A 72,089-nucleotide genomic window follows, 5' to 3' on the forward strand; every position below is an offset into this window, starting at 1 on the left:
AAATAAAGAAGAATAAAGAACAAATTTTAATTCTATTTCCCAAATTTTAAAAAAGGTACAAATAAATAATTAAAAAGGAAAGAGATTTTTTAACAAATTATGTTTTCCTTATGTAGATATGGGATTGGCTGCAATTTCGGTTTGCTAATTTGGTAAGTTTGAAATGAATGAAATTAAACGTTGGGTATGAAAATGGATGAGCAAAAGACATGATGCTACTGGAATTGTAATAAGATCAAGTACATCATATGCATAAAATGTACCATGAATTGTAGAACATGCTTAGTGTCGATCCCTCTCCATACGACATGGAATTGAGATTTCTTTTCAGTGAGCATGCATCCATTTCAATTCCGCCTATAATGGTTATTTTTTAAGTTGAAATGAAGGTTTTAATTGAATTGAACTATAATTACACGATTCCTATTTGCGTAACTTTAGCGGAGAAGAATAGCCACGAGAGTGAACATGAAGATTCCGATGGAGGGGATCATAATGTGAATGATTTTGAGAACATGGTGAAGATAGTTCGTGACGATGATGTAACTATTCCTAAATAATTGTTCCTCATCATGACCTCACTATTATGCATAGAATTCCATCGACAGTTAGAAACAACAAAAATGAATTTATAAATAAGGATTTGATTGCATTATCTCGTCGAAAACATGAGTTGAGAGAGCTCACAAAGTACAACGAGTCTACGTTTCTCTAATTATTCGTGTGTAGTTCTCGATGATGAATATTTGTATGTCGAGCAATTGTCGGAACAAAGAAAGATTTGCAGCTTGCTATTTACCGAATTGCTTTAAAACATAACTTTAAGTTTAAAGTGAAAAATCAAACAAATCGACATACACAATTATCTGCGTTGAAAACTGTTGTCATTGGCTCTTGCGAGCAACGAAATGGACACAAATGAGTTTTTTTTTTTAATTCGTAAGTATGTACGGAAATATACCTGCAAAGTTGGTATTAGTTGAAATGATCATAGTAGGCCAGATCATGGTTCATTGGTCAACAAATAATGTACAAGTTTCTGGACCCACGAATTATCTATAGACTTTGTACATCATTAATAACATTCGTCGAGAGTATGAGATGGTCATGAGCTATCAAAGGTCAAGGAATGCGCATTGAGGACTTAATGGGTTTGGTCGAGGATAATTCTGCTAAATTGGCCAGGTATTGCTATAACATGGTAAGAACTAATCCTAGATTGACATTTTTTTGTTGAAATGGATGATGAGAATCGCTTCAAGTATTTTTTTCGTGACCCTTGGATAATGTACTCGAGGATTTCGGAATGGGATGCTCCTAATTCTAGTCAACGGTACAACCCTTAAAACTAGATACGAAGACAAGTTGATTATTGCAACATGTCAGTATGCTAATATTCAAAATTTTCATCTTGGATTCATATAGCCAACAGAGAGAATGATCTAGCGATGCGTTGGTTCTTCATGAAGTTAAAGGAAGTAATTGAATATGTCAGAACCTTGCATTCGTAACTGATCGGGGCAATCAATAATAAATGGTATCGTTGAAATCTTTCCCGAGGCACATCATGGTTTTATATGTATCATATATAGGGCAACATGAAGACTAAGTATCGGGACAGTGGCGTCGTTGGATTGTTTAGGAGAGCTGCAAAGGCTTACAGTTTTAAAGAGTTTGATAAGTTCATGGTCGAAATAGAAAATAAATCACATGTTGCATGGGAGTATCTAACAGATATGGGTATCGAACATTGAGCATGATCACATTTTTCAAGACGTCGATACAACATGATGTCGTCGAACATTGTGGAGTCGCTCAATATATTATTCAAGAAGAATCAAGAGTTATCAACTCTCGCAGCAATGATCGAGCACAATCGTAATAAGTTACAGTAGTGGTTTCACAATCGGTGTAAGGAATCACTGAGCTGCACAAGTGTACTAATCCTGGCTCGGAAAGATAAATTATTCAAGACTCTGAAGGTAGCAAGAAATGTATGTGTGGAACCATTGGACCAGTTTCATTTCTCCGTGAGATGTGAACGTAATATCGAAAACATCGTGGACTTGAATGATAACAAGTGTACGTGTAGAAAGTTTTAATTGGAGAGTTTTCCATGTACGCATACAGTGGTAGTGGCTATGCATAGAGGGTTTTTGACACATACCTTATACAGTTATTATTACATGACCGATTATTGAAGAGCGTCGTATGTTAAAACAATATTTCTTTGTACCAAATGAAGTTGAATGGGAAGTTCCTAACCACATTCTTCCACTTAATAATGTGTTACCACCCAAAATCGAATTACGTACTCTTGGACGTAGACGTATGTTTAGAATACCATCTACTGGAGAATTTTCCCAACCTCGTAAGTACGGCAGGTGGGTCTCCATAGGTAATACTTGTCGATTTTGTACAAGTTAGATTCCATTACATAACAATTCAACGGATGTGTAATAAAATTTAATTTTTATTTGCTATTTTCACATTCTGTTTGTTATGTAATATTTACAATTTTGTAAAAGTCATTGCCTTGGACGTTTTATTTTAAATTTAAATTGATGGTTTGAATCTTAATATTTTGAGATTTTGATTTACTTTCACATTAATTGTTAGTTTAGTATTATATATACGATTATTATATTACAACATGAGTCATGATGAAGTAAACAACATTTACATTTTTAATAAAATAATAAACAATGTACTAAGTATCACATTTATATTCATACAAGTCATAAGCTAACTTAAGCCTCCACATATCTATTCAACACTGGTTTATTGTATTAGTATTGCAACCCATACTCAAAAGATTTATGTACTTTATTACGAATATGACACAATCGCGCCTGCAAGTAAAGAATAATATATTAGTTCGATAACATATAGCTGAAAACTAAGTCTTGAGATTAAAAAGTTGTAAATCCTTACGATAATTCCTATCTCGCCGATGTCATGTTCCACACCATGGCTAATATGTCATTTACTCGAATCATCGCATGTCTAGCCATTATGGGAATGATCACAACTACTGACTCCAGTATTTGCTCCAATTGATTTTGTGCTAGACAGCTATGATCGGAGTCGTACACATAGATAGTTGAATTAGTAAATATGATCTCCACTAAAGAACAGTGTGAGTTCGCGATCACTGGAACGTACATATGTGTACAATCCGTCCACAACTTTTTGCATGTCAGCTCCAGCTCAATCACACACTTTAGCATGTACTCAAGCACCATATATCCATTCCCCAAGAGTAAGAGCGTGCTGTGTTCAATATCAATGACACGTGCAAACTCGAAGCTTAGGATAACTCCACCAAGAATGTCAAAATATCTCAGGTGTCTTTGCTCGATCGTATAACAATTCCATGGCCAAATCGATATGTTAAAACAAAAACACCAACAAAAAAGAGAGGATCAATTAATTAAATAAACCAACAACTTCTATAAATATAATAAATAAAAACGACAATACACTTACACATAAAAACGACGCTTTTTATTTAAACATTGTATTAATTATTTTAATTATTTATGTATATTATCTATTTAATATTTAATTTAATTAATTTAATTTTTATTTAAACATTTCATTAATTATTTTAATTGTTTATGTATATTATTTATTTAATATCTAATTATTTTAATTGCTTAATTTAATTATTTTATTAATATTTAATTTAATTGTTTATTTTAATATTTTAATTGCAATTTTTAATTGCATAATTTAATTATTTTATTAATATTTAATTTAATTGTTTATTTTAACATTTAAATATTTATTTATATAATATTTAAATATTTATTTTAATTACTTATTTTAATTGTTTAATTTAATTATTTTATTAATATTTAAATTAATTGTTTATTTTAATATTTAAATAATTATTTTAATTGTTTATGTATATTATTTGCTTAGTATTTAATTAATTTATTTAAACATTTTATTAATTGCTTTAATTATTTATTTATATTATTTTATATTTAATTATTTATTTTAGTTATTTAATTGTTTATATAATATTGAATTGTTCTTAAAATTGCTTAAAATTAAATAAGTACTTCAACTAAATAATTAAATATTAAATATTTAAATAAGTAATTAAAATAAATAATAAAACGATTAAATTAAGCATTTAAAATAAATAATTTAAATATATAATTGAAATAAATAAATAATAAATAAAATAAATAACTTAAATAAGAAAATGAAATAACTGTTAAGCCGCCGTTTGATTCCTATTCTTTTGCCACGAAAATGAAAAATATGATCGTTTTCAATCACATCAAGTGATCATATTTAACTTTCTATCTTTTATGTGGGTTCTGTAACGACTATATTTTTCATTCTCATTCTTACAAAAATGGGTACCAAACAAGGCCTAAATAAATAATTAAATATTAAATACATAATATACATGAAAATTAAACAATTCAAATAAGTAATTCAAATAAATAATTAAATGTTAGACAAAAAATATTTATAAGGAATTAAAATAAATAATTAAAATTCAATAACTAAAGTAAATAAATAAAATAAAATACTTAATAAACAATATAAATAAGTAATTAATGTAAACAATAAAATTAAGTAATTAAAATAAATAACTTAATTATAAAACGAAAAAAAATTTCTGGCAACCTAGAAGCGACTGGGCTGTCTAGGTCCCCGTTAGCTGGCCTAGACGTCTTCCCGTTGCCGCCTACAATTACGCAAGCTGCTGAAAAAATTGTCAAGATCGCCTCCAACATTCATATACTTGCATAAAATACAAATCTACAATCATTTTTACAAAGATTTCTCAACAAATATACATAGAAACATGCTTTATTTCAAAAATCAAAGCTTACCTTCTTCAAGATTGGAGAAATGGCAATCTGGATCATTGATTTTTTGACTTATTGGTCGGTGACTGGGTCATCGGTTGGTATTGCTACAGTAATCTCCACTCTTCTCTTTTCACAACGGAGGGTAAAAGTGTCTTTCCATTGCTTTTCAAGTTTTTAAACATGTTTTTTTTATTCTTTACTTTTTTTCCTAAAGTTGATCAAAGGCTATTTTGAAAATATGGTTGGGTCCACTAATTCTTCGACGTCCAATGTCGGGGTACTTTTAAAATTGACCTAGTAAAAGGTTCTTATTTTCACTTTGATTTTTAAAAACTTAAAAATTATCACATTAATCTCTTGAATGGTCAAAGACAGAGATGCCCTTAAATATATTATATAATTACAAAATATTGGATAGTTTAAATGACATTATTACACTTTTAGTTAATAATTGAAAACCAAACACTTCCTCACTTATAAAACTGCAGAACGAGTTTCGAACACAGAAAAACTCTCATTTTTCATTTGCTTGAACATCAAAATATCAAAAAACTTTCAAACGCCGAAGTCAGAATTTTTTCCAGACCAATCACTTCAAATCGGTAAGTATATTTACACATGTTTAGTTTCGATTTCAGTAAATTAGTATACGTTTGAGTAGTTAAATAACACAATAGTTAGTAGAATTTTTTTTAACAGATCTACAATTTTTTTTTAGAACCATAGAAAAATAAAAAGTCATACGTAAAATAAACAGTTTGGCGATTAACTGTGGGATGTTAACGAAAACTGTTAGACAGCAGACAACCAATTGTCAAAAGACTGTCTAACAGTTGATAGTCGACTGTTAGCTTTTAACAGCCGACTGTCGACTGTAAAACAGTTCACAGTGGGTTGTCTTTCCCGGCTGTTTTACAATTTTTTTATTATTAATTTCTGTTTTGGCAATTGTCTTATAATTTTAATTACAAGTTGATTAAATAAATAAATATCTAAATTTTTGTTGTTATAATTGATTTAAAAATTCTATTTCGTCATGCAGATATGATAATCTCGGTCTGTTATTTCGGTGATTTTGAACTGAACGAAAATAACAGATGCGAATGGAGATGGACGAGTGATGTATGTGGTTATATTGCAATTCCTGTAACAGAGAGTACATCATATGCGGAAGTGTACCAGAATTTGCAAAATGAGCTGAATGTCGATTCTTCTCAGTACGATGTGCAACTGAGATATTTATTCAATGGTTATGAGGATTCGTCCATTCCGATGCCACTTATATTTGTTATTAATGATAGTGAATTGAATTATCTATTAGAATTGAATAAAATGTATAGGACTCTGACTGTTCTTGGCGTGACTTTAGTTAAGAAGGATGTTGTCGAAGGTGAATGCGAAGATTCAGATGGAGCAGATAATAATGACCTAGATTTTTGGGAGACGTTGGAGATAGTTCCTGCAGATGATGTGGTTATTCCTGAGATAATTGCTACTGGTCGTGAAGTCACTGTTACGCACAGAATTTCGTCGACAGTTGTGGACAATGAAAATATAAATGATTTTACAAATGAAAATTTAATTGCTTTATCTTGACGGAGACCCGAGCGAGTTGGGCGCTCAGGGGGAACAAGTGGACCGTCCTCCAATTTTTCGCGTGTGGCTCCCGATGATGAGGATTTGTATGTCGAGCAACTATTTGAAACCAAGAAAGATTTGTAGGAAGCTGTGCACCGAATGACATTAAAATATAACTTTGAGTTCAAGGTAAAGAAATCAACCAAGTCATTGTTGACAGTTGCCTGCGTTGACGACAATTGCAATTGGCACTTTAGAGTGACTAAGATGGACACGAATGAGTGCTTTGTAGTTCGCAAATATGCATGGGAACATACTTTTGAAGTGAGAATTTGTTGAAATGATCACAGGCAAACTCAAGCATGGTTTATTGGTCGACAGATAATGCACAAGTATTAGGATCCACTGACGATCTACTGACATTCGTACATCATTAACGACGTCCATCGAAAGTATGGAGTGGTCATGAGCTACCAGAAGGCCTGGAAGGCCAAAGAAAGTGCGTTTGAGGATTTAATAGGATCAGATGAGGAGAGTTATGCTAAATTGGGTAGGTATTGCCATAACATGGTGAGAACTAATCCTGGCTCGACATTTTTTATTGAGACGGGGGTGGTGATTGTTTTAAGTATTTCTTCATGGCTCTCAGACAATGTATTCGGGATTTTCGAAATGCAATGCGACCTGCAATTCTAGTCGATGATACAACTCTGAAAGTTAGATATCAAGGCAAGTTGATTATTGCTACATGTCAAGACGCCAATATCCAAATTTACCCTCTTGCATTTGGCATAGTCGACAACGAGAATGATCTGTCAATGCGTTGGTTCTTTTCTAAACTGAGGGAAGTGATTGGAGAAGTTGAAGACCTTCCCTTTGTAACTGATCGGGGACAGTCTATAATAAATGGTATCGCTGAAGTTTTTCCCGAGGCACATCATGGGTATTGCATGTACCATATACAAGGCAATTTGAAGACTATGTATCAGGGTAAAGGCATTGTTTCATTGTTCAGAAGAGCAACCGAAGCTTACAGTGTTGAAGAATGTAATCAGTTCATGGTCGAGATAGGAAATAAATCATTAGCGGCGTGGGAGTATCTAACGAACATGGGGATTGGATATTGGGCGCAATTATACTTTTCAGGATGTCGATACAACATGATGATGTCGAATAATGCAGAGTCTCTCAATGCATTGTTTAAGAAGGATCGAGAGTTACCAATTCTCGTAATGATTGAGAATATTTGTAACAAGCTGCAACAGTGGTTTCATAACCGACGTGCGGCATCACAGAATTGCACCAGTGTGCTAACCCCAGCTCAAGAGAATAAATGCTTCAAGGCTGCGGATGTTGCGAGAAAGTTGAATGTGGAAGCATTTGATGAGTTTCGCTTCTCCGTGCAATGTGCACGTAATATGACATACATAGTTGATTTGACTGATAACACATGCACTTGTACAAGATTTCAGTTGGAGAGTTTTTCATGTTAGCATGCAGTCGCAGTGGCCATGTATCGAGACTTTGCAGCGAGAACATTAGTTATTTGTACTACACGGCTAAGTCGTGGAGAGCAGCATATGCTGAGACTATATTTCCACTGCCGAATGAATCTGAGTGGGAAGTCCTGACCATACTCTCCTGTTCAATAGTTTGTTGCCACCAGCAGTTGAACTGCGTGGTCCTAGACGTTAAGTACATCTAGAATACCATCTATCGGAGAGTTTCCTCGACCGCGTAGGTGCGGCAGGTGCAGAGTCATAGGGCATACTCGCCAATTTTGTACTAGTCAAATTTCCCTAAATGACAATTAGACTAATGTGTTCAATGTGTAATATTTTCATTTACTTTTACATTGTTCAATGTTTATTCAAGATCATAAATAATTACGAAGAACAGTTACAAATAACTAATTACAAAAAAGTTTTACAAAGATTAATTACAAAAAAAATATTTACAAATAATCTTTGGATCACAATTAAATTCGAATAAGTCGCACGCTAACTTATTCCGCCAATTCTGTATCCATAACTGGTTGAATCCATCAACCTTATGTGCTATACTCAAAAATTCTATGTACTTGATTACGAAAATGTCATAGTCGACCCTACAAATGAACAATATTGTGTTAGCTTGGTTCAAATTTAATTTTAAAAAAAGATTACAAACACTTACGATATAGACTGCCTAGCCGTCGTCTTATCCCGAATGATGGCTAGTCTGTCCTGTATAGTCAAGCTCGCCCGTCTAGCCATCATAGGAACGATCACAGTCACCGGCTCTAAGTCCTGCTCGATTTGCCCCTGCGTCAGACATGAATGATCGGGGTCATATACATATATTTTCGACTCAGGGAACACAATCTTTAGTGCATTGCAGTGACGATTGATGATCACTGGAATGTACGTATGCGTACAGCCCTCCACGGCTTTTCCCCAACAGTCGGTGACAACCCGATGACCCACTCGAGCATATCTGCGGGCAGCACGTACTCGTTACCCATAAGCTTGAGCGACTGATACTCAATGGTAACGGCACGGAAGAACTCGGTGTTCAGTATTATTCGGCCAGGCTTGTAGAATGATTGTGGATATCTCTCAACTCGATCGCACAACAAGTCCATGGCCATGTCGATGTGCTACATAAACGAAAAAGAAATAAATAACTATTTCATTTAACAAATTAAACGTAATGTGTACAAACAGTAGCAATAACACTTCACTTACATTTTCGGCGAGCTAAGCCCCCTGAGTGGTGATATTATGGAACCACTTGTATGCGTTCGATATCGTTCTTCTGGCTATCGTACGAGTGGTGCTGAAAAAAGAAAAGAAAATGTTAAACGAAACTTATACGAGTATTGGTACTCTACTAAATCATACAATACTTACTCAGGCAACATTGCTCACCACTGAGCCTCGAATGCTTTCCATTTGGCATGGTCAACCTCCCGGAACATATTGGAGTACGTCCCGTCGACGAACCTCCTCCTCTTCGTCTCAGTGGTGAAGGGAGAGACGATGTACTGTGACGACACTCTCGACCTCTTGCCGACCACCATCTCCGGTACGTCAACAGAACGCTTGTTTGCCTAAGTCACGATGGCCATTCTCTCCTCCTCCGCCTCGACCACCGTCACCTCCTCCACCCAGCTATCGTCACCTCCTCCACCTCGGTGCTTGCCACCTCCTCCATTTAGGGGCTTGCCCCCTTTTCTGCTCCGGCTATCGTCACCTCCTCCACCCCCAGCTACCGCCACCTCATCCACCTCGGGGCTCGCCACCTCCTCTACCATTCATCCCATCCCCTCCCGCTCCATGGATAATAGAAAAGATTCCAATGCATCATCGGACCACAACTGCCGATGACCCTCATCTCTATCACCATCTCCGTCACCCCCCCGTCACCATCGCTGTCAACCTATCGCCTGCCGGCTATATCACCTCGAAGTGCTTCGATCTCATCCTGAAGCACTCTAACATCAGCGGACAAATCTTAGACCCTTCCTACCAGATCGTCGACCCTATCTGTCATCTCTCGACGCAACCTATTAACCTGCTCTGCTATAAATCCCCTCAAACGGGCATACAAATCATCAAAACTCTGAATATGTGCGGGAGATCCACGGGGGAGGTCCCTGGACAGGGTTGCAGGAGGTGATGTCCTCTGGGGCGAAGGTGATGCCCTTTGCGGCGAAGGTGATGCCCTCTGGGATGGAGGCGATGCCCTCGGGGGCGGAGGTCGTAGATCAACTGGACCACACTCCTACACAAACAATAATATTACGAATTATTAACTTGATTCGTAATTACTAACTCCTACAAAATGGTAATTAATAAATTATATTCAATTCACTCACCCAATCTCGATCGTCGATTGAATTGGACATCTGGTCGTCTTGGGTGAGCGGAATGCCGGATTCACGCACACAACCCTGAGCCTCCTCCTCCATCGACGGCGTCAACTCAGTTATAATTTCAAGCTGACATATTGACATTTGAATTAGTTAATGATCATGTAATCAAATTTTAAATTACGTACAATATAAACGAACGAAATTGTAACTACAATACGCAACACGCAGATTCATAGTAATTAAAATCATTAATATTGTGAAATGTTTTACCCTATTATCAATAATGTCAATTTTTCCCTGATATCAAAAAAAGATAATAAGTATTAAAATTAACATTAAAATTTAAAGAATTATTTAAAATTACAATTAAAAAAATTAATTAAATTCGATGAACGAAAAGAATATTATTTATCAAAAAATATCAATAAAAATAAATACGAAATTTAAATTTAAAATTAAATATTTATTAAAAATTACAATTACAAAAATTAATTAAATTCGATGAACGAAAAGAATATTATTTATAAAAAAATAATTAATAAAATTAAATATGAAATTTAAATTTGAAATCAAATACTTATTAAAAATTACAATTACAAAAATTAGTTATATTCGATAAAGGAAAAGAATATTATTTATAAAAAAACAATTATAAAAAACTATTAATAAAAATAAAAAAGAAATTTAAAATTAAATAATTATTCAAAATTACAATGACAAGAATTAATGAAATTCGATTAACGAAAAGAATATTATTTATAAAAAACTATTAATAAAACTAAATATGAAATTTAAATTTAAAATTAAAAGAATTATTAAATATTACAATTTTAAAAATTAATTAAATTCGAGAATGAAAAATTATTATTTATCAAAAATGAGGAAATAAAAAAATATTCAAATTAAAATTAAAATTTAATATTTTATTTAAATTTGACAAACAGATAAATTATTATTTATTAAAAACTAATAATTAAAATTATTTAAAATGAAATTCTGAAATATTCGTAAGAAAAATAATAAAAAAAAAAAAGGTAGCAAGCCGATCGTAACAGTCGGCACGCTTAACAGTCAATGGGCTGACTAAATAGTCAACCCAAATAATGGGCCAAGTATAACAGTCGGCCCACTTAACAGTTATGGATTAGTTAGCCCATGAAAAAACAAAAACAGTCATAGGCTGACTGGCCCATGACGTTTTGGGGAAAACCCGGCTGTTAACAGTGTTAACTGCCGGGTTTTCCCCAAAATGCCAGCTGCAAACGTAGCCGACATTTTTTTTGACTTTTCTTGTCGGAAAATCTCCATTTTCGACGAGAAAAGCTTGCAAATCTCAAAATCTACTTATTATTCTCCAATTTAGACTCATATTCATACTTTTACACATACATAACCAATAATACATTTCAAAAACCTTCACAAATTCAACATTCACACACAATATAAAAATCTAAACATTAATGTAGTTAATTAACAACTCGAAACTTACCTTAACAAGAAAAAGGTCGTCAAAGATGAACTTAAAACGTCTGCCGATTGGTAATCGATTGTAGCTTTTCCTTAATTTTGGCCGACTATAAGCAAATGAAAAAGTGACTGTCTGAGGGTATTTTGAAATTTTAACCTTTAAAATCAATTTTTGTTTTTTCTTTAAAAACTGATCAAAGGTTATTTTGAAAATACACGTGGCTTATTGGTTCATTTTCAATTATTTCTTTGTCCAATACTCCAATCGGACCCAGAATTCATGTAGCGCACGTGGCTTCGCTTCAAGTGCGATGACCTCGTTCAATTCTTCATTGACGTCGCTATTTCATTCCAATCCGAGGATGCTCTTCGTGTATGAGATTAATATATGTTTTTGTTCTCTTCAAATTTTCTATTGTTTCCTTACTATTATTTCCGTATGCCTTCCATGTGTTCCATCTTCGGGTTCTCACGGCTAAATTGTAATCATGATGAAGCTGTTCTGGAGACAATAACGGAGTTTATCAAAGTGGGTGGTAGGGGAAAGTTTCATTCTGCCTTATATCACAAGCTTCTTCATTCCATTGTGAGTAGTAACTTCTAAATTTATCCTGCCTATTGCTAATTTTATTTTGTGTCGAGATTGGTGACACTGAAGCCTGCTTAGTGCCACTGCCAAGCTGTTCTGCATAAGGACTGCTTTTTTTTGTAGGGAGAATGACATGAATTGAGCGAGAGTTGAACATAAACTTAATCAGAGCCTTTATCATTTCACTGTTGAATCTTTCATACTTGTAGTTGATCCTAGGTAAATATGGGATAAGACATTGATGAATTATGTTGATTATAAACACCTATTAGATATGATTTCCACGAGTGCATACCTCTAAGAGTTGGTAATTTCTCTCAGTGGATCTAGGCTTCTTCTTGCTCTTTAGTTGACAAAATATTTGGCCGCTCGCTATTTTAAATAGTATTATTGTGTGTTGAATTACTATTTACAGGTTATAACGAGTGAAGCTGATGGTGTATAATTAAGTTCATAACCATTTTTTTCAGATAGTTTGATTCTATTTTATCAATTTATTTCATGTAGCAGCATTTCTAATTGGATTTCTTCAAATTTTCCCCTTTTCTATTCTGGAAAACCAAGTGATGGGAGATAAAATTTATTCTCTTTTTGTCTATGATTAATGTAATTGGATAGTTTTTGTCTATATTATTAAATGGCTCATAATAGCCAAGTTTTATACCTAGATAATTATGCTTTGTGGTATTAAGTTTTGATCACCAAGTGAAGTTTTTAGGACAAGGTTGTAGCTCACCTCTTTTTCAGGGAGAGTTTATGCCTGTTGGGCATTTCAACTTGACATCACTTCACGCCCAAAACAAAAAGAAGGAGCTGCATGAAATAATGATAAGATAGACTTGAGATTATACTAGGATTGATCAATTGAAGTTAATGCTAAGTTAAGGTTTAAAAGATTTGTATGGTTGTGGTATGTCTTGTAAAGACATCCAAGTTAGAAGAGTGATGTGAACCGATATACATTATAAAAGGGAGAGGTATACTGAAATTAATTTGACCTGGTGCAAAGATTTTAAATTATTGGACATTAAAATAGACGTACACTTGAATCATGTATGTCATGAATAAAGCTTATCATTAACTAATAATTGGACGTTTAAATAAATGTACAGTTGGATCATCTAAATCATGAATAAAGCTTATGGTGTACTAATAATTGGGTTATTAAAGTAAAAATAAGACATTTCGTGCATTAGGTCAGATTATTTCTAAACTACATGTGCTTGCAGGTCCACTTTACGTTGACCATTGACGATTCTTTATTGGATTTGCTTGCATTAAAGTATTTCAATTACATTTATGTCCGGTATGAATCATTTATTCTTAAGCGTGTGTTAACTAAGTTTGTTTACACTGTACTGTCAATATGTTTCCTATAGATTCTATTTATAATGTGAATGAATCACTTCACACTTCTTTTTGGATTTGCGTTGCTAAGATATTACCAAAACAGATTGCTAGACTGGGATGAGCTACATACTGTTCCAAGAAATGTTACCTTTTATTGTTTCCCTTCCAATAGAAATATTTGTTCCACGGTGGGACAAATATTCTTTGAACTACTGTAGTCTCTAAGAAACAATACGTTGGTTCAACTTATTTGTTCAGTATTTTACTTACATTATCCTGGACCTGGACAAGCTGGTCCGAATTTTGGAGGCAAAAGGTATCTCTCCTAGTCCTACTTCTTGATCTTGGTGGTGATCTTTTTACCTAAGAAAATACACAAAGACCTCCTCTCCTTTATTGGAAGTACATATAGTTATATATCTTTTCGACCTAAAAATTTATTTTCCCCAGAGAAGGCGAGAGAAATTCAGACATCTATGGTGATAGCCAGTCGAGAACAAGGTTAGTATAGTTTGGGTCATGGACACATTTGACCTTTCAATTTGGCATTTTATTATTGATAATGTTTTTGGAAAAATAAATTGATGTGATTGCAATAGCTCCCAAGTCAATTGGGAGACCCAGTGTTGACCTATTTCTTTGGACCCACTGCTTCACCATTTTTATTTTGAGAATTAGAGCTGCAGACCAAAATGATGCCTCTAGTTGTTTCTAAGTCTTACTACATGGACACACACAAATACCCCAAGATCTAATACCCACCAATAAATGACTCCTGATATCAAACATTCTGCCTTGTCCCTCAATGCTGAAAAATCTGCTCTTCACATTCTTAAAGTTGCTATTGTGTAAACTCAGTATGTTTGCCTGGAAGAATGAGCCATTCTTTTAGCATAGAAGTGACTTAGCATTCTTGAGGTTGAACTTTCTTTCTCTTCCAGATAGTATTGTGGTGCATTTGTATTGTTTTGCTTTTCCTGGGGTGTGGTGGATTCGAGGGAGTATTTAAGATTTTGATAAGTGTATATGTATGTTTACATTGTTCATGCACTTCAAATCACCTTGGTTGTTGAGAATACTCGGCTTCTATTATATCAGAGTGCTGCTACTTCTAGATTGAAGCAATGAAGTTCATTGTGAATTTACTTCACGGATAGGGATGGCAACAGGCAGGGGCAGACCCGAATACTTTAGGTTAGGGGGTCATAATCAAACTTTCAAATGGTAGGTAAATTGTAAATGGTAATGGCAGTATGTAATTGACAGATTGGAAGAGAAAGACAAAGGCACAAAGTTGAGATTGGAGCTGTTAGCTGCATAATATATTTATAGTGTAAGTTTTAAACTTTGACATTCTAAAACAAAAAAAAAAGTCAGAAAAAAAGCAGAAACTGGGGGGTCAACTATAGGACCCCCCAGGTCGACCCCTGTCAACAGGGTGGTTTGGCGTGCCCCCTGCACTACCCTGCTGGGGATTTTACTATCTCATTTGTATTTTTTTCCCTATAAATTAAATTAGGTATTTGAATATTAAAGCTATGTTTGAGTCCCATTTTTTTTGAGGAAAATAGATTTTCTAATAGTTATTTATTATTATTATTATTATTATTGTTGTTGTTGTTGTTGTTGTTGTTGTTGTTGTAAATTGTGTTGTTAAAAAATAGGAAAGTTTTGGATTTACGTACAAAAGAAGTTTTGGGTTTACGTTCAAAATTATTTTATTAGGAGAATGTGTGGTTGAAAATGAGTTTGGGGAAAATTGAATTTTTACATAATGGGACTCAAAATAGGAGTTAAATTGTTATATTAATTTATATTATAATAAATAAAACTGAAAATATTAAAGTTGCACTAATGTGTAAAAATGAAAAGACTACAAATCAACTTAATGGCCCAGCCAAATATATAAAGCCCATTATTTACTTGATGATAAGTCCTTTAATAGACTTATCTTTCAGCACATTTTTTACATAAAAAAATCCGACGCGGGATTCCTTTCATGTTTTTATAGTCAAAGTATTGGAGCTTTAGTAATGGATTCCTTTTATTTCAATTTGAAAAACTTCAATCACAATAGAGAAGGAAGGTCTACAAATAATGTAGTTATGTTTTTTTCTCAATTATTCAAGTATTTACTTTTCAAAATGAATAAGAAACATATGTGTTGCAAGGACCTTCCTTCTTTATTATTTCTTATTCATTTTGAAAAGTAAATTGAAGCTTTTGTATAGCGTGTCTGATACTTACACCGTTTTTTGTAGCGTGGAGCTTTCTATTCACAAGATGCATAGTTTGCTATCTCATATCCCCGCTATAGAAGCTTCAATTGATTATTCGGACTATGAAATGTGGAATGATTCAGGTAATATTTTTGATTTTCTACTTGTAACATCCCAAAATTTTTGAATAAAAATTTATTTATTATCTATATTATTTCGAAAGTCGAGGGACTAAGTCAAAATATATTCTTACGGGTCAAATATGTGAATTTTGATAGAGTGAGTATAAGTATATAAATATTATATAGTATTTTGGAAATTGGTATTTTATAGTATTTTATTTGATTAGTTTATATCATGAAGCTGCCACGTGTATGGTGATTGAGTGTATTATTTTAATAATTAATTTATTTGTTTTGATTTGGGAGTTGATAAAGGTAGCTAGATTTCCACGTGAAGAAATTGTAGAAAAAGGGTGATTTTATTTTAATAATATTTTTCTTTTGGAGAAAAAAAAGGGCAGATAATAGTAGTCAAATAATTTTAATATTTGCTTTGGTACTAGAAATCTTGTCCACCGTACTCTATTATAGTAAGCTTGAATAACACATAGATATTTATGTTCAAGATGCTAGATTGGATGAATAATTGAAGTTGATTTATGATTTTAGTTTTAAGATAATCATGACTGCACGTGTATAATAATAATAATCCCGAGCACAGGCTATGATAAATTTTGATTGTTAATCATAATCCTAATTTGATTAGGATAAATGCTAATTGTTAGTGCTAATCCAATATAATATATCTTAAACCCCTGTATCCATTATTCAATTAGAATTTTAGCATCAAACTTTCGTAAGTAAATAATTCACCAAATCCTAGACCAGATTTTGTGAGTTGAAATAAATAGCTATTGTAATTCCTTTCTCAAGACTCTTCCACCTCATTAATAGTATGTACTGTTTTGTCCTATATAAATCATATCACTTTGTTGATGGAACCTCTATCACGTGATTTGGATAAAAACAAAGGTGTATTGTACATACCCAATAAATTTTTTTGGTTGAATAAGATAAAATTTAATGGTGCAGTGTCCCACATTTTCAAAAATCCAGTACTATAAATACCTAGTGTGCCCAGGGGGATGGACCACACAAATAGAGAGAGATAATCAGAGAGAGAGAGAAAGAAATTAGAGGCACGCTGCCCGACAGAAAAAAAAACCATTGGGAGAGAGAAAGAAAGATCAGAATACATCCTAGAAATTATACACACGCAGTAGAGAGAGGTAAAATATTTTGAAAAGAAAGCAAGATAATTTTATTGACGTAGTCAAGAAATTCAGAAATTTGGAACACGCATTCATATTTTTGGAATTTTAATATCAAGATAAGATACATTTATGTGCAAAGTGTTTACGTTTCCTTATATTCTTATATGCGATTAAATATGCATGGAATGCTAGTGGACCTTTGAGTTTTAGAGAAAGAGATATGAAATTTCTACATATAAATTAAGAGGACCTAAGATGGGTGTGTCGCTTGGTCACCGATATACTCTATAAGAGAAGAGTGGTATGAAGTGTATTATTTATTTGTTATATATCTGTGTATGGAAATTTGCACGTATCTTACTGGGTATTTTTAAAATACTCACTCTTACATTAATTTTACAGATTAGTTCGGGTCGATTGGAGCAGTGGAGAATTGATGATGCGGGCTGCCAAGTGAATAAAGAATAGAGAAAAAGAAATAAGTTTACTGTTTTAAATTTAGCAATTTGTTTAATTTTATTTAGAACGTATTATTTGAATTATTTAGGAGTTTATGTTTATGGTTAGATATGCTTTCAATTATTTAAATTTAAATGTTTCAGTTATTTGTTTATTGAAGAATTTTATTTTTATATAGTTCCGCATTTATAAATAAAGAAAAGTGAGTTTTTTGTAACGTTCCCGTGTTTATGATTAATGAAAAATTGGGGCGTTACACTACTTGATGCTAAATCTCACATTTCATTGTCTCTTAGATTATTTTTCATCATCATTTAGTACAAATTGTATGTAACACACTCTGTTTCTTGTATTTGAATCAAGGAAGAAAACGTTGTGGTGAATGCAACTTCATCCACCTAAGTTTTAACCAATGGGCTTGCATGATTATCGTTGGTGGTGTTTGGTCACATGAAAATTTTAGTTTGCAAGAATTAACTATATCGTGATATCTTTAGTAGTCAAGAACGATAATTACACCATGCTACTAGCAGTAGAAGACAGTGGATGGTTTCCTTCGGATTTCTGCAGTAATTTTTGTTGTTGACAATAATTATTAAGTGCTTTTATAAGCAGATACAAATGAGTGGTGATAAGTGAGTGGTGCTTGTGTGTCACATGAAATATGTTGATAAAGTGTGTTACTTGTGGAAATGCTCAGGAGATATTTTGTAAATCTACTGAATTATTGCATTGAAGAGAAGGGGCCACTTGATAGAGGATATTGACAAGTCACTTGAGTAAGATCATACAGAATTTTGTTTTGGAGATATTACTCTCTGGAGGATCATAACAGTATCTCAATATTTTGTAATTGTCTTTTAACAATTGAGGTTTTCACTCAGATTTGATAGATCACTCTCAAGACTATGCTTAATGCTATAGATCTTACCAAATATTTTCTATAATTTTCTTATAGCTTCTTGATTGTCTTTTATCTTATCTCAGTAAACTTGCTATGTCTTTATTCGCTGCCTACTGCTTGAATTTGTTCTTATCTTTGTAAATCGTTAAAAAAATAAAAAAAATAAAAAAATCACAAAGGACATATACACCACAGAATTCTCAGTATGCTCATCAAATGCTAATAGTTTGATCTGAAAGTAACGAGCTGACTTTCACTTCTTGCCTTTTTATTTTAAAAAAATTATATTTGAGTTCTAATTGTGGAATTTTTTTTATGAAGCTGACCCCAAATTAATTGGAATGAGGCTTAATTTTGTGCATGTTTTGGCAAAGCTCAAATTATAATTTAAGCTGGTTAGACTTACTTTTTATTACACATTCCCTAGGACTCTCAACTACTACTCACTTATTATCCACACATTCTGTAGGATCACAACTTATAGTAACTTAAATTTTAATTTAAGCATTCCCAAGCATGCTCTTTGTTGTGTTTGAGTTCTAGTTAATCTACTACTCTTATGATTTTTCTCTTTCTTCACATACCCTCTGATGATCAGGTTCTTGTTACACTTCATCAGAGTATCATTCCTCACCTCTCTAAGCCAATCATGTTATGGTAAATTATGTAGCAATTTTGTAATTTATTCATATTTTGTTGATTACTCAGTCTTTCACACTTTGACAGCTATTTAATTTGTTGTTCTTAATCTCTAATTTGCAGTGATTTCTTAACTTGATCATATAATATTGGTGGTGTTGTGAGTGTTATGGCTCTAAGCAGCTTATATGTTCTCATGACAAAACACGGTCTTGAATATCCAAACTTCTATGATAAGCTTTATGCTCCATTGGAGCCCTCTATTTTCATGTCAAAACATAGGGCAAAATTCTTTCAGGTAATTGTGAATATTCTTGTTTCATTATCTTGTTGAACAGCATTCCTATATGATTGATTGGAATCTTATTAATGAGTTTGATAGGACTCCTTTCCTCACTCAATATTTGCCTGCCTACTAAGTCTCCTTTCATTCTTATTTATAGCCAATTCCTAACTGCTTTCCCTAGCCATTTGCTCCTTAACAGAATTCTATTTCTCTTTCCCGCCTACTGCTATCCCCTCCTCTTGATTCTTCTAGAATATGTGAATCGTATTTGGAGGCTTATCAATACCCCCGGGGTCCAATCATTTTCATATCTGTAATTTCTGCATTTCAGGTCATTCAATCATCTATTTCACATTCAGTTTTCTTTTTTCCATTTGGAGTCCTATCAGAGTTCAGATTGTAAATTCTAGAACTATTAATTGCCTGTCTTAAGTTGAATGGATATTTGGTAGCTTGGTCATATTCACCTGGTCATAGGTAAACTCAAGGGTTGGACATAATTCTATGCTAGCCAAAAAAAGATACCCAGGACTTTGTCTGGGAATATTTATAATGTAGATATATCCACCTGGGGAATCTATCATTCTCCGCCAGTATATTGTTTATATGCTATGAATAATCATCTTTATATATGCTTCTTTTCACTTTAAGCTGATGCTTGGAATTTTTTCGCCAAGATCTGTACACCATTGTGGTCATGTGACCATGTCTATTAGTTGTAAGATATAGAGACTGCAATGGGGCAATCGCACTCCTATGTGTGTCATCTTTCGTCTATACACTTGAACAATTTTTTGAAGTATTCTTCTTGCTTTCAAATGTTGATTTAGACAAGGTCTCCTTGACTACATATTGCTTGTGCATTTTTCTTTACACTAATATTCTTGTTTTATTGAGGGAACTTACTCTGTTGTCCATGATTGAGTTGAAATATTTATTAGCTCTATCATCGAAGAAAGTAAAATGCATTTCGATGTCCCTTTTTAATTTTTTTTTTTTTTTACTATTGTTGTGCTAGCTCATATCCACTGCTTTTCTGCATTGATCAGGTGTAACTCATGTGCAAAAAGATGACATATTTCTTTGCATAATGTTATGGGCTTAATTATAGGTTAATTATAGAGATTTCTAATTTATATAGTTTCCTAATATAGATCTCTAACATTGTATATATATATATATATATTGTCTTCTTCTATGTGAACAAGGAAAAATATATTTTCTTCCATAAACTTTTACATGGTATCAAAGCCTAGTTTCTAGGGTTTATTATTTACCTCTACTCCACATTCTTCCGTCGATTTTTTTATTCTTTTCTTCCCCATATTCCGTCTTCTTTAGTAAACGCCTTCCTCCACTTTTCTGTTTTGGTTGAAATATGGTGGTCAATTGAAGGTGTCTCTGCCATCGCTGGAGGTTGCGATTGCTGATTATTCATTTGGTGGTGTCTGTGGTAAATGTTGTGGTATTTAGCATGTTTTTTGTTGGGATTTGCATGGAAAACCAGCCAACTGGAAGCCAAGACAAAGTAATAAATACCTTGGAAATCAAGCATCAATTGACCATCAGGGAGGAAAATCCAAGGAATCAAGTGGTGCATTTAATGCAGAGCAGATGGAACAGCTCTACAAAATGTTTTCTAGCCTACAATCATCAAGTCAAATCAATAACCCGTCAAGTTCACTAGCGGACAAAGGTAACTTTTTTAGAGCTTTAAAATTTGTCACTCAATCAAAAACACCCTGGATCATTGACTCAGGAACCTCGGACCACATGACAGACTCCTACCATTTATTCTCATCTTACTCTCTATGTGCTGGTAATCTCAAGGTTAAAATTGCAGATGGATCTCTATCCACCATAGCAAGAAAAGGGACTATTCAAATCTCTGATTCTATAACATTGGAATCTGCTCTTCATGTTCCCAATTTATCTTGCAATTTACTATCTATAAGTCAGTTAACAAAATCCTCAAATTGTTCTGCTAAATTTTTCCCGTTTTACTGTGTTTTTCAAGACTTACCATCGGGGAAGACGATTAGCAGTGCTAAGGAAAGTGAAGGACTCTATTACTTTGACAAGGCAGAAGTGGGTAAACAGTGTCAAATTAAAATTTGTAATTCTGCGTCTGTCCTTAGAAATAGCAAAATTATGTTATGGCATTTTAGAATGGGACACCCCAACTTTCAATACCTAAAACGTGTACTACCTTCCATTTTTTAAAATAAAAAGACAGTTGATCTTCAATGTGAAATTTGTGAACTTGCAAAGCATCAGCGTACACCATTTCCAAAATCCGTATACAAACCATCAAAGCCATTCTCCATGATTCATAGTCCCTCACGGATTCCAAATCGTATTCACTCTAAATGGTTTGTTACATTCATTAACGATCATACTCGAATTTGTTGGATGTACCTACTAAAAGATAAATCTGAAGTTTGGGGCGTGTTTGTCAACTTCCACTCTATGAATCAAACGCAGTTCCAAACCCAAATCCAAATCTTACACACTGATAATGGCACAAAGTATTTCAATAACATCTTAGGCGACTATCTCAAAACACATGACATAGTTCATCAAAGTTCATGCGTTGATACTCCCCAACAAAATGGGATTGTTGAACGAAAAAATAGACATATATTAGAAGTCGCCCATGCCCTAATGTTCACTACAAACAGGCTTAAAATATTCTGGGAGGATGCTGTCCTTACATCCATTTACCTCATCAACCGAATGCCTAGTCGAGCCCTAAATTTCGAAACTCCCATCCAAAAATTTCGAAATTTTTTTCCAACTTCTGATCCCTCCACACAACGAACATTTGTAAGTTTTGATGTTACTTTCTTCGAAAATAAACCGTACTTTGAAAAAACCTCTCTTCAGGGGGAGATCTTAACAGAAGATCGGTTCTTTGATTTCAGTCTTTCCTCTCCTGAACCTACTCTATCTATCCCTCCATCCGATGCTAATATGCTATTAACAAAGGAAAACTTGAATACAGGGGAGACGTAGAAAAACAAAAGGACAGTCTCTCCTTTCCTGAACTGCTCTATCTCTCCCGCCATCCGATGCTAATATGCCATTAACAAAGGAAAATTTGAATACAGGGGGAGATGTAGAAAAACAAAAGGATAAAGAGATATTAGTTTACTTACGAAAGCCAAGATCAAAGTACATAAAGAATCTCACGACTGAAGCACCAAAAGAATTAGAACCGATCGTAGCTCCACCTCAGAAAGTATCAGAGATATCTGATACCGACTTACCTATTGCCCTAAAAAAATAACCACGATTATGCACTCAACACCCTATCTCAAAATTCATGTCATATACTGCTCTATCTTCAGAATTTCGTACTTTTACAGCCCGCCTTGACAATACAATTATTCCGAGGAATATTCAGGAGGCATTGGAAATTCCAGAATGGAAAGAGGTAATTTTGGAAGAAATGCGTGAATTGGAGAAAAATGAAACTTGGGAAGTGATGGAGTTGCCACAAGGAAAGAAACCCGTGGGATGTAAATGGATTTTCAGCTTTAAATACACAGCAGATGGAACAATAGATCGGTATAAAGCTCGATTGGTTGCAAAAGGATATACTCAAACCTATGGTATTGACTACACAGAGACATTTGCACCAGTAACAAAGTTGAATACAGTTCGAGTCCTATCAATAGCAGCAAATTTGGACTGGCCACTTTAACAACTTGATATTAAAAATGCATTCTTGAATGGGGAATTGGAGGAAGAAGTGTTTATGACATTACCGCCAAGCTTTTGTAAGGAGGAGGAAAAAGGTCTAGTATGCAAGCTAAAAAAATCATTATATGGACTCAAACAGTCACTAAGAGCATGGTTCGATAGATTTGCAAAAGTGTTGAAAAATCAAGAATATCGCCAAGGACAGTCAGATCACACGATGTTCCTGCGACAATTTGTAGATGGTACTAAAACTATTCTAATCGTATACGTTGATGATATCATTCTGACAGGAGACAACAGAGTAGAAATGGAAAGACTAAAAACAAGTCGTGTCGTTGTATTTGAAGTAAAGGACTTGGGATCAATGCGGTATTTTTTGGGAATGGAAGTTGCTAGATCAAGACGAGGCATTAGTGTATCACAACGGAAATATGTTCTCAATCTTCTAACTGAAACTGACATGCTAGGATGTAAACCAAGTAATACGCCCATAGATATCGGAAGAAAAAATGGCAACGAAGGAAATCCTGTAGAAATAGACAGATATCAAAGATTGGTTGGAAAACTGATTTACCTATCACACACCGGGCCTGACATAGCATTTGCGGTGAGTTTGGTAAGTCAGCACATGCACTCTCCAAAGGCAAGTCACTCAGAAGCTGTCTATAAGATACTTAGATATCTCAAGGGCTCCTCAGGAAGGGGGCTATTCTTCAAAAAGGATGAAAGAAAAGGAGTGGAAGTTTTCGCAGACGCAGATTGGGCTGGATCAACAGATGATAGGAGATCTACTACAGGTTACTGTACATTTGTATGGGGAAATCTGGTAACCTGGAGGAGCAAGAAACAAAACGTAATTGCCAGAAGTAGTGTTGAAGTTGAATTCAGAGCAGTTGCGCAAGGAATATGTGAATGACTATGGTTAAAGAAGCTTCTAGAAGAACTATATGTCACAATAAAGCCATCAATCAAACTTTACTGTGACAACAAAGCAGCTATTAACATCTCTCTTAATCCAGTTCAACATGATCGAACAAAACATGTAGAGGTAGACAGACACTTTATAAAGGAAAAAGTTGAAGAAGGAACCATTTGCATGACCTATGTTCCTACGCAAGAACAAATTGCAGATATCTTCACCAAGGGACTAGCAAGATAGAAATTTGATGATTTCATTTTCAAGTTGGATATGATAAATATTTATGATCCAACTTGAGGGAGAGTGATGAAATCACATAATTTTAGAAATGGGTTTAGGAATTATTTATTTCCATAGTTAAGAGTAGTAATTAATTGATTGATTGATTATTGTAATCTTTAGATTTGGTAGCAATTTTTCTTTCCTTTTATTTTTCCCTTCTTTGTACTATAAAAGGGACGATGTATAGCTCATAATATACAAGAAAAATATTGTCTTTCTTTTCAGTTTTCCTTTTGTGCTGAGGTTTGATTATAGGTTTTAGCATATGTTGGCCTTTCTTATGGGCCTTATAATGTTTTTAATTTGTGGTGTTAATTATTTGGGCATTGGTTATTCCAGTGAAGACATGTCTTTTGTGTCAGTTGATATAATTTTTGGGCTCAGGGTTTTGGATTGATCTTCTCTTGGGCTTTTGTTGTTGGGCTTAGGGAATTTGATTAATATTTTGGTTATTGTTATTGGGCTATTATTGTGCTGACTATTGGACTAAATTATTTGGGTCATTTAATTAGAATTTTAAGTCTATTGATTTTGGACTGTTATTTGTTAGATTTTACTTTGATATTTGGAGATCGTGTTTTATTCCTATGGCCAAGCAAAAGAATTTTGCTGTGACTAATGTCATTCCAGTGATGTCCAAAATTACGGAACATAAGTTGGTTGGTCCAAATTATTTAGATTGGTGTAAGATAGTTAGGATTTATCTGCAAAGTATTTCTATGTACAATCATCTTACTGAAGATCCACCAAAGGATAATAATCATACATGGCTACGAGATGATGCCCGCTTATTCTTAGAAATTCGTAATTCCATTGACATTGAGATAGTTTGATTAATCACTGCGAGTATATTAAAGAATTGATGGAATATTTGAAATTTCTGTACTCTGGGAATGGGAATATGTCACATATTTATGAAATTTGTAAGAGTTTTTACCGTAGCGAACAGTAAGATCAATATCTTCAGGCTTATTTTATGACTTTCAAAAAGACCTACGAAGAACTGAATGTTTTGTTACCTTTTAGTCCTGATGTGAAAGTTCAACAAGCTCGGCGGGAGCAAATGGTTGTGATGAGTTTTCTAGCTGGTCTTAGTTCTCAGTTCAAAACTGCTAAATCCCAGGTTCTTTCCAGTGTCGAGATTTCATCGCTGCAAAAAACCTTTACTAGAGTACTTCGCACAGATACTAATGCTCATGTTGCTTCACCTACTTAACCTTTAGTGCTCTCATCAATCGCAATAGTAGAAGTAATATAAGAGGCGGGGGTGCAGGTAGTCGGCTCAATCGAAGTTAGAATGAAGGGGGAGTTGTATGCTACTACTGTTATGAGTCGGGTCATACCAAATACTCGTGCCGAAAACTGCAAAATAAATCTCAGAAGTCTCACTCAGCCTATGTTGCAGCTACTACTGCTACACCCATCTCGTCCTTTGGGCAGACCATTACAGTTTCTGTAGATGAATTTGCCAAATTCACTCATTACCAAGAAGCATTGAAAAATTCATTTCATCCTTTTTTTGCCATTGCTGAGACAGCTAAATCTAATACATGTCTTCTCTCATCTTCTTCAAAATGGGTCATTGATTCCGGTGCCACAGATCATATGACAGGTAATCTTAATCTCTTCTCCACTTTTCAGTCGCATACATCTCGTTCCAATGTTACTTTAACTGATTGTTCTACTTCTTCTGTTCTCGGTTCTGGCTCTATTAATTCAACTCCATTAATTTCTTTATCGTCGGTCTTAAGTCTACCACAATTTCCTTTTAACTTAATATCTGTGAGCAAGCTTACTCGGACTTTAAATTGTTGTGTCTCATTTTTTCCTGATCAGTGTCTTTTTCAGAATCTTATGACGAAGGAGATTATTGATAAAGGACATGAATCAGGCAGTCTTTATATTTTGGATACCTAGGTGCCCAAGTCTATTGCGTGTTCAGGCATCTTAACTCCTTTTGAAGCACATTGTTGGTTGGGACATCCATCTTTATCTTTGTTGAAGAAATTATCTCCTCAATTTTAGAATGTGTCGTATTTAGATTGTGAGTCGTGTTAATTTGCAAAACATCATCATTTGTCATCAGTTCCTCGAGTCAATAAAAGATCTAGTTTTCCTTTTGAATTAGTTCATTTAGATGTTTGGGGTCCTTGTCCTGTCGTGTCCAAAACTGGATTTCGGTATTGTTACCATTGTTGATGATTGTTCTCGTGTGACTTAACTTTATTTAATGAAGAATTGTTCTGAATTATTCTCATTTTAGTGCCTTTTGTATTGAAATTAGAACTCAGTTAAATGTTTCTATACAAACATTGAGAAGTGATAATGCCAAAGAATATTTTTCCGATTCTTTTCAAACTTACATGCTTCAGAATGGTGTTCTTCATCAATCCTCGTGTATTGACACCCCCTTTCAGAATGGTGTGGCTGAAAGAAAAAATAGACATCTTCTTGAGACAGCCAGGGCACTCCTGTTCCAAATGCATGTTCCTAAACAATTTTGGGTTGATGCAGTGTCCACAACCCGTTTCTTAATTAATTAAATGCCCTCATCCGTTCTTAATGGTACGACTCCTTACAGTGTCCTTTTTTCCTATTAAACCGCTATTTCCTATTGAACCTAGGATATTTGGTAGTACATGTTATGCTCGTGATGTTCGTCCCCAACTAACTAAATTAGATCCCAAATCCTTAAAATGTATTTTTCTGGGTTACTCTCGTCTACAAAAAGGGTATCGTTGCTATTGTCCGAGTCTTAACAAATATCTTGTGTTAGCTGATGTTACTTTTCTGGAACATATTTCTTTCTTTCCTACTTCTTATTCTTCTTTCAGTAAGGGGGAGGAGGATGATCTATTGGTTTATCATGTCACTTACCGTTCAACTATTTTTACTTTACTTACTGCTCCCACACCACTACCACCACTGCCTATTCGCATGTGTATTCCGGACGACGAGACACTTCTGATGCATGTTCAGCACCTACCTCTTCTTCGGCATTGGATCCAGTGTCCAATGATCTTGATCTAACTATTGCTCTCGGCAAAGGTAAACGTTAGTGCACTTATCCTATTTCATCTTTTGTGTCTTATGATCACTTGTCTTCGTTTTCTTGTTTTTGTTGCTTCCCTTGATTCTGTGACTCTTCCGAAAATTGTTCATAAAGCCTTATCCAATCCTGGTTGGCGTGAAGCTATGATCGCGGAGATGAATGCTTTGGATGCTAATGGTACTTGGGATTTAGTAGATTTACCTGCAGAAAAAAGCCTATTGGATATAAGTGGGTATTTGCAGTCAAAGTCAATCTTGATGGGTCAGTGGTTAGACTTAAAGCCCCTCTTGTTGCTAAAGGTTATACTCAGACTTATGGTGTGGATTATTCTAACACCTTCTCTACAGTTGCTAATTTAACGTCTGTTCGCTTATTCATTTCTATGGTAGCCGCTCATGATTGGCCTTTACATCAGTTGAACATAAAAAATGCCTTCTTACATGGTGATCTCCATGAATAAGTATATATGGAGCAACCTTCTGAGTTTGTTGCTTAGGGGGAGTATGGGAAAGTGTGTCATCTTTGAAAATCCTTATATGGTTTAAAATAAAGTTCACGTGCTTGGTTTGGAAAATTTAGCCAGGCAGTGGAAAACTTTGGAATGCAAAAGAGCAAGTCTGATCATTCAATCTTCTATAAACAGTCTGAATCTGGCATTATTCTTCTTGTTGTATATGTTGATGATATTGTTATTATTGGCAGTTATACTGTGGGAATTAAATCTCTGAAGTCCTTTCTTCACGCCCAATTTTACACAAAGGATTTAGGAGTGTTGAAGTATTTCTTGGGAATTGAGGTTACAAGAAACAAGAAAGGCATCTTCTTATCTCAAGAAAAATGTACTTGACTTGTTAACTGAGACACAAAAGTTGGGAGCTAAGCCAAGCAGTGCTCCAGTGCTTCCCCATTTGCAGCTTATTAAAGATGGTGATTTATTTGAAAATCCTGAGACTTATAGAAGACTAGTTGGAAAATTGAACTACCTTACAGTAACTCGTCTTGATATTGCGTATTCGATCAGTATTGTAAGTCAATTCATGTCTTCCCCAGGAGTTCACCATTGGACAGCTTTAGAACAAATCCTGTGTTATTTAAAGGGAGCTCTTGGACGTGGAATACTGTACAGAAATTATGACATACCCACATCGAATGCTTCTCAGATGCAGATTGGGCAAGTTGCAAGATTGATCGAAGATCCACTACTGGTTACTGAGTTTTTGTTGGAGGAAATCTTGTCTTATGGAAAAGTAAGAAGCAAAATGTTGCATCCCAATTTAGTGCAGAATCAGAATATAGAGCTATGACATAGTCCGTGTGTGAGATAATATGGATATATTAGCTCTTAAATGAAGTTGGTCTTAAGGCTTCAGTACCAGCAAAGTTGTGGTGTGACAATCAAGCTGCTCTTCATATTGCTTCAAACCCTGTGTCCTATGAGCGAACTAAGCATATTGAGATTGACTGTCATTTCGTTCGTGAGAAGGTGCAGCAGAATTTAATATCTATAGGATATGTGAAGACTAGAGAACAACTGGGAGATATTTTCACAAAAGCTCTAATTGGGATCAAAGTTGATTATTTTTGTAACAAGTTGGGTATGATTAATATCTATGCTCCAACTTAGGGGGGAGTGTTATGGGTCTAATTATAGGGTAATTATAGAAATCCCTAATTTATACAGTTTCCTAATATAGATATCTAACGTTGTATATATATGTATTGTCTTCTTCTATGTGAACAAGGAAAAATATATTTTTTTCCATAAACTTTTACACATAACATCCTTTCTATTTTGCAAATAAGGGTTAATTTAAAGAGTCTAGGGTAGTGTTATCATGTCTCTAACTGCATTATGTGATTTACAGCTTCTGGATTCATGCTTGAAATCACCACTTCTTCCAGCATACTTGGCAGCTGCTTTTTGTAAGAAATTGAGTAGACTTGCACTTTGTGTTCCTCCTTTCGGTGCATTAGCTGTTGCTTTAGTTCACAACCTTCTGCAGACATCCTTCAGTAAGCTGTTTGGTGCACCAGGTGAGAAGACAACCATCTTTTGTTTTGCCATTACAGTCTATATCTTATACATATTAGTAAAGAATCGTGCATTGCTATGAAGATTTTATTCATTTTCATATCGTGACAAATCATTTCATCAATTTTATGCAAGTTGTGAGGAGAAACCTCATTTTATTTAACTCATTTATCCTTCCCTTTCAGCTCATCATTTATGCAGGAACTAAGAAAGTTTCTATGATTGTTTCCTATTGGGAAGATAATGCAAAGATAATTCGGATTGACAATGATATCTTTCCTTCCCATCAAAGCGTGATTGATGGGAAGGTATGGGAAGTCCAAAAAGTTCTTGATGACATCTGATAGCATTTATGGCTGAACTTTGGGGAGATATGTTGTGGATGATAGCATAAAATGGAATATTCATCAATTAAAGGGGTACAAATTACAGAGGTCTGTGTGTCTAGGTGACAACAAACTGCATATGACAGAGAGTGCTCACAGGAATCTACTATAATAGTTTTTGATCAACACATCTTGTCTGAGTAAATCATCTGTTGGTATGTAACCTGTCTGGAATGTCCATTCTATTAGGACGTAAGATGAATGGGCCTCAAAGGAGGTCCAGAAAATTATTCAGCCAGGTGGTGCTAGAAGTGATTTCCCTTTTGTTGTTTGTCCATTTAGAGAAAATAATCTACTTGTGTTTATATCATTTTTCCTACAACCTGGAGCAACCACTTATAGAAAATAACATACTTGTACAATTATATATCATTATGGGGGGTTTCATTCATAATTTTTTTTGCTAAGTTCATTGCATCATCCGTCATTATATGAACTCTTTTCCATCTAGAATGCCCCAAATAATGTTTGAGTATTGTTTTTGTCAACCTACCGTTTTGTTTTTGAGATATTTTAATGGTAGATGTTTCAGTTTAAGCTTTCTTGAGGGAATAGTGATGAAATTTATGATCTTTTATATTCCTCCATGTAGTTAATCATTTATATCTCAGACTTTTAACCTTCAATATTTTTATCGATAGTCAGTACCTTTAATTGAGAGAAATGATTTTGTGAATTGTTGCATAATTTCTATGTCATGGTTATCATAGTTGCTCTAGACAATGGATACAGGTGTGCAAAATAAATATGCCCTTTGTAATCTTGGCTTCAACCCTGAAGATGATCATGTCTTATCTAATATTTATTGTCAACACAATTACTTTACTATCTAGAATGATTTTAGAATGAGAATCTTGAAACCCACAAAAAGGGAGAAAGAAAAACTTATAACAGTCTTCATGAGTGACTTTGAAGTTTAATCTTAGTGAGTACATGCTCGGTTATGCTTAAGAAGTCAGTCCCTTGAAAGAATGGTAGAGGGTGTTTTCAATGTTTGGATGATTTTCTCATTCCTTTAATGGGTTGACTATTGTGTTCGATAATATATTACAAATGGCGTGAAGGAATGGGGTCATGAAGCTACTGAAGAGGCTTCCGGAGAAGAAAAACACAAGCCAGCAATTTGTGATGTAGAATTAGTTGAGACAAAGAAGCAATAACAGGAAAGAAGTAGAGAAAGGAGGAGAAAACAAGGAAGAAAGAGGAAGAAGCAGCAGACGCAAGGGAAGAAGAACACCAGAGAGAAGGAGAAGAAAACCGTGGGCAGCAAGGCCAGTTAATTTCCAGTCATCGTATGTTTTCTCTCACATCCAATACACCCCACTTGTAGATAAAGTTGTGGGCTTGGGTCAGGCCTAAATACAAACCTAATTTACTAGTCCAAAATAATAAAACCCAAAAATAATAAAAAGATGTCATCATCAACTCTCCCGGGTTGAGAGGAAAACTTGACTCTGTTGAGTGGACAAAACACAAAAGCTGTAGTCGATTTAATATCCAAAATGTTCCAAAATAAGCGAAGGGGGACGATCTTTCTGACAAACCAAATATCAAAACTCAATGAATGATGACAATGTCAGTTGCAAATTATACCCTAGTATATGATGTAACCAATGAAACTTGGTCAAAAGAAAATTTTGCTGACCCTAATAAAGCTCCAATAAATCTGGATCAAACTGCAAGAGTTTCTCTCTAGGACTCCATGTACAGTCAGCATCAAGTTGATCCACCTAACGAGCAAGGAAGCACTGAATCTCTCCATCATTGGTCAACACAATATGTTCATCTAAAATAACATCAATTTTATCATTGTGTGCCGTGACAAGTGGTATTTGAATTAACATAAGATTCAGTGTGGAGCTCCCAGTTGAAAATAGAAAAGGATCATCGAAAGGGTTAAAATAGCTTTTGTAAGCAACGAAGTCCTTAACAATTAAAATATGATGGTGGTCATAATGTGATGAAAGATCATTGACATATGCATTTGGACCAATATGCTTTGAAATTTTAAAAAGACCAGCATTACTGGCTTACAATATAATATAATCCCTAATATTAAATTTAAAATGTCTTTTATGCAAATTAACTCGAAGTCTATATGATGCATTACTTTCTACAATTTTATTGATCTCAATATGCAAGTCATGCAGATGTGGTACAACTGCCTCATTTGACATTGACACACTAGCATGTGGGGACATGAGAATAATGTCTAAAGATGACCTAGGTTTATAATCACGACTAACTCCAAAGGGACTCAAACTTAGAGATCGATTCACAGAATTGAGATATGCAATTTCAACATGTGGGAGGATCAAATCCCAATTCCCAAGATTTTCCCCGAATATGACATGATTATGCAACTTATCAATACCTTTGGGTTGATTAAGGATACTACATACAATACTTGACCAAGAGGTATCAGGAAGAAGGGGTATAATTTCTAGATTCTTCAAAGAGTCCGGATACCACCTAAGGATCTGTCCTCATCATCCAAGTCGTTAGAATCTTTACGTTTAGGTTCATAAACTAGATCTGCTAATGGTTCATCTATTACATTCTTCCGTGCTTCAATGACTATGGATCGGTTAGAACATTTAGAAGAAATGTGGCCAAAGTCCTTACAATTGAAGCACTGCAAGTGAGAAGAAGAAATTGGAATTTCGAGACCTTTGTTATTATTTTCCTTGATGGGAAGAACATCAAACGAGGGAAGTCCTACAAGTGACTTAATGGGAAGAAGTGGCACCGATTAAACAAAAAGGACGATTGTTAATACACTGTCTATATGAAAAAGAAGGCCTAGAAATAGCATGACCTTTACACTTATTTTCCAAATGGGAGAAACATTAGACGGGGAAGGCTTTATGATAGACTTATAATGAAGTGGCGCTAACGAGATGGGTGAATCATGATGATCGCGCGTTTCATATGGAATACTAATAAATAACTCATAATCTCGAGCAAAAGTGTAAACGTGATTAAGAGTAGTGACGCCTCGAAGGAAAAGTTTACGCCTAAATTCATCTCTTAGATCTTGTATAAACCTACTTAGAGTCAGGATCTCATCCTCAATGACATGACATTTCATTCAAAATTCCTCAAATTGAGTAATATACTCAGTCACTAACTTATTTCCTTATTTAAGAGCAGTCCATTGAGTAAAAACTTCAAAATCTAAGCAACCATCAAAAGTAGGAGTGTCTAATTTAATGTCTCACAAGAAACTTTCCTTATGATGAAGAAGAGAATGAGTACCGTAACGGTCATAGGCTCGTTCTTGCCCAAGAACTTGATCCCTATCACTACATCGTATCGAAAATATTTTCGATCTCGTCGATGACGATAATGTCTATTATGGGATACTTTAGAATTATCAATGTCGATCGAATGGGGGATTTGCTTAAAATTGTTCAAATTAGTAGAGAGGGCCTTACTCTCTTCAAGAGTAGCAATCATCTGGGTTTGGATAGTCGCTATTTGTCGGATGAGTGCATCAAATTGTGAAGGGTCCATGTTTAGGAATTGAAACTAGAAATGATTAGAGACCAGTCGACCACTATGCATGCACTGTATTAGCAGCTAAATAACGTGCAATAGAGAGATCAATGAACAATAAGTGCAAATAATGAAAAATAACAACTTGAGCCCCATTTTTTTAATTTAAAATTTTGGGATTAAATAAATCCAAATATGGCAAACTAATACTACTGTTATATGTAAAATAGCAAAGCAAGGGTCAAATACTAGTCAAAATCTAATCATATAAAATAAGTGAGGTAAAAGTGGAATTTAACAAAGTTTATGGATCAAATTACGTGAGTTTAATTAAAAACTGGAACAATAGCAGCACACAAAAAATTGATGCAATTTTAAAATGAAACAGTAATATAAACCAAAGATAAATAAAAACAGTAACTTGCCGTTCTTCCGTTGAAGTAGCTGTGCTAAATTAACTCGAATAAAAAGGAGGTACCTGCAAATAATAAAAAATACGTTTTTTTTTTCACTTTTCTTTCTTCTCTCTCTCTCTCTCTCTCTATTTTTTTTAAATTAAAAAAAATAATTCTTACATAAATGAAATGAACGAAACAGGGGTTTAAGTTGAGGCACAAATCATACACTACCCATTTAACACATGGCCCAATATTAATACACTATCCAAACTACCACCAAAGCCTAATGAAATCAGAGGCAGAGACTTACGGGAGGAAAAATGAGGGCTGTGGCAATGGAAATTGCGGGCAAGTATGATGGGCGACGGCATTGTGAGGGAGATCGGCGGTCGCGTCCATGGTGGTCACGAGTGGAGGAGGCGGTTGTGGGTGGGTGTTATCGCAAGAGGCCCGAGTTCAGAAAGGCGATGGGTCAATTTCTGGTTGCTGTAATTTCAGGTGAGTTTGATCAATTTCTGGTTGCTGTCGCGAGTGAGGAGGCTTTGCTGATTTAGAGTTGATTTGTAGATGACTGGTGGAACGAAAAGTGTAACCTTTTCGAATGTGGTGCATAAGGACGGATTTGCAGCAATGGTTGCAGCTTGGTGGTTATTATGGTAGGGTAGTTTGTGTATATGGCGTATACAGAGCTCCGTCGGTTATTGTATGGGCTAGAGATTGATGGTGTTGAATCGCAGAACAGTAAAATTCTTCTTCGCTGCCATGGCAATTCTGTGACTCAAATTTTGAGTTGAAGATGTTCGAACCAAGTTTAGCTTTGATACCACTTTGATGTAGAATTAGTTGAGATAAAGAAGCAATAACATGAAAGAAGTAGAGGAAGGAGGAGAAAACTGGGAAGAAAGAGGAAGAAGCAGCAGACGCAAGGGAAGAAGAATACCAGAGAGGAGGAGAAGAAAACCATGGGCAACAAGTCCAGTTAATTTCCAATCATCGTCTGTTTTCTCTCACATCCAATACACCCCACTTGTAGGTAAAGTTGTGGGCTTGGGTCAGGCCCAAATACAAACCCAATTTACTAGTCCAAAATAACAAAACCCAAAATAATAAAGAGATGACCTCATCAATTTGTCAGACAAAAAAAAGGCTTCGATCATTTTAACAAGGGAAAATTTCATAACTAAGAAATTAATTATGGCACATTTCAAAAACAAGAAGACAAGTTTCAAATTTCTAAAATCAGATTTTTATTAAATATTATTTATAATTTAATTAGTTAAATAATTATTTTATTAATTAAATATATTTAGGTCACAGATCTATACAATTTGATCACAAATTAACAATATAATTAGTTACTTATTATTTTTTGGTTACAAATCAAAAATTTTATGTCACAAATTTTTTTACGATCACATTTCAAAAATTTTGTAAGTCACAGTTTGTTTATTGGTCACAAATCCAAAAATAATTAGTCACGAATTAATTTTTAGTCACGACTTATCATATTATTGGTCACAACTTATTTTTCGGTCACAAACACAAATTTTATAAGTCACATATTATTTTTCGATGACGAATCAAAAATTTTAAAGGTTACAGATTAATTTTTCGATCACAAGTCAATAAATTATAAGTTACAAACACAAATTTTATAGGTCACGTATTATTTTTCGATCACGAATCAAAAATTTTATAGGTCAGATTAATTTTTTGATCACAACTCAATAAATTATAAGTCACAAACACAAATTTTATAGGTCACGTATTATTTTTCGATCACGAATCAAAAATTTTACAGGTCACAGATTAATTTTTCAGTCACAACTCAATAAATTATAAGTCACAAACACAATTTTTATAGGTCACATATTATTTTTCGATCACGAATCAAAAATTTTACAGGTCACAGATTAATTTTTCAGTCACAACTCAATAAATTATAAGTCACAAACACAATTTTTATAGGTCACATATTATTTTTCGATCACGAATCAAAAATTTTACAGGTCACAGATTAATTTTACGATCACATTTCAATAGAGTTGAGTTGTGTCACAAATCACAAATATTATAAGTCACAATTTATTATATAGTCACAAATTATCAAATTACCGGACACAGACTAACAAATTTTTAGGTCACACATTATTTTTTGTCACAAATTATCTTTTTTATTGGTCACATATTGTCTATTATTGGTTACAGGTTAACCAATTTAATGATTACATACACCCCTACCCCATGTCTCCAAAGCAGCACGACATGGAACGCAGAAGACGCCATCCACATTTCTTCCTGTGCCCAAATCCTCACCCAGAGAGCTGGCAACTTCATTTTCTAGATAAATTGTTTGTGAAAAAGATCATCATCAACGTCAATTTCAAATACTCATATGCTATGCCAATCTGGTGGATTCTGCGTCATTTTCATGGATGAAACCAGCTCAGAGAAACTTCATATTCATTATGATTTTGTTCACCACCTTCTCCTTCTTCTTCCACGCCACCGCCACACACTGCCATTGCCACACCACACACACACTCCTACGACAGCATCGCCACACACCCACCTCCACACCATGAAAACCCCACCATCAGACTGCCACGCCACATCCATCACCGCCACACCATGAAAACACCACCGTCAGACCGCCACGCCACATCCACCACCGCCAGATCTGCCACCGCCACACATCGCTATACACTGCCGCACCATGAAAACACCACTGCTAGACCGCCACACCACATCCACCACAGCCAGATTCGCCACCACCACCAGGCAAGCAACGCACCACATCCACTTGCGTTTTCTTCAGGGGAGGCGGAGAGAGAGAGAGTGACACGAGAGAGAAATGTAGAGATAGAGTATTGGAAATTAATTAGGGTTTGTGTGTGATGGAATATATATATTTAGTAAAAATATTAATTAAAATAAAATGTCTGATTTTTGAAATGTTAAACTACCCATCTTATTTTAGAATTATGAATTTTTAAAGTATGGAATTGTGTAATTTCCACTTTTAACAACGAGGAAAGTGATCCCAAAGAAACTAATGCCATAAGTAAGTTCCAATTTTCACTTTTGTGTTATTTAAGTATTGTGAGCTTAAAAGATGCAACATGGACAACAGATTGTGGTATTATAAGAAAACATCTTTCTGGATTGATTAAAGTTAAAATAACAAAATTGCAAGGGGCAAGCAATAAACTATAAAGGAAAATCTTCACCAGTCTTTAATGTAAATATTTAGTGGGTAAGACCATTTGAGATTATTGTTTTCTTGCACGGATGCAAATGAGTGCCATGTGCAACCCACATGCCCTTTTTTGTTTAACTTTATGCAGTCGTTCTTCTTGTGCAAGTAAGAGTGTCAATGGTGATTAGAAAGTGAGAAGGCACTCAAAAAAGAACTAACGAAAATAGAGGGGATAGGAAGGGATGTAAAGAAAAGGAAAACAAGTCATCCCAAGTGATTCACCAACACGATCATTTTCTTCTTAAAAAAAAAGTAAAATAAATTGAAGCTGCTAATCCTTTTTGTTACCAAATCCATGCTGTTCAAGTCGATGTTACTCAATAGTCAATTGCTCAGATAAATAGCTAGCGACAAAGCATTTGAAACCTCTGTTTAGAAAGGAAAAAATGCCTCTGGGACTTTCTTCACTATCCCAAAGTCGTCTGGGCCTGAAGCTTCTCCTGGATACTCCTTGTCCACTTCTTTACTATTCGTCATTTAACGACTAATCTCTCTACTTCTTACTTAATTGGTTTTCCCACCAGTTTGTATACTGAACTGCAAACTTGGCAATAATCATTAGACTCGAAGTTTAAACTTGCTAGTGTACTTGGTATAGCTTCAGGTGTATATTACAAAGAAAAATAGATATCACTATAGTTGGGCCCACTTTCTGGGATATTTTTTTCTTCTTTTAGTTTTAAGTCCTCTTTCATGCCTTCATCTATTGGAGTATTGGTTACCTATGGGACTAATAAACGTCCTATCACACATGCATCGTAATTTTGTATTTTGTAAGCTATTTTTATTAATTTAATAGAGTACCCCTCGACTTCCCATTCAATGCACAGTTGCACACAGAAGATCTGCTGTATGTTTCCAATTTTTACTTTATTGTTTTTAGTATATTTATATATCAATCGCCATATTTGGCAGGGAGCTCTCTCTGGCTGTTTGACACACTGCGACATCACTACTGCCCTCCTGTTTCTATGTATATGTTTCACACCATGATCTGTGCATATGCACATTTCAATGCATTTTACATATATTTCCCGATATATCTTCTGTTGTCGAAGCAAAAACTGCTAAAATTGCAGTTAAAGATATCAGTTCTGGTTCATATGCAACAATTTTCAATAACGAGGTAAAGTCGCGTTAGTGCTGACATTTAAATGTTATTGATTGTCATATATGATAAACAGCATTTGCTAGGTTCAGGAGCTTTCCATAACATGTTAAATTATGTGACTTCATTTCTCCATTAGGTTTCAGGATCTAAATTATGTGTATTTTTTTGGTATTGCAAATATGTGGTCTATTACTTCTTTGATGGTTGACGTACAGCTGATTTTTGATCCACGTTAATCTGTTACCTTGATTTACATGCAGCCTCACCCATTTAGTTTCACGTTTCAACACATTTCCGCTGGAGTATAGTTATTGATGCAGCACTTTTTGTTTTCTGCAATTAATCCTCGAAAAATATAAATTGTTCCTATAGATGAGACGAAGGGTGAAGCAATTCCCATTGGCATTCTACAAAGCAACTCCATCCTCCAAAAATATGAATTTACGATGGGTGAAGCCAGTCACGATGGGTGCAGCAAGCCCCTTTGGTATTCTACAAAGCAACTCCATCGTGTTTGTTCTTGGAATCCGAATTTCCTGGTTGGATGTTCAAATTGAAAAGCGCCAATCAATAGGGTACTAAGTACAACTGAGAACAAGAATCATATAAACTGCAGCACATAGAGAGCTCGATAAATGTAGTTTCTCCACTTATTTAAGATCCTAAAAGATGATATTTTATTGTTTTTTGGATGAAATACAACTTAACTTGTGTTATATTACGTTTTGTAGGTAAAACTCGATTTTTGATAAAGAAATTGAGAGAAGAATGTGAAAATAGTCAAAAAAGGGCAAAATTCAAAATTCGGGGACTAAATTGCAAAACAATTCATAAATGAGATGAGCGAAAAAATGAAGATTAAAGATGCCCAAGATTTCATTGGATACAATTGGAAGATAAAAGAACAAGATTACAAGAAAAATGATTAAAATGAAACAAATCAAAAGTTTGGGGACTAAAATGTAAATATTTAAAAGTTGTATCGAAATTCATGATGAAGATTCGAGAGTGTTAGGAGTCAATTGGATGAGAAAAGCAGTCAAAGGAATGAAATATAGTCAAAGTAGAGACGAAAAAGTTATGTTTTGAATTTTTAATTTTAATTTGAGATCCATTTTTGAAATAGCAAACGTTTGAATTGGATATGTAGTAATTGTAGCCCTTTGAGTTAGCTTTCCAACGCACTTTGAACTAATTCAATCGGATATCGGAAGAGAAAGATATTACCAAAATATTGAAGGTTGTCAGATTGGAAAAAGTTATACATATGCGGCCGCATAGCTTTAATTAGATGTGATTGCATGTATTCATCTAGAGCTCATGAGACCAGCTATGATTTCTTTTATGCAGCCGTTTCCATTTGTAAATATGCGACAACATAGTACTTTTTCCAATGGGGGATTTTGTTTTCTTTTCCAATTGAAACTTTACTTCGATAATAATCTTTTGGGCATTCTTTAAATACGATAATTCGTCCGAAACATAGAGAGACCTCCTTAGACCTAAAAATTCATAGATTCAATATACTTTGGGCGAAGAACGAGACTAGATCATCATCATTAAGGGAATTGTGCAAGATTCTTGAAAATTATCCATCCAAAATCAAGATTTAATTCAAGAAATGGATTTCTTTGCCTTTTTTAAATTTTTTGTTGTTTAATTTAGAGCACGTTTATCTCTCATTATGGGAGAAATTATAAAGTTTTGAATAGTATTTTTTAGAGAATATGTGGTTAAAATTTAAAGAAACTTTATTAGTTTGTGTGTAGAATATTTTATTATATAAATGTGTGATGAAGAATGTTACTGTAGCAAACAATTTAATTTGTTAAATGATGACCAACAAGGGCTTAATATTAAGAATGGTTAGCTACATTTTTCTTTGTATTGAATGAATGATGAACCCTTGTTTAATCCCCATTTTGGAGGAAATAATGCATTTTGAATAGTGGATTGATAGATAATGTTTGGTTAAAAATTAAAGAAGATTTTCGAATTTGCGTGTAATATTATTTTATTAAAGAATGTGTAGTTAAAAATAAATTTTCAAAAAAATGATTTTTTAGAAGAATAAAAATCAAACAAGAGCTATTTAATTACTTGATCACCAATTAGATAGTAAATTGTTTGTTGTAGTATAAGAATACACACAATAAGTTTAGAATGCGACAAAATAATACATGTACAATAGGTATTATGAATAATATCTATGACATGTGCAAAACTATGTGTGATAAATCTTGTGAATCGATGTATATTTTTCATATGAATTCGAACTAAGAATATGATCGTATCACATTATACAGAGGTTTAATATATTTTGGAACAAAATATTGAATAAAAGTAAATTATCAATTGTTTTGAATATATGAATTTATTAGATTACGAATTAAGAATTGAATTAAATAGCAACGAAGGATTCACGATTTCAATACAAATATTCACATATTAATAAATAGTTTATTTGCTTTCTTAGTTTAGGATTAATATAAAAAATATGCAAATCATCTATTTTCATGTTATATTACTTTTAACTTAATAAAAGTTATTAAATTATATATTAGACATTATTTCTCATGGGAACGATAAACTTGATACTCACTGGTTTCTATTATTTGTTAATGATCTCGTGAGTTTGAGGATTTCCATTGAACCAAGCTCATGAAGACAAGGTTGTGGCTGTAAAAGAAGATTCTGGCAATTAGTGGCGGATCTAGGATATTGAGTCAGCTAGGGCGGCCGCTAACCTTTAACGGTTGCATTAGTAAAATTGTTTATTAATAATTAATTAAATAATATTAAAAAATTTCTATCAATGTATAAATACACTAAAATGTAAAAGTCACATACATTTAATAATATAATCCAATACAACCCAAAACAATGAGAAAAAAATACATTTCACAATCATATATGTATGATCAAGTTTTAAAATCTTTACGAACTTAAGCGAGATAAGATGAAATTTATACATAAAGTATGATTAAACGGTAAAGACAAGCTTTGAGCTTAGGTGAATGTTATGCAAAATTTTGAAAGTAATGATTTTTAGAATTAGAATAATTTTTAATATCAAAAGAAAAAAATGTTTTTTGAACTCTTAAAAGAATAAAAAACAATCATAAATTGTCCAAATTTAAATTTTATAAAATAAATTGATGAAACCTAACAATAAAAGTATATAAATTATGAAGTAATAATTTGAGTCAATAAGTTTTTAAAGAAATTATTTTGAAAATGAAAATTAATAATATATAATTGTTTAGTCATTATTTATTATATTAAAAATTTAAACAAAAAAGTGGGAGTACATGGAGTTGATCCCCATATCTCTCCCATGTAAAGAGTGATGTTCTGCCACATGAGCTTTACTCCCTTTTACTGAGTCTTAGTACAATTATTAATTAATATTAGTCATTATTTACAGTTTTAAAAATTTAAAGGCATAGTGCTCTTAGAAGGATTCGAATCCATGTTTAATTGCACTGAAAAGCATTGCCCGTCCACCTGCTCTGGACACCATCTCATTCAACAAAATTAAGCATGTAAGCGTTGCCAGCAGTGATCGGATGTTCGCCCCCACCTTTGTTGCAGGTACTATACTACAAGTTATCTTACAAGCAACTGGCTTCTGACTATAACAAAATGATACCACCCGGCACCCAATATATATATATATATATATATATATATATATATATATATATATAAACATTTTTCATTAACCTTTCTTCTCGATGGATCCAGCATGGCTGGCCGTCTGACTCGCCAGGTGCTGGATCCGCCCCTGCTGGCAATACTTATTCTTTTGTGCTGCTGTTATTTGGCCGTAGTGCCCATTTGCTCTCTTTAGTGTTTCAATTTAATGGGCTGATTTCCCAAGAGATCAGTAAGCTTTTTGTTTGTTTAGAAAGAAAAGACTTGAGTTTTTGGTTGTCAATGCTACTGAAAGCACAAATGATTTCCTGACAATAGTTTCCTAATAATTTAATTACAAATGACATTTTTTGAGTCCATTGTTCACATTATAGTCGCTTTAACTCTTTCAGTTGATCTAACGTGATAAGATGAATAGCATGGTGCAAATTGAAATTCTAAAAATAAGAAAAAAAGTTGAAAACACAAAAATATATAAAGAATAATTTGATTGTAATTAGTAGTATAATTAAAAATTGTACAAAGTCTTTGTTTATATAGATAAAATAATTTCTTAATATTACAAATACAAGGAAAGTAAACTAAAATCCTAAAAGAAAAGAAAATTAAAAATCCTAAAAAGAAACAAAATTCTAATTCAAAAGAAAAAAAAGAAATTTTATTTTAATCAAGAAGAAGAAGAAATCATATTCTAAATAAGAAAAGGAAAAAAAGGAAATAAAGTCATTTTACAAAAAAAAAAAAAAAAAAAATTTAAAAAAAAAAAAAGAAAAAAAAGGAAAAAAAGTCATTTTAAAAAAAAAAAAAAAAAAAAGTATTAGTAATAGTAACGGATATTTATAATATGATTGTTTTACATCATTCTCCCATTGAAAAAATTCGTCATTGAGTTTGGTTGAAGAAGAAAAATAATAATTAATCAGGAGAAAATAATCAAGATTCTCTATCACATTGAATATTGAAGAAATATTCATCTCTTGATATACATTGTAAACATCATTATCCTTTGAAATTGTATCTTTAATGTCAACTTTTCTCATTTTAACTTGTATGCGACAAGTTTAATTGGGAGGTAAACGAAAACTTTCAATAATCAAAGAAATTCTTGACAATTTTAATCCAACCGATAAAGTCTCGATATGTAAACGACCTTTGAAGGTGGTTAAATCCATCCTCAATTTTTATTTTTTGGCCTATTCATACTATGCCCATAAGTTCGACCATGCATGAGTGTGTGAGAAAATTGATTTGTTCATATACTTGGAGGTCAAGTTGTAACTATCATCTTCATCCTTAAAAGAAAAATATAACCCGATGTTTCTTTCACATTGCTGGTGCCCAACCTTCCATAAGCATGATTATTTTAATTGATTGTTCCTTGTGTTGGGTTTTTGATACCCAATAAATCTCGGGTTATGATGTTAACGTGGGTTAATAATATTTCATAGGCATAGGCCGATGAATGAAATAAGTCCAACAACCAAGTCCATGAGCTACACCCGACCCGATTGTATTCCTTATGGATGGCTTGAATCTTGGCCCGTTTACCCTTTTAATGGCCTAACTTAAAGCCTAACACTAGAGTATATATTTGGCTATAACCCTAGCCACTCTGATATGATGATTGTGTGATTTTGAGAGAAGAAACAAGAGAATCCCGACTGCCCCCTTTTGTGTGAGAAAAAAGGTGTCCAGAAGTGTCCAAAACGTTGGTATAACGTGTGCAATTGGTGGTTCTTTTATAGTATATCTTTGTGGTGTCTTCTCTTAGCCTTTGTGACGATAAATTATCATCCTTTCTTGTCCTACGTGGGTAAGATTGAATAGCAACTAAGGTGAATCAATTGGTTGTGGTTTGGAGCCGTTTGGATTGGTTGTTGGTAGAGAAAGGTACGTTGGACTGAGCCTGAAAAACCACCGTTTGAAGATCCTTTTGAGAGAGCTTCCGCAACAATTGGTATCAGAGTTTCAAGGTGAAGGTTTTGGCTCGTGAAAAGTTTCCGGCTCCCGACCAGTCTCTGCGCGTGGCCTCCACGCGCCTCCGCCACGTGCCGCTGCCGTCCACATGCGCCTGACCTTCTTGATCGCCTCCACTTGCACGTTACCCCAGAGGTCTCCGTTTCCCCAAACTCCTTCTGGATTGGTCAAAAAAATAAAACAGAGGCTGATTTTTAACAGTTTTCTGGACAGTTTTTCGATCTGATTTCTGCTACGTTTCTGCCGATTTTCTGGACGATTTCTGGTAGATTTCACGAGCCAAAACCTTCACCTTGAAGCTCTGATACCAAATGTTAGGATCTTCCTCAAGCTGCTTAAGATGATTTCCGGGCTCAGTTAACCTTTAAAACACCGAATCAACACCAAAACCGAAGGTACCCGCCGCCGACCTCACGAGTTCTACCTATGGTTGCTTTTCTTCCTTCTGCTTGTTGTTTGCTCACTCACAAAAAATAAATACCACACAGGTAAGGGTCACAAAGACACAAGCAAGAGGTAGACAAAATCAAGGAGTAGAATGCACGAAGAAGAAGAAGAAGACACGGCCTCTCTCTCTCTCGGGTTCTTTCACAAAAAGGGGACCAAGGAAGGCTACGAGAGTTACCAATATATATATTAAACCAATGACAAACAATAAGGTAAGTTATATATATGGTAAGTGACCTCGACTAGGGTTATGACCCAATAGCACACCAACAAGCCACAAAGGTTTATTAGCCATCCAATAGGTAAAACAACGTTAAGTCGGGTCATCCCATTATTCGGTGTTGATTTATCGTTCAGTCATTCATGTCGACTGATAAAACTGGTTTACATCATCGCCCAGAAGGTCGTTTGACAACATGATGTCTAACAACCTCCACCTTGATGTCAAAGGACCTGCAAAGAGAAAACGTTTTCCATTAGTGACACCTCTAACAGAAAACCGATAAAATTGAAAATCATTTACCTGTACCGATATTTAGAAGCTCCTTGCAACTTCTAAACTTTATCAGTGGCAGCAGTTTCGTGCCCATATCCGAAGGATTATATTGTGTGTGGATTTTTTCAAGTCTTACTACTTCTTGTGATATTATATCCCTAATGAAGTGTAGCCTAACATCGATATGTTTAGTGCGTTCGTGAAAAACAGGATTCTTACACAGATGTATGGATGACTGACTATCAGAATACACAACCACATACTCATTCAAGACACTTAGTTCATGAAGTAGACCTCTAAGCCATAGAGCCTCTTTAATTGCTTCAGTGGTGGCAATATATTCTAACTCTGTAGTGGATAGTGCAACTATGTGTTGTAACTGTGACACACGAATTTGATAAGGTGAATACGTAAGAGGAAGTTGATTTCCTACCATCCTTATTTCCTGCATAGTTAGCATCTACAAAACCCTTTAATTTCACGCCTTCCTTATTAGCACTAAATTTTAGACCTACGTCACTTTTACCCTTTAAATATCTTAAAAGCCACTTTAATGCTTCCCAATGTTCAGGACCTGGATTAGACATGTACCTAGTGAGAGTACTAACAGCGAATCCTAAGTCCGGTCTAGTGCAAACCATCAAATACATTATGGAACCAATCACATTTGAGTATGGAATTTTACTCATGTATTCCACTTCACGTTCATTGCAGGGAGCTTGTTCTTTAGATAGAACAAAATGGTTTGCAAGAGGCAACGTGACAGGTTTGCAGTCACTCATATTAAACCTTTTCAACACCTTTGATATGTATGGAGACTGATGCAAGAATACGATGGAATTTGACCTATTTCATTCTATTTCCATGCTTAGAATCCTTTTAGCCTTTCCTAGGTCTTTCATGTCAAATTCTCCACTAAGGTCTGCTTTTATATTGTTTATCCACTTAGGAGATGATCCAACTAAAAGCATGTCGTCCACATAGAGCAACAAGAACAAATAATTGTTATCAGTCTCGTTGTGTTGAAAGTATAGGCAGTGATCGAATTTACTTATTTGAAATCCTATAGTGAGTACAAAAGAATCAAACCTCTTGTACCACTGTCTAGGTAATTGCTTTAGACCGTATAGGGATCTCTTCAGAAAACACACATAATTAGGTTTTAACTTGTCTTTAAAACCTTTTGGTTGATTCATAAAGATTTGTTCATCAACCTCTCCATGTAAAAAAGCGATTTTTACATCGAGTTGTTCAAGTTCCCAGTCAAAGAGCGCAACCAATGCGAGCATGACCCTAATAGTAGTGTACTTGACAACTGGTGAGAAAATCTCGTTATAATCAACACCTTCTTTCTATGTGTAACACTTCGCTACTAATCTAGCCTTAAATCTTAAGGGTTTTGAACTAGTTGATAGGGAGCCAAAAACTTTTGAAGAGGCTATGAATAGTGGTCAATTTAAGGAGTGGCTTAAGGCTATGAAAGAAGAGATAAGTTCTCTAGCAAAGAATCAAAAGAACAATCTCCACCTTGATGCCCAATAAATCTGCAAGCAATCAAAACACATAGTTAAGACTTGCATAATCAAGGTAGCCAATAAAATTTGATCACAGACCTTACCTCGTATTTTCAACTTGAAACACATACCATACCTGCTCCATGTACTCACTGGGGTTAAGGTCAAAAAACATCCAAGTAGAAGCAAATATTTAACAGTAAACAATCAAGAGCAAATACACGTGTGATGACGATATACTATAGGATAACACACAGAAATCTTTTCAAAAAACACGTTCACATAGAACCATAGATTAACACCAAGTCAATCAAACCAGGGTCAACCACATATACAACACATGCATAAATGACCCTAAGAAAAGATCTCACTACACTTATCCTATCCCATTCCGTGTTGCTCACACCTCCAGAACACATATCTCCTCTCATCGCCCACCAAGCTCACTAGACAGATCACTCAACTCATGTCTAACTGGTAAGTCACAATAGATCCTTAGTCTACGGGATAATTCTCTATCTCCACATCACTTCTCCCAACCTACATGGATAATGGGTCTCCACCTAACAGAAGTGATAGAAGTGCCCCTCTCACACTCCACCTGATCAGGGTCTCTTTCCAGATAAAGGATCCTAGACATTTGATCACATCTCCACTCGTGATCCAAATGTCACACTCTACATCCCTCGTGCATATCACCAATGCACCTCTAGGCATCTATACTCCACCTCACCAAAAGACATTCAACTCATTGCTAATGCATCTCAAACTCACTATAGCAAAACAACACCTTTCGGTGACCACAAAGGTTAATCCACTCACCAATGCTCCCAAAAAATTCACAAAGAAAATAGTGAAGGTGGCACTCTCAAAGAGAATCGAAGAAAGAGTCGGTTACTTCACAACACTCACAAAGGAGGCTCACAAAGAGGAAGAATATAACCCTAACATGGCTGCCTCACATAATCTCACAAACCACATAGGCTCACAAAGATAAAGGAGAGAAACCACTGCCCAACTTTCTTCTCACTACCACACTCTCACACCACTCACAAAGCAAATAGAGTATGCCACAAAACGTAACCCACTATGCATGTAAACATATTACACAAAGTAATAAGTCACTTTAATTCATGCAATTACACATATCAAACATATTGAAAGTGTAAAATCAACATCGCAACAGAATTAAGTGACCACATACATGCAGGAAGGATTACACACAGATGCAATGCAAGAACCAAGTTTATTCTCTCAATAAAACTCACTAGGATCACTACTCGACCCTAAAGTCATATTCGCCTTGTCTCTATCCTTATCTTTCCTTTTATTATCATCCTAGGACAATCTCTTTCAACTATGTCCAAATTTCACCCCAGTTAAAATATATGATTTTTTTGCATTTACCTTAGACCCACATTTGCTAACAATGCCAAATAATGACCACAAGTAAAGTATGAACATAATTCACATAGAATAGTCCAGTAAACTTTCCTAAGGCCACATGCAATTCTAATAATGTAGAAAAAATTGATAGCAAATTCACAAAGAATTTAAGGCAAATAATTAACAAATAATTCCTAGGTCTAGCAACAGGCAATGGTTACCCCTTCATGGTAACCCCAAACCTAATGTCACTCCACATGATGACCTCTAATGCAAAAAATAAATAATTAACCTATACATTTATTTTAACTGCAATAATAAAAAGCAAAGAATACGATACCGAGCGGACCACGTCTGAAGGTCTGTAAATTATGGGACACGCAAATTTAACACTTTAGGACCACCACTATTCGTCCTAAAGTCTCTGAAAACTACAACAATCAAGAAATCACGATCGAGTTCCGAACGTCCGAAGAACAACGCTATCTAGATTCTTCTGCATACCCTGAAACAGAAAATTTTCAACATGAAAAATGTCAGAAATAATGAGAGGAACTGCCTGAAGAGACCATCGCCATAAAACTACACACGTGCCCAATCAGTCTCTGCGCGTGGTCTTCACACGCCTCCGTCACGTGCCGCCTTCGTTCACACGCGCCTGACCGTATTGATCGTCACCACCTGCACGTTACACCAGTGGTTTCCATTTCTCCAAACTCCTTCTGGATTGGTTAGAAAACACCAAAACAGGGGCTGATTTTTAACAGTTTTCTGGACAGTTTTTTCGATTTGATTTCTGCTACGTTTCTGTCGATTTTCTGGACAATTTCTGATAGATTTCACGAGCCAAAACCTTCACTTTGAAGCTCTGATACCAATTGTTGCGGAAGCTCTCTCAAAAGGATCTTCAAACGGTGGTTTTCTAGGCTCAGTTTACCTTTAAAATACCGAATCAACACCAAAACCGAAGGTACCCGCCGCCGACCTCACGAGTTCTACCTATGGTTGCTTTTCTTCCTTCTGATTGTTGTTTGCTCACTCACAAAGAATGAATACCACACAGGTAAGGATCACAAAGACATAAGTAAGAGGTAGACAAGATCAAGGAGTAGAATGCACGAAGAAGAAGAAGACACGGCCTCTCTCTCTCTTGGGTTCTTTCACAAAAACGGGACCAAGGAAGGCTGCGAGAGTTACCAATATATATAGTAAACCAATGACAAACAATAAGGTAAGTTATACATATGGTAAGTGGGCTCGACTAGGGTTATGGTCCAATAGCACACCAACAAGCCACAAAGGTTTATTAGCCATCCAATAGGTAAAACAACGTTAAGTCGGGTCATCCCATTATTCGGTGTTGATTTATCGTTCAGTCATTCATGTCGACTGATAAAACTGGTTTACATCATCGCCCGGGAGGTCGTTTGACAACATGATGTCTAACACCTTACTGTTGCAAATTTAGGGCAATTCCTTTTAGATACCACAAATCGCTTGTTGCTCTTCGAAGATTTTGGACAACCTCGTTCCTTTAGCAGAGGAGTGAAGATCTTGAAACCCTATTGTGTGTGGTTGTCGATCCCACATCTATAGTGATTTCAAACTTCAAAGTTATGTGGTTGAACCCTAGGTGGTGCATAAATCATTTGGTGTTGGTCTTGATGTGGATTTGCTTCTTGGTGACCGACGAAATATAGTCGTTGAGCTTGTTATGGTAGGTTAATGATGGGTTGCCATCGACCTTGTTGATTTGTGTCATTGAGGAAATATAGGCGTTGAAGTACTTGTGATTTTTTTAGGGCCCTGGGTGGTAAGTTTGATATAATCTCTTGGTTAATGCTTTTCATCATATGGTACATGTTCACGAAAATAATATTTCGAGTTAAATCGCGACAAGTAATAAAGTAAAAATTAGAGTCCAACTGTCCTCCCACAGAGATTTAGTAGTTTAATTCTAACTCAACCTTAACATGACCCAAATACTTCAACTAGAAAATTATGAATTGATTAACCCTAACCTAGACTAAATATGCAATTGTATGTGAATTTGATGAACTATAATACAAATTGACATTTTGAATGCAAGATGGATGTAATTAATGAATGTAAAGCACACTAGGATCACTAATCTCCAAGCATCGTTCACTTTTAACCCTAATTTCACAAATTGACAACACGTTGAATTTTTGAAGAATCAATGCTCATAAGTCTATCCAAAAATCTCTCTCAAGTAAAGTTGAACCTACTCTCATGTACTACCAACATATATCTCTATGACGAGGGCAATTATACAAGAGTGTATGTGGTTTTGTAAGCCCTTAAAGATTTACACAAGGCATAACGGTATATCTCTATCCCCTATCGGATCGTACAATAATTTATACCTTGTCGAACTCATTCCCCTTCTCTCGAATGCATGAAATAAGTCACCGCATTTATATAATTACGTGCACATAATTATTGAAGCAATTGATTGTTTATAAATCATTCAAATTCAAGAAATGCGTTTTGATGTCAAACTTGCAAAACTAGAAATTAAAAATCACATCATCAAATTCATCGATCTTCTAGTGCATGAAAATCTAGCTTAGCAAGGATAAAATAACAAAATATATAATAACTTTAAGAAACGACATCACCGATATGAGAATTGGCGTGTAGTCCCGTAGATCTTCGCATTTCTCTTCATGATTGTAGTGCAAAATCTCCTCCAATATGAGTTCTTTTCTCTCCCCAGGCGTGTTTTTCAATTATGATGACTTTTAGGTTTTTATATTACGTCCCGATTAGGTTTCCATAAGAGTTTGCACATAGAACGGAAACTACAGAATCACGGCAAGACATTAACCATGTGACCGTATGGTTGTGAGCCATGCGATAGCATGATTCACCTAAACTCTCCTTTTGTCTTCTCGATTTGCCACCGTGCGATCACATTGTGGATCCTACCATGCGATTGCATGGTAGTGACCATGTATGATGATTTTAATTTTGGTCCCCGATTTCCAATCTCATGTGTTATGACTTATTTTCTCATTCTTTCTTCTCCCAATACTTCAATTCTTCCACAAATTGATCCATGAGTCTTTCACTTCGTTTGTACTCCGGTTTATCTTTTGATTATTTACATGTGTGTCCCTGAAATTTTATTCTTTTCCATCTTGGTCCATTTTCTTCAATTTCATTCTTCTAATGCCTCATACTATCACTGAAGTGGTACTTAGCATGTTCACATTCTAGATTCGTCCTTTGTGTCAACTTTCAATTATTTGCACTTTGATCCCGAAACTTTTATTTTCTTTCGTTTTGGCCCCCATTTTGCATCTTTTCTCTTGAATTTCATCACATCCATCAATATGATCTTACAAAACAAAATTACATAGAATTCTACCATATCCAACCAATTTCATCAACAATTAGTCATATTTTGTGGACCAAATAAGTGTGTAAAAATACACTTATCAAATCCCCGAACTTGAACTATTGTTTGTCCTCAAACAAAATAGTGACTTGACTCTATACAAAACATGGCTTGATAAACTGTCGTGTCTTAATATTGAAATTCTGTAATTAAATTAGGAAATAGTCTCAATCATGCAAGAATAAAATCAACATTTACCTATAAGATGCAAAACTCAACGTGTGTGTGTGAACTCATGTCAACATATCAAGCTAATGATTGGTTTATTCCCAATCCATGGTGGTCAAATATGTCTTTTCCTCGCTCAAGAGATGTACACCCCAAACTTATTCTTTTCACTCACTCATCTCGAAGTGTGCTCTAAAGTTAGGAGTTTAAACAACTGCAGTCCTTTTCCTCTCTTAACTTGGATAAGTTTCACGATTACAAGTTCACATGACTACAAGTAGAGGCTCTCCTATATTTTGACGGCTTCAACCCTTAAGACTAAAATAGGCTACTTGCCTCACATTAAAGGTATAATTTCATTAACCAAAGGTCCAAGGGCTTTCTTCACATTATTGTGTCTTTTATTCAATTATTTTCAGAAATTTATTTTTTGATTTTTTGGTCATCTTCTCATTTGTTTTTTTATATAAAGTCTGTAGCGAGATTTAGGCCGGTGGCTCCCAAACCAATTGACTTTAGGGCACCAAGTTTTAAAATACTCTTACATGCTTACTAGTTCGAGTCATAAATGTTGAGAGGGAAGTGCTATTTTCACCTTACTTAGTTTTATGCCCCTTTTCATTTTTTTTCTAGATATTCAATTTTCAAAACCAACCCCTAACTTAAAACTTTCACTTAATTTTCATCTTAATGGTCTAGGCAATCCACACAATAAAATTTCATGTACGGAATCCCTACATAACTCAAAGTTTCCATGTAATTGTTCAACCATATCCAAACTACTCTAAAAAATGGTTTGTAGGTTAATACAATATAGGGCTTTCGATTTTGTCCTACTTTGTTCATGGTCCCAATCACTAACCTAACATGTAAAGCATGAGTGCGTGCGCAAAAAATGTCAAGTATTACATCAACAAGTGCAAGTTAATTAAATTCTTCACCATATCCACAGTTTCTGATGCAAACCTATTCCAATATTCATATCATAGCCGACAAGGCTATCAAGCCCACACAAGTACATAAAAACATAAAAATGAATAGAACATGCAAATTTCATGATTTTTTATTGGAAGCACTCGACAAGCACTCAATGTAGCAATTAAACACAATTACTGATGAATATATACAATGTGACAAAAAATAGATGCCATAATTATGCCATCTCCCCGAAACTTATTCAATACATTGTCCTCAATGTAAAAAATAATAGAAGTTTAAAAGGCATAATTTAAGGACAATATCAAAATGCAAGTACAAAAATAGGTTATTCAATACTACCCTGATCAGTATGGTGTGGTGATGGAAAGCCGGGACCCGCAATACCATCTCTTGGTTGTAAAGTCCTAAATTTTTGTGAAATAGAATTAATTTTTATATGTTATATTTTAATATTTTGAAAAGTTAGGGACTAAGATGATACATAGCAAATTTCAATTTTATTTGGGTCAAATAATTAGATTTTGACCGAGCAACAATAAGTATATGAATATTGGGCTCGTTGGATAGATTGAAATTAGTGACGCATATTAGACTCGAGAAAAAGTTGATTTGGTTAAGCGATGCCCAAATTATCGAGGTCAAAAGATATGGTGCTAAATGGTTTTAATTAAGTTAAATTAATGAATCTATAAATTAATGAATCTATTCCTTCATTTATCTCACGTTCATATGGTTTCTTCACTTCAACAATTAATAACTTCCCCATCCTATATTTATTAATCATTTTCTTCTATATTTTTATTTCACTCAAACAAGAAAGACTTTGTAGTAACATTTATAGAGCATTCTTCATATCTCAATATTTTTCTTTGGGCTGAAACGCATTTGAAGGTTAAGGTAGGATACGACATGCAAGTGGTTGTCCCGTTTAATTTTTGTTATTTCATATTGATAAATATTTTCGTTAATGATATGAAATGATATGATATGACATATATGACCATCCGGTACAAATGATATGATATGATTGAGCTCTTACCGGTTAAAGATATGATATGACGGTGCGATTTATTTTGATATATGAATGATAAATGTTATTCGAGATTGTACGAATATTTGTATCCTACTGAGTATTCTTTATACTTATCCCTTTTCCCTACCTTACAGGTTAGTACGGGTTGTGTCGGAGTGCGATGGCTCGATGGTGTGGTTGTGCCTCGTTTCATGGGACAAAACTCTAAAATCTAGCACGTAACTTTATTTGTATTTAATATTATTGCAATAGACACATATGTTTAATTTAATTATTTGGACAAGTTCGCTAAAAATTTAGTTGCATGTTTTCTAGGATATTAACATTCCCATCTCTTTAAATGTTTAAATTGCACTCGAATTTTAATTAAGATTTATGATATTTGGTGTAAATCCCATCTTACCTTTCTGCCATTTTAAAACTATTGGATGCTAAAACGGACAAGTGGCTGCATAAACGTCAACAGTTATATATATATTTTTTACGGTCACTTATCACCAAAAGATTTAAATTCAATGATTGAATACATGTATGGTGCTGTACACTTTTATAAAAATCAGAAAGTATGCATGGGGCTACATACTTCAACTAAAATCAGGCATGTATGTTTTAAAAGGTGTAAAATACCTTGTGGTTGCGTCAATTGTATAAAAGGGATGAAATGAATATATGTATTAAAGTTTTTACTCTTTCACTTGACACTATTTTATTTCGGGATAACATTATTATAAACCCATTTATTTTTGAAGAAACGTTTGGTAGCGACTTAAATTTTAAAGTACAAAAAAAAAAAATTTGGGTCGCTACATTGGTGGTGGAAATAGTCGAGTTAGGTTCTACCTCATCAACTCAGACTGCTAGGCCTGCATATCTCGAACCCTGGTCTCCAACCCACCTAAATGGTCCTATGTCTCATTTACTCTCAACTGGATACCGTCTATTCGACCAACGTACATACCCAACCGTCCATTCATGGTGTCCACTTCTCTTCTTGAGGTCAAGGACTCTCTGCTGGCATTTGATGCAAAGTTTATTTTGATGTGCATGTCTTCCCGCACCTATTGTATGTCAGTACTCATAGCCTGAAATGCTTGCTGAAGGCTTTGAATGTCTCAGCTGGATTCGGTCATAGTAGCAAACATCTGCCTCAATAGCTGTATGTTGACATCAATAGGTGGCAGAGGGGCCTATAGCATTTTTATATCCTCAGCCGTCTGTCCTAGGGTTGCTTGGTGCAGCCTGCAATTCTCATTCTCCATCTTTTTCAGTGTTTTTCCTTGGCTCTATCCTGAGCCTCCAATGTGATGTTTCTAATAAAGGGGCTGTGTTTCTCAAGTATTTTCTCGGATGGGATAATGACACCTGCAACCCTGTAAATCCCACTGATTAGGCTTGGGAATATCAATGAACATTGTCATCACCCTATATTCCAATTGTATGTATCTGATCGTAGATGAAGATGGCAAGATCAATTTTATTCCCTTGAACCAGATGATATATGAACCCAGCCTTCGGATCAGTAAATATCATCCTATGTGTGGTGGTCTCGATATTGTGATACATGAATAGCCATAGAATGGCTATAGATAGAGTAAGCTCAATCTGGTGCCATTCTGTTGTTTGGAGGGGCCATGCATTTTCTCGCCCCAACAATATCTCGGCTACCTCATGCCAATTAAAATTGCCCTGGATGGGGACGACATTGTTCCAGCTCAGCTGATAGTAGTCGTGGGTGACCTCAGGTGAGAACATGATCCATTTTCCTCTTATCCACATGTGCTGTAAATGTTCTGACCCTGGAGTATCTATTCCAGTGTTGAAATTTGCATAGAACTCCCTAACTAAGCCTTCATAGAAAGGGTGTGGTCACTCTACTACGTTCTCCTATTCACAAATTTAGACCAAATTAACTAGCTCAAACCCAAGAAAGCATCCAACTTAACAAGCCTTTCCGGAAGCATCGCTCAATGGCTAATAATGGTCAAGCATCAGGCTGCATTCTCGGGAGTTAAAAATCTCCTGAAACCCCATTAGGGCTCTATAGTTCGCGCAGTACCTGTGTGGAACCGACCTTTTTCTTTTTTTTTTTGATGTTCGCTTATGTGGTATTCTGTAAAGATGCAAAATTTTGCATATCAGACCATATAGTGGGAATGGATGTGGAAGAAAAGCATGAAAGAACATATATAAGGCACAATCCCCCAAACTTGTTTCAAGGTATATGTGTATACTGTTGGTGTGTCGGATACATAGTTTATGTTTTGAAAATATAGTTTATATCACAAAAATGTAAATCACCAGCAACACTTAGCTTAAACATGCACTTTGTTTAGTTTGGAACCATGACTAACTTGGGACTTTCACTGTCGTGCATCATCAAGGATAGTTGAAATTTTCCGGAGCCATCTCTAGGCATATGAAAGTATTCATATGATTCTAGCTCATATCCAAAATTCAAGTCAATTGGGTGTTGATTGGGCTGGTAAATTAAAGGGTGAATTGGGTGAGGTGGGATCCCATGACTTAGCTATTTTTGCGCCTAGTTGTGTTCAACTTGGGTGTTAAGTGTTTTCCACTCATTTCCATAGGTATTTATCACAACACACAATTCAATTCAACATCAATCACCTCAAGTGTAAAATTCACAAAATTACACAAAAACCCGTCACTTAGGAATTCCATCAAACACCTCGTGTGCATAATGAGATTTTCCTATATTTTGTAATGCATATGTGGTAATCTACCCTTTTTCTTCACAAAATAGCTACAACCAAAACAATAAATGCCATACTTCATCAAGCAACCCAAGAGAATCAAGATGTGTGTGTGTGTATATACACACACACACACACACACACACACACACACCGTAAAGAGCAAGCTCGTGCGGTCGCATAAAGTAAGACATTAGGGCCAAATTGGGCCCTGATTGACGACCTGTGACCTCATGGAGGATTAGTCTATGCGATTGCATAGACTAACTCCAATTTTTTTTATTTTCGTCCCCCCATATTAAAATTATTGTGAAAAGTGTATGTACATAAGGAAGAATACTGTAAAACATACTCAAATTTTTCCAAATTTTTTCTGAATCTCAATTTTCGAATTAAGACTTGACCTGCTTTTTCCTTAGAATTGTCAAAACATAATTTAAACCATATGGGGTGTGTGTGGGCCGTGAATTCAGTTTTAAAGCCAAATTTATGATTGAAATCATGCATTGACCCCGAAAAATTTAGAGAAGTCCTAATTGTGCCTCGAAATGCGTGAAACTCACACTTAACCACCAAAACAAGAATTTAACCCTCATGACTTGTTCTCAATGCATTGGGACTTGTTTGGACAATGCTTATGACTGATGATCTACAGCTACCAAACATGCTAAAAAATATGAAAAATTCCTAAACTAGTACACAAAATTAAAATAACTTAAAAGAATACAATGGGTTGCCTCCCATCCATCGCTAGTTTATAGTCGATAGCTCGACTCTCTCATATCTACTTCATTCTGGTGTCTTGAGGTGGACTGTGGACTTTTCCTTGGAAAATTCTCCGCTTCAGTAATGTTTCAGCCTTTGTCCATCGGCTGTGAAGGTTCCCTTGCATTCATGGTTGATCTTAATAGCCTCATTTGGTAGCACCTTTTTAATAGTGTAAGGACCTGACCACCTTAACCTCAATTTTTTCGGGAAGAGCTTGAGTCTAGAATTATAGAGTAAAACTTTCTGCATTGCTTCAAACTCTCGCCTCTGAATATGCAAATCATGCCACTTCTTAGTGCATTCCTTGTAGAGCTTTGAATTTTAAAATACTTACAATCTGAGCTCATCAAATTTGTTAAGTTGTAGCAAACGATTTTCACCGATGCCTTTAAATCCATGTTCAGCTATTTCATTGCCCAATAAGCTCGGTGCTCTAACTTGAGTGGTAGATTGCAGGCTTTCCCAAAAATAAGGTGGTATGGAAACATTCCTATGGGTATCTCAAATGCTATTCTGTAAGCCATAATGTATCGTCAAGCTTTTTAGACCAGTCTTTCCCCAAAGAACTCACGGTGACCTCAAGTATCCTATTCAATTGCCGAATTGGAGACTTCGATTTGCCCACTGGTTTGAAGATGATATGGGATAGCTACTCGGTGTTTAACACCATATTTACTCAATATCTGCTCAAACTGGCGACTGCAGAAGTGTTTACCCCATCACTAATTATAGCCAGTGGTTTGCCATAGCAGGTAATGATGTACTTTTTCGGGAATCCAGTTACCCCCTTAGCATCGTTGGTTGGTAGTGCAACTGCTTCTACCTACTTTGATACATAGTCAATTGCCCCTAGGATATATTGATTGGAGAATAATGGGGGAAAAGGTCCCATAAAGTCAATTCTCCAAACATCAAATATTTCCACCTCCAAAATACTATTTAGTGGCATTTCATTCTTCCTTGAGATGGTCCCAGTACGTTGACATCTATCACAACTCTTCACAAATTTGAAGGCATCCCTGAATAATGTAGGCTAGTAAAATCCCAACTTCAAAACCTTTGCCGCTGTCCTTGAAGCTCCAAAGTGCCCTGTATTCCAGAATTTGAGGCACTTCTTCTTCAGGCACACACTGTCGAATAATCTAATCTACCCCTGCTATAGAGAATTGGGTACTCCTAGAAGTAGTATTTTAATTTTGCAAAGAATTTCTTTCTCTGGTGACTTGAGTAATTTGGTGGAGGGATGGATTTTGCGAAGTGGTTTACAATATCTAAGTGCCATGGTGCTCCTTCCATACTGAATATTTGCTTTTCTGGGACGATCTCATTGATGTCTAAGCTTTCTAGGATCCAATCGAGACAAATGATCTACCATAACATTCTCACTGTCCTTTTTATCCGTAATTTCAATGTCAAACTCTTGCAGTAGTAAACCCTAACGGATCAATCTCGGTTTAGCATCATTCTTTGTCATCCAATACTTTAATACAACGTGATCTGTGTACACTATGACTTTTGACCCCACAAGATACAACCAGAATTTGTCAAAGGCATAAACCACACCTAAGAGTTTCTTCTCTATAGTTGTATAATTAATCCATGCATCATTCAAGGTTTTGCTTGCGTAGTAGATTACATGGAAGATTGTTTCTCCATTGTCCAAATACAGCTCCCACGAAATGATCATTAGCATCACATATTAACTTAAACGATAGTTCTCAATCTGGTGCCACAATTACCAGTGCTGAAGTTAGTATTTCCTTCAGAGTGTTGAAGGCTGTCAGGCATTCAGTGAACTCAAACGGTATATCCTTCATCTATAAGTTGCATGATGACTTTGTTATCTTTGAGAAATCCTTAATGAACCTCTGTAAAATCTAGCATGTCCCAGAAAGCTACGAACACCCTTGATTGACGTAGGTGGCAGTAACTTTTCAATGAACTGAATCTTCGCTTTGTCCACCTCAATTCCCTTTATTGATACACGATGCCGTAGCACAATCCCCTCCTATACCACGAAGTGGCATTTTCCCAATTTAATACTAATTTCATTTCCTTGAATCTCTGTAATTCTAAGTTCAGGTGTTCTAAGCACTCATCAAATGAAGACCTAAAGACTGAGAAGTCGTCCATGAATATCTCTATGAACTTTTCAACAATGTTTGAGAATATTGCAATCACGCACCTCTGAAATGTGGCAAGAGCATTGCGAAGACCAAATGACATTCTACGGTATGCAAAGGTACCATAGGGACAAGTGAAAGTGGTCTTTCCTGGTCATCTAAAGCTACTAGTATTGGATTGTAACTTGAGTACCCATCTAGCAAACAGTAGTGTGAATGGCAATCTCTCCAGCATTTGATCAATAAATGGGAGAGGAAAATGGTCTTTTCGTGTAGCTGCATTGAGTTTGTGATAGTCGATGCAAACTCGCCATCCCGTCACTATTCTGGTAGAAATAAACTCATTCTTCTTTTTTGGCACTACTGTGAATCTGCCTTTCTTTAGCACAACTTGAATTAGGTTGATCCATGCACTATTTGATATTGATATATGATGCTTGCATTTAGAAGCTTGAATACCACTACCCTGACCACTTCTTTCATATTTGGATTCAGCCTCCTTTGACTCTTTATACTTGGCCGAAAATTCTCTTACATGAGAATCTTATGCATGCACAATGAAGGGCCGATCCTTTTGAAATATGCTATAGTCCATCCAATTGCTGTTTTGTTCTCCCTGAGTACCCTAAACAGTTTCTCTTCCTCCACCTCGCTGACTATATTCGTGATAAGGACCGGAAGTATATATGACTCCTCCAAGTAAGTATATTTGAGATGTGGTGGCAATTGTTTGATTTCCAATGTAGGCGGCTGCTAAATGGATGGTAGTAGCTTTGTGGTCCTATTCCAAGCTCCTTAAAGTGCCTTTTACGTGTCTACGGTGGGTTGGTCTCCAAAAACCTCGCACACATCTCAATTTCTAAAGAATCTGACCGTGTTGATTGAGAGTGTGCAATGCAAGCCTCGTAAGCGTCTGATGGGTTGTGCAGTAAAAACGTGTCCTAAACCATCTTCTCAATCACATTAATCTAGAAACAACTATCAGATTCTGTGGGTAACTTCATAGCCTTGAAAACGTTAAAAGAAATTTACTCTTCTCCAAGTCTCAGAATCAACTGCCCCTTCTGAAAGTCAATTAAAGCTATGTCGGTGGCCAAGAATGGTCCGCCCAATATCAATGGAATATCTTTGTCTTCTTCCATATCCAGAATCAGAAAATCATCAAGAAAGCTGAATTTCTCCATTTTGATTAGCATGTCTTCTATTATCCCTCTTGGATGTGTCAAAGACCTATTAGCTAATTGCAGCGTCACAGTAGTAGCCTTAGCCTCTCCCAATCCAAGTTTCCAAAAAATAGATAAAGGCATTAAATTAATATTTGCACTAAGGCCACATAAAGTTTTATCAAAATAAACTTCACCAATAGTGTAAGGGGCAGTGAAACTCTTTGGATCTTTCAATTTTGACGGGAACTTTTTCTGAATTCTCGTACCACATTCTTCAGTTAACATCACTGTTTCATTTTTCTCTAGCTTACGTTTATTTGATAAGATATCTTTCAAGAATTTAGCATAGCTAGGCTTCTAGAATAGTGCATCCGTGAACAGAATATTTATGTGGAGCTTCTTAAAACTTCAAGGAACTTCTTATATTCCCGCTCCATTTTCTACTTCTTTAACCTCTGGAGAAATGGAATATGAGGCTCATAAGGGTTTACTGTACTTGATGCCTTATCCTGTGATGTCCCTAAACCTTTCTTTGGGATAAATTCTTTTATCTGCTCATTATGCTCCATAGTCTCTTCTTCTGTAGGAGGTGTTGTCTCTTTGTTTACACCTAGCCTCTTAATGTGTGTTTCAGGTAGCTGCACCCACTTCGAGTTGTAATCACCTTCGCATGCTCCTTTAGGTTGATTTCTATGTTGTTTAGCAAACTACCTAGTGCTATGCTAGTCAAAGTGATTGTCATCTGTCACATTTAAGTTTACAGATTTTTTATGGTGACATTTTGATCTTGAAGAGTGGCTTCGATTTTTCTCAACAATTGATTTTGACTTCCATGTATTGATTGGTCTTTTCCATAAACTTTTCAAGCATCTATTCTAGTTGAGGCTTTTTCTCTTGCTGTTGGACCTGACCTTTTGGCCTATTCAGATTTTGGTTGCTCAAAGAAAAGTTAGAGTGCTTTTTCTAGCTTGGATTATATGTTTCCCAAATGAGTTGCTCAGTTAACATTGTCCCATTGAGCAAAAACTATTTGCTTCATTTCTTATGCTAAGATTAGGTACTCTAGGATTACGTGTTCGGCTCCACATTCCTCACAATTGATCTTTTTAGCCTGTGCTGCATGTACTGATGGTGACATACTTTCCACCTTGTGAAACAGTGAGTCAATCTTTGCAGATATGGTTGAATAGGCATCCACTTTATAGACTCTCGGTGTCTTCTTCTGAATTGATTGTTCTAATATCCACATATTTGATGTAGTAGCCATTGTCTCGAATAGCTTCAGTGCCTCGTCAATAGTTTTTTGTGGACCGTGACCCATTAGATGATGAGTCAACCATGCTTTTGAAGGATTGAAGTAGTTCCGGGTAGAAATACTGGACCTAGAGTCCTTTGTTAATCCCGTGATGTGGACATTTCCGCAGCAAGTTTTTAAACCTATTCCAGGCTTAATCAAATTCTTTGAGTCTTCTTGATGGAATATAGATATATCATGCTTCAACTTTGCAATCTTGGCAGGTGGGAAGAACTTGGTACAGAACTTCTGTTCTAGATCGTTCCATGTAGTAATGCTGGCTATTGGTTGAGTATCCAACCATTCAATTGCCTTGTCACGCAGTGTGTGTGGGAACAGCCTCAATTTCATAGCATTATCCGAGATTCTTTGATATCTGAAGTATTGGCATCCCCAAGAAGCGAAAGACGAACGTGTGTGGGTTTCTTTAGCTCTGCCATAAAACCATGTCCATTGTGAAATAGTTGTATCACATTTGATTTCAATTGGAAGTTAAACTGCCCAAATGGTGGATACACGATGTTGGACTGACTTTGAATTATTTGAGGAGTCATGAAGTCTCCTACAAATATGTTGCCTTCGTCCATCGCCCATTCTTTATTGTCTTGAAAAATAGGATTATTTTGCACGTTAGCCATTTGTTGTTGTGCTCCCTAGTTTCTCTTCGCATTCGATGAAAAGTTTGTTTAATTTCTGGATCGACTGGAATCAGGTCTCTTCCAGTAGATCTTAGCATGCAAATCTGCGAGAAAATCAGCAGAGCACTTAGACACTAAAATAAGTTGAATAACGAAATAAAATAAAATAAAATGAAAAAAATACAAAGATTAACATTCGAATTAGTGCCAAGGTAAATAAAATTAAACAAATACTCAATCCCCAGCCACGGCACCAAAAACTTGTTCACGAAAATAATATTTTGAGTTAAACCCACAACTGTATGGTTCGTGACAAGTAATAATGTGGAAATTAGAGTCCGTATTTTATCCCACAGAGATTAAGTAGTTTAATTCTATCTAACTCGTCCTTAATCGAAACCAAATACTTCAATCAAAAAATTATGAATTGATTAACCCTAACCTAGACTAAATATGCATTTGTATACGAATTTGATGAATTATAATGCAAATTGACGTTTGAATGCAAGATAGATGTAATTAATGAATGTAAAGCGCACTAGGATCACGAATCTCCAAGCATTGTTCACTTTTAACCCTAGTTTCACAAATTGACAATATGTTGAATTTTTGAAGAATCAATGCTCATAATTTATCCAACAATCTCTTTCGAATAAAATTGAACCTACTCTCATATAAAAATAGCCTATATCTCTATGACAGGGGAAATATACAAGAGTGCATGTGGTTTTATGAGCACTTAAAGATTCATGCAAGGTATAATGGTATATTTCTATTCCCAATTGGACCCTACGATGATTTGTACCCTATCGAACTCATTTTCCTTCTCTCGAATGCATGAAATAATTCATCGCATTCATATAATTACGTGCACATGATTACTGAAGCAATTGATTGTATATAAATCATACAAAATTCATGAAACGTGTTTTGATGTCAAACTTGCAAAACTAGAAATAAAAAATTACATCACATGGTTCATCGATCTCCTAATACATGAAAACCTAGCCTAGCATGGATAAAGTAACAAAATATACAATAACTTTAGGAAACGACATCACCGATATGAGATTTGGCGTGTTGTCCTGCTGATCTTCGTGTTTCTCTTCATAATTGTGGTGCAAAATCTCCTCCAATATGAGTTCTTTTCTCTCCCCAGGCATGTTTTTTCAAATATGATGACTTTTTGGTTTTTGTATCACGTCTCGATTAAGTTTCCATAAGAGTTTGCAAGCAAAACAGAAACTATAAAATCACGGCCAGTAATTAACCATGCGACCACGTGGTTTACTTGAACTGTCCCTTTGTCTTCTTGGTCTGCCACCATGCCACTGAATGGTGGTTCCTACCATGCGATCGCATGGTAGTGACCATGTTTCAGGATTTCCGTTTGGGTCCCGATTTTCGATCTCATGTGTTATGACTTCTTTTATCTGTTATGACTTCTTTTATCATTCTTTCTTATCCCAATACTTCAATTTTTCCACAAATTGATCTTTGAGTCTTTCACTTATTCGTTTGTACCTCCGGTTCATCTTTTGATTATTTATATGTATGTCCCTGAACTTTTATTCTTTTCCATCTTGGTCCCTTTTCTCCAATTTCCTTTTTCTAATGCCTTACATTATCACTGAAGTGATACTTAGTACATTTACATTCTAGATTCGTCACTCGGTTCAACTCTTGATTATTTGCATTTTGGTCCATGAACTTTTATTTTCTTTCGTTTTGGCCTTTTTCCCATCTTTTCTCTTGTATTTCGTCACATCCATTAATATGATCCTACCTAACAAAATTGCATAGAATTAAGTCATATTCAACCAATTTCATCAACAGTTAGTTATGTTTTATGGGCCGAATAAGTGTGTAAAAGCACTTATCAGTACATCATCAAATTGTGAGTCGTTATGATCAGAGTGGTATGATTGGAGCTGTGGCCATCCTTGTCTGAATTCAATGATAAATGCAATTAAGCTTTGCTGAACATCTTGCAAAGTAGTTTTGAACTTGATAAGTTGATACTCAATAATTCTTTCACATTGCTAGTGCCCGACTTTCCATATACACGAGTATGTTGAAAATTTAGGGCGATTCCTTTTAGCTGCCACAAATTGCCTATTACTCTTTGAAGATTTAGGACAAGCAAGTTCCTTCAGACAAGGGGTAAAGACCTTGAAACCCTGTTATGTATGGTTGTTGATCCCACATCTATATGAATTTCAAACATCGGAGTTATGTGGTTGAACACTAGGTGGTGCAACAATCATTTAGTGGTCATCCTGATGAGGATTTGCTTCTTTTTTATCGATGAAAGGTTGTCCTTGAGCTTTTTAGGGTAGGTTATCATGGGTTGTTGTTGACCTTGTCGATTTAGGTTGTTGACAGGTAGAACCCTGTGTTGATGTCCTTGTGATTTTCGTTAGGGTTTTGGGAGGTCAATTTGATGTAATTTCTTAGCTGATACTCTTCATCAAATAGTACATCATCAAATTTCAGTTACCAATGATATGGTCAAAGCTGTGGCTATTCATGTCTAAATTCAATGATAAGTGCAACTGAGATTTGCTGACATCTTGAAGAGTGGTGTTGAACCTGGTAAGTCGGTGCTCGATGTTTCTTTCGCACTATTGGTGCCCGACCTTCCGTATACATGAGTATTTTATTTGATTGTTCCTTGCTTTCGAAAATTTAGGGCAAAATTTTTTGCTCTAAATTTGCCTACTATTCTTCGAAGATTTTGGACTACCACTTTCCTTTGGCAAAGGGGTGAAGATCTTGAAACCCTGTTGTGTATGGTTGTTGATCCCACATCTACAAGGATTTCAAACATCAAGGTTATGTGGAACCTTATGTGGAGCATAAATCATTTGGTGGTCATCTTAATGAGGATATGCTTCTTCTTTGTGATTGGCGAAAGGTTGTTGAGCTTGTTAGGGAAGGTTAGTTGACCTTGTTGCTTTGGGTCGTTGACGAGTTGAACCCTTTGTTGATGTCCTAGTGGTTTGCTTTAGGTTGTTGGGTGATAAGTTTGATGTACTCTCTTGACTGATGCTCTTCATCAGATGGTATATCATCAAGTTTTAAGTCGCCACGGTTAGAATGGTATGGTCGAAGTTGTGGTCATTTATGTCTGAATTCAAGTATAAACACAACTAAGCTTTGCTTAACATTTTGAAGAGTGTTTCGAACTTGGTAAGTCGATGCTCAATATTTTTGAACATCTATTCGTCATTGACGACTCGATCTCCACCAACACCATTCTTAGTCATCATACTAGGTAAAATCCTTGCTTTAATTCCAATTTTGCAAAGAAAGCGAAATTGAAAAAATAGCAAGAATAAAGTTGAAAACACAAAATTATGTGAAGAATAATTTGATTAAAATAAATAGGTTAATTGAAACATCCAAATGTTTGTTTATTTAGGCAAAATAATTTTCTAATAATACAAATTAATAAAAAAAACAAAACTAAATGAAAGAAAACTAAAATCTTAAAAGAAAGAAGAAATCATATTCTAATTAAGAAAGAAGAAAAAGAGATAAAGTCATATTACAACAAGATACTCTTGTTATTAAACGGGGTGTTTGGGTACGTAAATGGGGAAAAGTCCCACCCTGCCTTGTCTTAAATGGGTAACGAGTCAAGTAGGGGACGGAAAAATGCTCAACGAGTTGGGGACGAGGGAGCCCCCATCCTGAACCCACCCGTTGCCAACCCTAGATTTAAGGGTCACACTAGATTATATAACTTGTCCTAGCTATTAATTTAGTGACACTTGAAGTGATAGAAAAACAAAAGAAAATAATTGAATGCAGCACTGGGTCCTGAATTAGAGAGGAAGAAAAGTGGTGGGTCTTGTACTAAGAATATCCTTTTTCCAAGCATTAATCTCTATTCAATCCTTAAACTCCCTCTTTTCTTTTCTCTCTAGATCTTAAATTGTATACAATTTCTTTTCACCTGTGTCTTCCTCTTACAATAATGAATAAAACCTATATATAGTTTCTAATATGCTTGGAAATAGTGTTCCGCAATGTTGAGAACCGAAGTACAAATCAAATTACAACACTAGAATTTTTCTCCTCGAATGGCCTATACAATCAAATCCTTCTGAACGTTGAGATCACGACTTTATTTCTATGTCCTTGGCGGCGTTTGATTTTTGTTGTGACCATTATAAATTTTTCGTCATTTAGTATGATTACTGATGCATGTCATTTCTTCCTACACTTTTATCCATTTTCTTTTTAGACTAATGTAATGTCTTTTATTAGGTCAAGGAGAAGGACCGAAGAATAATCAAATAAAGGTCTTGATCTAGTCCAATCTGGCTTATAGCATGAGTCATGGAATGCTGCTCAACCTCATGGCTGATGCCCAACTCTCATGCAAGTAATGTCTTGTCATGGAGCTCAACTTATCCTATTGCTTACTAATTGAATTGTTTGAACCTGTCAAATAAGAACAATTTGATCGATAGATAGCTTGATAGTTAGTTGCTTGATTAGAGATGCATGACATGGCCCATATGGGACGGTACTAGAGCTAGGTCTTAATCCGTCCCTTTCTAATTGACCAAAATGAGATGATCGTGGTCCCCTATCAATTGGTACCTCTACATTAGCTGCAAGTTCACCCGATAGAAGTCTCACTCAGGTCATATGATATATCCCACTAATCAAGCTAGGGATACTATTATAAGTCGTCTACAAATCTGGGATGCTAAGCTAGTAATGAGTGTATATGTGTGACTGCCCAAGTCAATCTTATTCTGTTTCACCAAATGATAGAATATTTGCCCATCCTCGCTTTACTAATTTTTGTCCGGTGCAAGGTCGAGACAAATTATAACAAACGAACACACGTATGATTACTAGTGATTGCTACAGGCCACGCTTCTTGTTGCTTATATAAGTACTAGGTCACTAACTTGATGTTGTGTGTGCCAACGTTTCTATTGAGTGACCATAAGATTGAAACGATCACAGTGATCTGGAGCTAAAAAATCACTAGATGCTCCTTTCATACACTTGAATCGGCCACTCTTCTTTTTCCCTACTCTGTTGTTATAATTTGGTGCGACTACTCTCCAATGAGGGACCAACTAATTTAAAATTTGGTGTATTGAGTAGTGTTACACCAAATTCATTTCCATTAAATTTGAAAATTTTCAATAATTCCCATTTTCCCCTCCTTTCCCATTTTCAATAAATAATTATTTCATCTATGTTGAATTTGGGCATGATTCTTCACTATTCATTGGACTCTAGTTTTCTAGTGTTGGGCTGCTTTTCCTTTGGCCAATTGATGATTATGTTTTACCCTTTGATTATCCATTACCAAATCATATTTCAGTAACACGACTTTGGCCTCGGCTTTTGATGTGGACCCTCCATCTGCTAGAATTGTAGCAGTTGGATTTATGCTTATACTTGGAATATATAAAGTCTCTCTCTCTCTCTCTCTCTCTCTCTCTCTCTCTCTCTCTCTCTCTCTCTCATAACGATTGAATTTTCTTGTGTGTGTTCTAAGGTTTTTCTCATTTTGCTCTCTTTCCGTAATCTTGTTGTCTTTCTCTATAAATCCCTTGAGTGATGGTTTTGATTGTTTTTGGTAAACAGTTAGTGAGAGAAAATTGTAAAGATTACATTATCTTTGTGTTTGAAAGAAACGCGAGAGAAAACTGAAGAAATCATACATTTGTACTGGTTCTTAGTGATTTCTTAGTGAATTGATTGTAACCTACTTGTAGATCCTCAATGGATGAGTAAGCTTGAAGATGAACATTTGGGCGGCGAAAATTCTTCGTGTTCATTTACTTTTCTGCAAATGATTATTAAAATTCTTTGTGAATTTGATTCTGAAAGCAACAATTGGTATCAGAATAGAGAAATTATTATACATCAAATGTTAAGGTTTGATTTTTTTGGAAACCGTAGTTTATGTTTTTTGGAATTGGAAACTCTTAAATTATTTATTTATTTTTTAGAATAAATAGTCTTAAAAGGTTTTCTCCTTGTGAAATTTATCTTCGATCCAACCTTCGGTTAGATTTTTTCAAAGATCTAGTGTTTTTCAAGTTTATTTTTTTTATGAAAACTAGTGTTGGATCTTCTTCGATCTTAAACTTTTCTGAGAAAGACCTTTGGAGTTGCTCTTGATCTGGAAGTTACTTAGTGTTTACTGAGTTTTTGGCTATTTAACTCATGACTTACACTGAGTTGGTGTGATATCTTAAACATCTCCCGAGTGTTGGTGAGTTGCGTGACTCATCCCAAGTTCTTCTATTATTGTTGACTCACTGTTGAGCTGTGCTGAGTCACTTTGACTCGTGGAGCATTTGTGCATAACTCTGGATTTCAGTATTGGTTCTAATATTTCCTCACGATATTCATTTACTGAAACTTCAAAGTTTCAGCACTGGTATAATTCTCCATACTCTTTACCTTTGTTCAAACACATTAAACTGTTTTTGTCTAATTTTTGACTTGGTTATTAAGGTAATTGATCTACCACTGCTTTTCACTATCCAAGATCCCTTAAGAGGATCTAGAAATCTGAGGAGTAGTGGATCTATGGGTCACCACCCCTTAAACTTATCAAACTGACAATACTATCCTTTATATTTGTCCGAGTTGGTCATTGCACTATTATATAATTCTAAATTGTTTGATTGTATAGCCTATTTTTTTAAACTGTGTAAATTGCATGATAAAAAGAATTTTCTGTAATATTTCGACTTACTCTGAAATTTGCATATTTTATAATCTTCTCATTTTGCTTGAATCTATTGCATTCTGTGACTCCATCTACTATTATAACATTTGCACACAAATTTGAAGTAGAAGTTTGGAAAGTGAGTGAAGACTTTAGTCCCTGGCGCCAAAAGATGAGGTCTATGTTGTTACAACAAAGATGTGTTGCTGCCCTTGATGGATCATGGGATACTGAAATTAGTGCCTATAGGAGACAAGAATTAGATGAGATTGTTTGGAGTATAATCTTTCTACATCTGCCTGATAGTGTGATAAGAAAGATTGGGGAAACTAGAACTACTGGAGTTTTGTGGACTAAGTTAGGATCCCTTTACCGAACCAAGATAACGCATAATTTCATATTTGATACCTCCTTAACTTTAGAAGAAAATATTGATAGATTCACTAAATTGACTCAAGATTTAGCTGATTGTAGTGAGAAGCTATCTAATGATCAACAAACAATTGCCCTGTTAAATGCACTATGTGATAAAAACAGAGAACTTTACAATATGGAAGAGATGGTCTGACTGTTGATATTATTATCTCAGCCTTGAGGAATAGAGAACTTGAACTTAAAACTGAAGTTAAGGACTCTAAATTTGGAGAAGGGATAAACATTAAACAGAAGTTGAATCAAAATAAAAAGAGAAATCAATGCAATTTTAACTCTCTCAAAATGAGGAAATCTCAAACTTCCAAATTTAGAAATCAAAACAAGAGTCAACTGAAATCTAAGAATCAAGATAGAAATGTTATTATTGTGGTAAAACTGGACAACTTATAAAAGATTGGTTCAAAAGGATAGCTAATATGAAAGGAAAACCCAATTCTGAAAGGTTAGTAGCTATAGCTTGCAATAATAATTCTGAAATACAAGGAGTTGTCATTTTTGCTTCAACTAAAAGAAACCCCTTGAATTTGGCTGTTTATTTCATATGTGTTCCATTAAAGAATGGTTCGATGAGTTTAATGATCTGAATGGTGGTCAAGTTCAAATGGGTAATGATATGACTTGCAAAATAAAAGGTATTGGTAAAGTTAACATTCTGCTAGAAAACAGTCATATTCTTGAGCTTTCGTCAACAAGATATGTTCCTGATCTTTAGAGGAATATGATTTCTTTAGATGTATTGGATAATGAATATGAGATTGAAATCCATAAAGGATTCACCAAATTGAATCTGAATTCTAGAGAGAAAATCTTCTCACCCAATGTTAATGGAATCTACACACTTAAAGCTGAAGCATTAGTTGGAAATCTATTAGCTGTTATTTAGTCCTCTGATGATAAATCCTTAAACTAGCATAAGAGATTATGGTATGTTAGTGAAAGGTATTGATGATTCTTAACAAGCTTGGATGCTTTGGAAAAAATGATATTAAGAGTTTGAAATTTTGTGAAGATTGTGTCATTGGAAAACAAAACAAACTATTCTTTAAAATAGGAATTCCTAAATCTACATCAATACTTGATTATTTACAAGCTAATCTTTGGGGTCCAATATCAATTAGTACCTTGAGTTGATTTAGATTCTATGTATTGATTGTAGATAATTTTTCAAGAAAATTTTGGACTTATCTTTTAAAACCAAATCTGACAACTTCCAAAATTTTAAACAATGAAAATTGATGATTGAAAATCAAACAAATAAGAAAATCAAAGCACTAAGAACAGATAATGAGCTTGAATTTTGTAATACTGAATTTGATACTTTTGTAAGGAATTTGATATCTTAAGGCATAAAACAACATACACTCCTCAACAAAATGGTATCGCTGAGAGAATGAGCTGAACTTGACTTGAAAAGGCTGGATGTATGTTGTTAAGTTCTAGCCTTCCAAAAATGTTTTAGGTAAAGCCTTAAAAACTGCCACCTAACTGATAAATAAAATTCCTTCTAGTGCTATTGATTTCAAAATCCCTAAATCACTATGGTCTGGAAAGTTCCCAGAATATTCTAAACATAAAGTCTTTTTACTATTTACTCTCACAAAAATGAAGGAAAACTTGAACTCAAATCTCTAAAATGCATTTTCTAGGGTTATGTGAAGAGTATAAGCGATATAGGCTTTAGGTAAAGGAACAACATGAGTTTAAAGTCATCATAAGTAGAAATATTATTTGTAATGGTTCTGAGAACAAGAGACAACATTAATATGTCATTGTTGAAGAAACTCTTCTCGAAAGAAATTAAGATAATTTGTTGAACCCAATGATATTATTGAGGTGGAGATTACTCAATCTAAAATAGATCAACCTAAAAATGAATATGAAAATGAATCATGGACAAACACCCTTTCAGACTATCAGTTAACCACAGAGAGAGCTAGAAAAAATAGGTTTTCTACTACCAGAATTAATACTGATGAATTTGTTAATTTATACTCTGGATTGGAATCTACAACTTTTGAAGAAGCGATTAACGGTAAAGAATCCAAATTGTAGATGGAGGCTATGAGAGAAGAAATGGACTCATTGATTAGAAATAAAACATGGATTCTGGTTAATAAACCAAAAGATCAGAAAGTTGTTGATTGCAAGTGGGTCTACAGAGTGAAAGAGGGAGACCCTAATAATGAAGGTAAAAGATATATGGTCAGATTAGTGGCTGAAGGTTTTACATAAAGAGAGGGTACAGATCTTCTTACTTGTTGCTAAATACACTTCTATTAAAATTTTGCTTGATCTTTCTGCACACTTCAACTGGGAATTGGATCATCTTGATGTCAAAACTGTCTTTTTAAATGGTGACATTGATGAAATAATTTATACGAATTAGCCAAAAGATTTTGAAATGAATACTAAACCTGAAAAGGCCTGTCTTTTAAAGAAGTCACTTTATGGTTTGAAGCAAGCACCTAGACAATGGTATAAGAAATTTAACTCAAATATTTAGAACATTGGATTTTCTAAGAGCAGTTTTGATTGATGCCTCTACTTCAAAGGCTCTTGTGGATTTGATTCCATCTATTTACTCTTATATATTGATGATATGCTTCTTGCTTCTTATAATAGATCTGAAATTGATTTTGTCAAATCAAGATTAAAAGCTGAATTTGAAATGAAAGATTTAGGACAAGTTAAAAAAATCTTAGGAATGGAAATAAAACGAGATAGGAACAATTGTGTGCTCTATGTAATCTACCTATGTGAAAAAGGTTTTAGAAAAATTCTCTATGATTGACAGTCAACCCATATCTTTATCTATTACAAATCACTTTAAATTGTCAAGTGAAAAATCTTCTCAAACTGATGAAGAATTTGATATGATGAGAAAAATACCTTATACAAATCCTGTTAGCTCAATTATGTATCTTATGATATGTTTTCGACCTGATTTTGGTCATGGTATTGGTATTTTGAATAGATTTATCACTAACCTAGGTGAAACTCATTCGATACCAATAAAAGGATGCTAAGATATTTAAAGGGTTCACTTGACTTAGGTTTAAAATTTCAAAGGTATAATAAAGGTGTTATTT

General features: G+C 34.9%; 1 protein-coding gene and 3 long non-coding RNA genes across 6 annotated transcripts; all 4 read left to right on the top strand.

Annotated features, from left to right (window-relative positions):
* Positions 1–12,009: 12,009 nt before the first annotated feature.
* Positions 12,010–15,224, top strand: LOC111396037. 3 transcript variants are annotated; one of them, XR_002702920.1, is made up of 4 exons: positions 12,010–12,325; positions 13,558–14,179; positions 14,777–14,872; positions 14,945–15,224. It is a non-coding gene; the product is annotated as an uncharacterized LOC111396037 (long non-coding RNA). The 3 variants fall into 3 exon arrangements; XR_002702921.1 differs by having other exon boundaries at positions 12,010–12,112; positions 12,237–12,325; positions 14,777–15,224; XR_002702919.1 differs by having other exon boundaries at positions 14,777–15,224.
* A 211-nt stretch (positions 15,225–15,435) lies between these two features.
* Positions 15,436–17,642, top strand: LOC111396039. The gene is made up of 2 exons (XR_002702923.1): positions 15,436–16,040; positions 17,576–17,642. It is a non-coding gene; the product is annotated as an uncharacterized LOC111396039 (long non-coding RNA).
* Positions 17,643–17,916: 274 nt separating this feature from the next.
* LOC111396036 (nucleolar complex protein 4 homolog) lies at positions 17,917–31,854 on the top strand. Its single transcript, XM_023022296.1, has 3 exons — positions 17,917–19,193; positions 19,299–19,473; positions 29,285–31,854. The coding sequence occupies exons 2-3, from the start codon at positions 19,345–19,347 to the stop codon at positions 29,531–29,533; spliced, it is 378 nt and encodes a 125-aa protein (XP_022878064.1). The 5' UTR covers positions 17,917–19,193; positions 19,299–19,344; the 3' UTR covers positions 29,534–31,854.
* Positions 31,855–34,605: 2,751 nt separating this feature from the next.
* LOC111396038 lies at positions 34,606–38,799 on the top strand. Its single transcript, XR_002702922.1, has 2 exons — positions 34,606–34,728; positions 37,908–38,799. It is a non-coding gene; the product is annotated as an uncharacterized LOC111396038 (long non-coding RNA).
* Positions 38,800–72,089: the final 33,290 nt, after the last annotated feature.

Source organism: Olea europaea, chromosome 6 (assembly GCF_002742605.1).
Source record: "Olea europaea var. sylvestris chromosome 6, O_europaea_v1, whole genome shotgun sequence".
NCBI lineage: Eukaryota > Viridiplantae > Streptophyta > Magnoliopsida > Lamiales > Oleaceae > Olea > Olea europaea.

Excerpts from the sequence above, each read along its gene's own strand:
- LOC111396036 (XM_023022296.1), top strand. The coding sequence starts at position 19,345 with ATGGCTCTAAGCAGCTTATATGTTCTCATGACAAAACACGGTCTTGAA. Across the intron at positions 19,474-29,284 it reads ATAGGGCAAAATTCTTTCAG|CTTCTGGATTCATGCTTGAA; the intron begins GTAATTGTGAAT and ends TGTGATTTACAG.